Source organism: Gossypium hirsutum, chromosome A09, assembly GCF_007990345.1.
Source record: "Gossypium hirsutum isolate 1008001.06 chromosome A09, Gossypium_hirsutum_v2.1, whole genome shotgun sequence".
NCBI lineage: Eukaryota > Viridiplantae > Streptophyta > Magnoliopsida > Malvales > Malvaceae > Gossypium > Gossypium hirsutum.
The window spans coordinates 42295077-42367165 of record NC_053432.1 but is presented as its reverse complement, the minus strand read 5'-3'; the positions used below and the strand labels follow the sequence as shown (position 1 = coordinate 42367165).

The 72089-nt window shown below is 34.8% G+C and overlaps 1 protein-coding gene across 3 annotated transcripts; it reads left to right on the top strand.

Moving 5' to 3' along the window:
- Positions 1 to 12881: 12881 nt before the first annotated feature.
- Positions 12882 to 49385, top strand: LOC107942653 (exocyst complex component SEC10b). 3 transcript variants are annotated; one of them, XM_016876356.2, is made up of 28 exons: positions 12882 to 13038; positions 13262 to 13295; positions 13897 to 13967; positions 14399 to 14463; positions 15040 to 15108; positions 15224 to 15478; positions 15557 to 15631; positions 20171 to 20272; positions 20386 to 20436; positions 20510 to 20615; positions 20885 to 20995; positions 21216 to 21307; positions 25380 to 25548; positions 25633 to 25709; positions 25833 to 25931; positions 26029 to 26119; positions 26457 to 26542; positions 26628 to 26801; positions 27204 to 27257; positions 27329 to 27445; positions 27539 to 27631; positions 27730 to 27876; positions 28239 to 28336; positions 28731 to 28815; positions 48342 to 48400; positions 48587 to 48685; positions 48768 to 48851; positions 49073 to 49385. In XM_016876356.2, the coding sequence occupies exons 5-28, from the start codon at positions 15040 to 15042 to the stop codon at positions 49143 to 49145; spliced, it is 2466 nt and encodes an 821-aa protein (XP_016731845.1). In that variant the 5' UTR covers positions 12882 to 13038; positions 13262 to 13295; positions 13897 to 13967; positions 14399 to 14463; the 3' UTR covers positions 49146 to 49385. The 3 variants fall into 3 exon arrangements, 2 of the variants coding, with proteins under 2 accessions (XP_016731845.1, XP_016731846.1); XR_005901054.1 differs by lacking the exons at positions 28731 to 28815; positions 49073 to 49385 and having other exon boundaries at positions 12891 to 13038; positions 48768 to 48839; XM_016876357.2 differs by lacking the exons at positions 25380 to 25548; positions 25633 to 25709 and having other exon boundaries at positions 12891 to 13038.
- The last annotated feature ends 22704 nt before the right edge of the window (positions 49386 to 72089 follow it).

Below are 72089 nucleotides of genomic sequence, written 5' to 3'. Positions count from 1 at the left end.
GCGGCTATTCGATAACTTTTTCCTTTCCCTTATCCAACTGTGGTCCTCTAAGCTCTTGAGCTAATTCAAACAAATTTAACTTATTAAAGTCTCATTATGCTAGCTTATGGCCGAATATGACAAGGAGTTTTATTGGTCATATGGCCACCTTCTAGCTCAACTACACAATGGTCATATGCATTTTTAATCACATCAAGCAATTTAATACAATTCATTCGAACATCAAAAGAAAACCTCAAGGTACTTAGCCCATATATACTTTAGGCATTAGAGTAACATATATATATGGAATCATGAATCAAACTCAACATTTTAGCTAATATTCCCCCTTGGCCGAATTTTCTAAGCCAAGACAAAAGCATCGATATGCTTGCCTCTAACCGAATACATGCAACACCAATCTTCTTCCTATGGCCGAATATGCATGTCTATGTTGAGGCCGATTATATACTTAATACCACACATAAATGGCATACATTTTACTAACTAATGCATTACATATTATAACTCAATACGCATCCATCATCTACTCCATAACCGAAGCACCATCATGTGTAAGTATACACCTTGAGATAATATATAGGTCATACCAATACATCATGTGCAATCATATATATATATGTGCAAGAGGCGAATCACAAATTTGATTATAACCAAATTTAAACATATATCCAAAACATAAATCTTACCTACCATGCAATAAGCATAAATCACACTTATGGATATACCATGGCCGATACTTCCAACAACACCAAATAAAAATATACTTCATGGATCTAAGGTAGAATTAAGAAAGAAACTCATAATCATCAAGATGTAAGCAACTACCATTGTTCATCTAGATTTAGCATGAAACACAACCATCACCCTTATTAATCTCCATAGCCGAAAACCTTACTTATTCCAAAATCACAATTTCAACATGGGTTACCAACAATAACTTGATATCTCACTCAAAATCAACTAGGATTTCAAGAACTAGTATCAACTTCCTTACCTTAATATCGACCTAAGATGACCAATTGCTTCACTCCTTCCTTCCTCCTCTCAATTCGGCCAAGAAGAACCAAATAACACAACTTGTTTCCTTTCTTCTTAGAACATTCGGCCAAGAGAAATGAAAAAAAAAGATGGACACTTTTTTTTTGTTTTCTTTCTTACATTCACGGAAATGGGGAGGGGGAGAAACAATCACACACCTTCTTTCTTTTTTCCATTTCTTTATTACTAACTTTATTTTATTGTTTCCTCCCATGATGCACCAACACAACATGTCTATGACATGTTTTGCCCATCACCCTTTGTCCACCCTAATGTCATTGCCGGCCACTACTAGATGGGGGGAAAATTGACATGCAAGTCTCCCCTTTTTCAACATGCACTAATAAGTCCTTATGTTTTGATCTATCACATTTCAAAAATGTCACACATAAGTCCTATTGACTAAATTCACATGCAATTTACTAAATCGAAGCTTAAAATTTTCACACATTTATTTTAGACAATAAATATCATATTCAAATAATTTGGTGACTCGGTTTAGCGGTCTCGAAACCGCTTTCCTACTAGGGTCGCTTTAGGGCTGCCACAAAGCCAATCAAAATCATGCTCTTTGTATGTGGCTATTGAGCCGAAATTCGTAAGGTTTGATAAGTGTCTTGTGTTTGAGCTTTAGTAATGAAAATGAAATATGGATGTGTCATGATTTATTGACATTTGTGCTAGTGACTATATCCAGGCTAAGTCCCGAAGGCATTTGTGCTAGTGACTATATCCGGGCTAAGTCCCGAAGGCATTTGTGCTAGTGACTATATCTGGGCTAAGACCCGAAGGCATTTGTGCGAGTTGCTATATCCGGCTAAATCCCGAAGGTACTTGGGTTTGGAAGTGAGCGACCTTGCTGTAATAATTTCAATTAACACGCTCATAAAATCCAAACGATAAGGTATGTTTCGTATATGCTTCGGAAAAGTCGATTCCAATTAAATAGTATTCGCTCAATTGATTAACGAACTTTCAGCCTTTAGTTAGGTTTGATACCTTGTGTATGAATATATTGATTGAAGCGTGGAGTAAGTATGATTTTGAGAATATGCATATATGAAATTATTCATTTAGCCATATGAACGTTATACTTTAGTCGTAACTAATTTCATTACTCAAAACTTACTAAGCATTAAATGCTTATTCTGTTTCTTTGATTCTCTATTTTATAGATTTTGTTCGTCAGCTATCGGACTCGGGATTGTCGAAGTCGAAGTCGTCCACACTATCTAAGCCCTTTTGGTACTCTTTTAGTTAAACGTTGATAATGGCATGTATAGGACTAACCTTTGTTGTTAATCAAGTACCTTTGGTAATGTGTATATATTCGGATAACCATGCGAAAATGGCTTAAATATTTTGAGCATAGTATTAAAATCATTTTGTATATATATGGTTATTGAGAGGTGTGGAAATGCTTGGCAATGATTAGCCGTCGGAATGGTTAATCACGATCATATTTGGTGCTATGTATGTCCAATGGCTAGTTGAATCATGGAAACTATGAAATAGGTTAAATTTACCTTAAAATAGATGCTGACAGCAGCAGTGATGTGAGTTTGAAAATTTACTAAAAATAGTAGGAATGTAATTAAATAATTAATAAATTATGTAATCGAAACTCGATGAGTCTATTTTCATATGGAAGAAGCGAAATGACCATATGAGCCGTATTTTATGAGATGTTTAAGTTTTCGTGAAACAAGGCCAGAACGGTTACTGGATCCCCTGTTCTGACTTTGGAAATTTACCATAAATTAACCAGAAATAATTAGAAGTCATGCTTTATATGTACAGATTCCTTTTTGAGTCTAGTTTCATTAGAAACAAACAGAATATGTATTGAAGCCCTGTACAGGGAGATATCTAAGTCGTAATGCATGAAGGTCAGAGTAGTTGAACCCTGAAACAGGGGAGACTTTAAATAATAAACTGTACTAATTGGCCCAACCAAAAATTCTAGAAAAAAATATGTAGATGGATATATGAGTCTAGTTTCAGGAAAAATTTACGAAATCAGTTTTCGAGTTCTGGAACTCGAGATATGATTTTTAAGGTGACAGTGACGCAGTTAGCCAACTTGTCTGGAAATTTTAAAATGAACTGTGTAAATAAATGAATTAAGTTCATTAACACCTCGTGTTCGACTCCGGAAACGGTCTCGGGTGCGGGGCAGTACAATTTTATTGGTATCAGAGCTACGGTTTAGTCGATTCTAGGACTACCGTAATACGTTCGGGTCTAGCTATACATGCCATTGTGTGTTGATTTGATAGTGTGGCGATTTCTGACAGTTAAAAATGTGTTTATTTATAGTAATGGATCCCGATCCCAACCGAGCGGTAGTTGATGATCTTGAGAGTGTAGCGCCTGCTCCCGCACAAGGGACAGCGCCGGTGGACTCTCAACCTATTGCTAGTAATCAGAATGATGAAGCTAGACAGGCTTTTTATAGCGTGATGAATAATTGGTTCAACCAATACATTCGAACTAATACGGCTGTTCCACAACCCCTATTCCCGACTAATACAACCCCTGCACCTGCGATACCTCCGGTAACTGACCAGATAAGGTTAAATAAGTCCCCAGTTGATAGAATCCAAAAACACGGGGCTACTGAATTTAAAGCTACAGACAGCGACGATGCCGAGCAAGCTAAATTTTGGTTGGACAACACTATTCGGGTACTTGATGAACTATCTTGCACACCCGATGAATGCCTAAAGTGTACGATCTCCTTGCTACGTGATTCTGCCTACTATTGGTGGAATACGTTGATTTCTGTTGTGCCCAGAGAGCAAGTAACTTGGGAGTTTTTCCAAACCGAGTTTCGAAAAAGTATATCAGCCAAAGATTCATTGATCAAAAACGAAAAGAATTTCTTGAACTTAAACAAGGTTCCATGTCGGTTACTGATTATGAACGAAAGTTTGTAAGGCTTAGCCGGTACCGCGAGAATGCATTTCTTCAGAAGCTGTGATGTGTAAACGTTTCGAAGATGGACTGAACGATGATATAAAGCTGTATGTTGGCATTTTAGAAATCAGATAATTTGTGGTACTTGTCGAGCGAGCTTGCAAAGCCGAAGAGCTCAGTAAGGAGAAAAGAAAAGCTAATATGGGAGCAAAGGAGTTTCATAAGAGATCTTCGGAAAAGCCCTTTCAACAGACATCGAAGAAATTTAGAGATGATTTAGGCCAATCTAGAGACACGTCGGGCTTTTCTAGACGAGACCGTGATTGACCCCCTGTGAGTATACGAGTTACTTCGGTCTCCAGTGTTAGAAATGATCGTCAAGGCAGAACAGAGTGCCAGTATTGTAGTAAATGGCATTCGGGGAGTTGTAGATTCCATGACCGCTCCTGTTACAAGTGCGGATCAGTTGACCACTTTATTAAAGATTGCCCGAGATTGTCTGAACAGAATGTAAATCAGAGTGGGAAATCGGGTGCTACTACTGCTCGAGGTAGACCATCTAAAAATGCGGGGAATGCTAGTGGCGGTCAGAGAGGATCTAGAGATGTTACCACCAGATCTGAGGCTCGCGCTCCTGCTAGAGCTTATGCTATACGGGCACGCGAGGATGCTTCCTCGCCAGATGTTATTACCGGTACTTTCACTCTCTTTGATACTAATGTGATTGCTTTGATTGACCCTGGTTCTACTCATTCTTATATATGTGAGACCTTGATATCCAGTAAGACTTTACCTGTTGAGTCTACTAAGTTCGTAATTCGAGTGTCGAATCCCTTGGGTCGTTATGTGCTTGTCGACAAGGTGTGTAAGAAATGCCCCTTAATAATCCGAGGCTCCTATTTTCCGGCTGACTTGATGCTTTTACCGTTTGATGAATTTGATATTATTCTCGGGTTGGATTGGTTGAGCGTACATGATGTAGTTGTGAATTGCAAAAGTAAGACTATTGATTTGAGGTGTGCAAATAATGAGATAATCCGAGTTGAGTCTACTGTTTTGAATGGATTGCCAACAATAATATCCTCGATGTTAGCTCAAAAATATGTGAGAAATGGGTGTGAAGCGTACCTTGCATACGTACTTGATAATAAAGAGTCAGAAAAGAGACTTGAATCGGTACAAGTGGTTTGTGAATATCCGGATGTTTTCCCAAAGAATTACCGGGGTTACCACCTGTTCGGGAAGTAGAGTTTGGCATCGAACTTGTACCTGGGACTACACCGATTTCGATAGCTCCGTATCGTATGGCACCAATGGAATTGAAAGAATTAAAAACTCAGTTGCAAGAGTTGATGGATAGAGGTTTCGCTTGACCGAGTTTCTCGCCTTGGGGTACACCAGTATTGTTTGTGAAAAAGAAGGACGGAACCATGAGGTTGTGCATCGACTATCGTCAGCTGAATAAAGTGACAATAAAGAATAAATATCCGTTACCGCGTATTGATGATTTGTTTGATCAACTAAAGGGAGCCTTAGTGTTTTCAAAGATAGATTTAAGATCGGGTTATTATCAGTTGCAAATTCAGGATTCGGATATACCCAAAACTGCTTTCAGAACGAGATACGGTCACTACGAGTTCTTAATGATGCCGTTTGGGCTCACTAATGCCCCAGCGGTATTTATGGATTTGATGAATCAGATCTTCAGACCTTTTTTGGATCGGTTTGTAGTTGTGTTTATTGATGATATTTTGGTCTATTTGAGAAATGAAACCGATCATGCTGAACACCTGGGGTTAGTGTTGTAGGTTTTACGGGATAAGCAGTTATATGCTAAGTTCAGTAAATGTGAGTTCTGGTTGAGAGAAGTTAGCTTTTTGGGACATGTGGTATCTGCATCGGGTATTCGAGTTGATCCGAGCAAAATTTTAGCCATACTTAACTGGAAGCCCTCGAGAAATATTACTGAGGTTCGGAGCTTTTTGGGACTTGCCGGTTACTACAGACGGTTTGTAAAGGGTTTCTCGATGATAGCCACACCAATGACGAAGCTACTTCAGAAAGATGTTAAGTTCGAATGGTCAGAAAAATGTCAAAAAAGTTTCGATCAACTAAAAACTTACTTGACTGAAGCTCCAGTGCTAGTGCAGCCTGAATCAGGCAAAGAGTTTGTCATTTACAGTGACGCATCCTTACTTGGGTTGGGTTGTGTATTGATGCAAGAAGGTCGAGTTGTAGCTTATGCGTCGAGACAATTGAAGCCACATGAGAAAAATTATCCAACCTATGATCTCGAACTAGCTGTCATCGTATTCGCTTTGAAAATATGGCGACATTACTTATTTGGTGAGAAGTGTCATGTATATTCGGATCACAAAAGTCTCAAATATTTGATGACTCAAAGAGACTTGAATCTGCGACAAAGACGTTGGCTCGAGTTTTTAAAAGATTATGAGCTTGTCATTGACTATCACCCGGGAAAGGCTAATGTGGTTGCGGATGCTTTAAGTCGTAAATCACTGTTTGCTTTACGAGCGATGAATGTACACCTGTCTGTTCTATCCGACAATGTGTTAGTAGCAGAATTAAAGGCCAAACCATTGTTGATTCACCAAATTCGTGAAGCTCAGAAAGTCGATGATGAATTGGTTGCAAAACGGGCTGAATGCGTTTCGAATATGGAATCAGAGTTCCAAATTGATGATGACGATTGTTTGAGGTTCAGAAGTCGTTTGTGTGTTCCAAGAAATTCAAAACTTATTTCAATGATTCTGAACGAAGCTCATTGTAGCCGAATGTCAATTCACCCAGGGAGTACGAAAATGTACAACGATCTGAGACGTCAATTTTGGTGGCATGGTATGAAACGAGACATTTCCGATTTTGTTTCGAGGTGTTTAATATGTCAACAAGTGAAAGCGGAACATCAAGTACCTATAGGTTTACTTCAGCCGATCATGATACCTGAATGGAAATGGGATCGAGTCACAATGGATTTTGTATCTGGGTTGCCATTGTCGGCAAGTAAGAAAGATGCGATTTGGGTTGTTGTTGATAGACTGACTAAGTCGGCTCACTTTATCCCCGTACGTACGGATTTTTCATTGGATAAACTAGCTGAATTGTATGTTTCTCAGATTGTAAGATTACACGGGGTACCTATTTCTATTGTGTCGGATAGAGATCCGAGGTTCACCTCTCGATTTTGGAAGAAATTGCAAGAAGCTTTGGGTACCAAGTTGGATTTTAACACCGCCTTTCATCCACAAACTGATGGTCAATCCGAGCAGATAATTCAGATACTTAAGGATATGTTGAGATGTTGCATCCTTGAGTTTAGTGGTTCATGGGAGCGGTATTTACCTTTGATTGAATTCACTTACAACAATAGTTTTCAATCAAGTACTAAGATGGCGCCTTACGAGGCTTTGTACGGTCATAAATGCCGTACACCATTGTTTTGGACCGAGCTCGATGAAAGTAAAATTTTCGGAGTTGATTTGATTAAAGATGCTAAGCAGAAAGTAAAAATAATTCGTGAAAGTCTGAAGGCAGCATCAGATCGTCAGAAGTCGTACGCGGATTTAAAACGAAGAGATATTGAGTATCAGGTGGGAGACAAAGTGTTTCTTAAAGTTTCACCTTGGAAAAAGATACTCAGATTTGGCCGTAAGGGCAAACTGAGTCTGAGGTTCATAGGGCCATATGAAATATCCGAACGAGTTGGCCTAGTGGCATATAGATTGATTTTACCCCCTGACCTCGAGAAGATTCACAACGTTTTTCATGTCTCAATGCTTCGACGTTACAGATCTGATCCTTCGCACATAATAAATCCCTCCGAGGTTGAAATTCAAGCCGATATGAGTTATGAAGAAGAACCGATTCGCATCCTAGCTCGTGAAGTGAAAGAGTTGCGAAACAAGAGGGTTCCGTTAGTAAAGGTGTTATGGCTCAAACACGGGATCGAAGAAGCTACTTGGGAAACCGAGAACTCTATGAAAGAACGATACCCAAACCTATTTACCGGTAAGATTTTTGGGGACGAAAATTTCTTAAGTGGGGGAGAGTTGTGACAGCCCTAAATTGACCCTAGTCAGAAAGTGGTTTCGGGACCGCTAAACCGAGTCACCGAAGTATTTGAGTATAATATTTATTGTCTAAAATATGTGAATATGAGTGTGTGAAAGTTTTAAGCTTTGATTTAGTCAATTGCATGTGAATTTAGTTAATAGGACTTATGTGTGACACTTTTGAAATGTGATAGGTTAATCTATAAGGATCTATTAGTGCATGTTATGAAAATAATGGGTTTGCATGTCAAATTTCCACCTATGACAAGTAGTGGCCGGCCATGATGGGTTATATACATGCAATATGTATTAATTATTAGTTAGTAGCTTTATATTTTATAACATAAATAAATAAAAAAGGAAAAAGTAATTGAAATAAGGAAATGAAGGGTGATGAAAACAGAGCTTGAGTTTCTTTCTTCTTGGCCGAATGTAAAGAGGAAGATGGGAGAAAGGCATTCGGTCATCTTAAGTTAGCATTAAGGTAAGAAGTTATGTTAATTCTTGAAATTTTGGTTAATCTTGAATGAGGTATCAAGTTATTTTAGTAACCCATGTTGAATTTTTTATTGTGGGAATGAGTAGGGCTTTCGGCTATGGTAATTAATAAGGGTGATGGTTGTTGTTTCATGATAAATTTAGATGAACAATGGTAGATGAGTGTTTGAACTATACAAATGAGCATATGTGAGCATTGGGTGCTAAGGGAAAAGAATCGGCTACCTTATTATGTACCAAGACCGAATGTGAATTTGATTATGTTTGAGTAATTTATGTACTTAAAATTGATGTAGTATAAGTTACCATGTTCTTGCCAAATATGTAATTGATAAATGAGGAGTTTGTTATTGAACGTTAGGCTAAGTCCCTAGTGGATGGATGAATTGATAATAATTGTGTATAAAGATTTGCTTTACTATGTCTTTGTTAACAAGATGAGAAATAAGTTAAGATGGTCTTAGTGTACCGATTAGGACCTAAGGAGTTGAGCTTATTGATAGTATAGATTTCTAATGCACCTATGGTAATGGCCGAACATGTAGTTGTTTAATGTTTGAACAAGTGCCGTTTAGGTGTTCTAAATTGTCTAAATTAGATGTTAATCATCTAAGGGTTCAGCATAGTGCATTCTTGTTAAGAGTTTGATTTGAAATCATGAAATTTTGTTGACTTGTGTTTAAATGGCATTCGGACATGGTCTATGAGTGTTTGCAAATCCGATTTAAGTGCATAGGTGCTAAATACTTTGTATTGGAAATTTTGATGTATAAGTAGTAAATTGATTCAAATGAATTGGTTCTAAAATGTATATGAATGACGTATGATTGTGTTTGATTGGGGAGTAAATTGTTTGATTTAGCTCAAGAGCTTAGAGGATCAAAGTTAGATAAGGGAAAGGAAAAAGTGATTGAATAGCCGTTGAAATCGTTCGACAACATCCGAGGTAAGTCTTCGAGTAATGAAACTTAGTTTATGATTTGATTAAGTCATGACATATAAGCATAACAAATAAACGGTGATATAATGATTCTACTTGAATTATATATTGAGGTGATTAGTTTATACCTATGACGGGTAGCCGAATGTGTATAGAGATCATGTTATAAAGCCTGTAACACCCCGTACACGGTTAGGAGGTTGTCTACAGCCTTCAATGTCGCGACATCAAACCCAAGAAGTCGCAACATTCACTTGAAAAGTTTTGAAAACCTTACGTTTTGATCCCTATTCAATCTTAGGATGGTACTAAACTTTCGTAAGCCCGTATAAAACCCAAAAATGATTATGCATCATTTTATTCACTTGTTTTTATTACATTGGAATGTTTAATAGTTTGTAATTGAATGTAATTTGACCGTAGTTGCTTTGGCAACAAATGTAGCACCTTATAACTTGGATCTGACAATCAGGTTGGGTATGAGGTGTTACAATATATGCATGCATTATTACTTTTATGCATCCTTTTTTTTTCACATTCTTTCATATGGTTAATTATAAAGTTCATAAATCTAACAAGCTCAATTAATCAATATGAGTTATCAAATTAAATTAATTAATTTGTCATGAGGTACTAAATTCAAGTAATCAATTTATAAGTTTATGATGTTCTAAATTCTTAGTAATTAACATATCTAATTAGGGAACTTAATAGTTTATTAAATTGATATCATTTTTTTGTGACTTTTAAATTGATATATTTAATTCCACCCATTTGAATATTATTTTCATTCAATCATTTGATTGAAATAATATATTAATTAACATAATTTTCATTTAATAAATGATAATTAATAGGTTTGCTTATATGAAATAACTATAATTTTACTTTTAGATCATATGTTGTTATAGAGAACTAATTTAATAAAGAACGTATTTTATAACTATGAATGTTGTTATTATAAGTGAAAAATTGTTATAAAAAATTAAAATAAAACATAAAAAAATGGTTATTCTAAAAACTTGATTGTTATAACAAAATATTATTATAGTGGATGACTTTTATAGAGATGATTGATTATATATATAATTATAAAATTCTATTTAAAATAGGAAATAAATAAATAACAGTTCCTTATTTACCATATATCATTGTCCTTTTAGGTCTATAACTGCAACACTATCTGCCTTTGCCAAGAATCGTTCATCAGTCAATATGAACAACCGAAGGTTAGTTTTACAATGTTACTTTAAATATCTAATATTGAATTCAAACTATGATTAGGTTTGTAGTATGTTGTTTTAATAGATTAGATTAAGGTATAACATAATAACAAAATTACATGTAAAAAAATAATTTTAATAAATCAGATAATTATTACATAGATATTAATACACTTATGATGGAGATGAACAAAAATATTTTATATTAAAAAATAGATTTATAAAAATAAATGAATAAATGATTAATAGTTGAGTGGTAACTGGTTTTTTTTATATGAAATTGTTGATATTATGTTTGATTCTTGGATAATATTTTTCAGTTATTTTATTTAAAGATAAATAAAAGTATGAAAATATAAAAATACCCTTATAATAATATTAATTACCTTTTAAAGCAAAAATATTTTAATAATTTTACAATTAAATTAATACCAAATTAAGTTGCAACACTAACAAATTAAACACTTTATATATAATATAGATATTGTACGCAAAAATTGTAAATATAAGATTTAACTATTTTTAAACCCATTTGATGATTCATAACAAAAACCAGTTGATGTATTCTCTATAAAAAATAAAATATATAAAATGACACTTCTGGTCTACAAATTTTTTTTATTCCTTTTAATATTATATTAATTTTTAAACATTTCAAGTTAAAATTTGATTACATTTAAAATGATTGGGAATTATTTTAAAATATAAAATAAAATAATTTACTTTCAAAAAAATTGTATCATAATTTAAATTTTATTTTATCAAATCATATTTTCCATTTAACATTAATTTCAAATTTAATCTTTAAATAACTCTCAATCTTACTTTTTTTTAAATAAAAAATCTAAAAATAACGACTTTTAAATATGTGTAATTTTTCTAGATTTTTACTAAAAAAAAGTTTTTAGATTAGTTATCATTGTATTATATTTATTTATAGGATTGAGAAATTTAGGATAAGATTGGGTTCACGTGGCATGAATTTTAATTTATTAAAATGCAAAAAGAAATTTTGAAGAAATTAAATCTATGAACTGTTAATTTGACAAAGGAAAAATACAACAAAGTTCGCTATAGCTAAATTTGACCCATATTTCATAGTCTTCTCATCAATTTTCCTTTCTAACTTTTCTGACCAATCATGATTATTTTATTTGAGATGGTAGAGGGATGAATTAATTCTTTTTAATGAGTCAGAATTAACTAACGACTTGCTTTTATTTTGCATATCATAAGTTCAACCAATAGAAGAGTTAATTATTTACTCTCTTTTAATACAGTAGCATTTACCCTTACACTTTTACTGATTTATTTTATGTTTTTTTAATAATTATTTGCTTTTAATGGTTTTGTTTACAATTTTTTTATATTTGTTTTTATATACAAAATATGTATCATTTAATAAAAATATCATGAATATTGTTGTATTAAAAGTTAAGTTATATTTTATCTTAGCTATTTCAAAAATAAATAAATTAATTATTATACATTAGTTAGAGAACAAATTACTTCTTTTTGTTAAAGATTTTATCCATGTGTTGGTTTGATTGAGGGAATAATTAGATATTAATATGTAAAGTTCACATGTCCTCATGATGCTTATGATGACGTACAAAGACAAATTTTTAACTATAGAAATGAATGAAATTTTTAATAATATGACTAATTTACTCTTTAATCTAATATATAAAGATTAATTTATTATTTTTTAATAAAAAAAATATAATTTAACTTCTCTATAATAATTTTACCTGTATAATTTCAATCTTCTAGTGACATATGCTTTTTAATATTTTAAAAATTAAATCGTAATGCTAGAATTTAACTTATATATAATATATTATAACATAAAGTCTAGCATATTAATATGAAATAAACTGATTTATGTACCGCATGAGTAAGTACATCAGTTTAACCTTATGTATTTTAAAAAAATTAAAAGATTTATTAAAAATCTTATCCACCTCAACTTAATATTTTGAAAATAAAAGGCTACTCGTTAAAGGGCGATAATTATTATAAAGGAGGGTTGCTAGTGAGTGTGCTTACTGTAATATTATTTAATTAACTTCTCCTCAAAAAAAAAATATCTAATTTTTTCTTTAATTTATTTAAAAACAATTAATTTAAATAGTATCACTTTTTTAAATAAATATATTTTATATAAGAAATATTCCTTGAAGCTTTAAACGGCACAGTTATTGGCTTCCCTTATTTTCGCTCCATTTTGATTTTCTTTCTTCTCCGTCATTGTATCACATATCAGATCTCTTTTCTCTGAAACTACCTTCCTCTCAGGACTCTTTGCTGCAGTCCCACTATATCCGGACTTACCATCGGAAACGTTAGTATTTGCGCTCCTCTCTTGCTTTTGCTTGAAATGATAGTTTCTTGTAATTGGATTTGCAACAATCAAGAGTTACCTTCTTTTTTTTTAAGGAATGATATATAAAAAATAACCAGTCTTTTTTTTTCCATATTTTCTTTAATGTTATTTTCTTTTTTTCTTTATATTTCCGTTGTAATTCGATCTTTCCCTCCTCACTTTCTTTCTTTTTCTTTTTCAGCTGATCGGATTGCTAAAAGTTCACTCAAGCCTTGGTAATCTTCCTTCTAATGCCTTTCAACTTTCCTTTGAATCCATTTCGGGATTTAGTGATTCCTTGGCTTAGTTCGTTTCAGTTTTAGTTATCTATTGGCTACAACTTTTTTCATGCTGGCAATTTGTAGCATTTATGTGTTCTTTGGTGTTTGAGAAAATGTATTCCATGGAAAGAAATCGTACGATTGGGATATGAAGCTGTTTGGCTAAGTATTCTTGAATTTCGTTTTGAAGTTGAAATCATTTATGCTTCATAACTACTACAAAGTACAAACCCTCCTTTAAGCCACTGCCAATTTCTTCCGACCATCGACCTGCGAAAGTTAATAGGAAAAGAGTCATACACTTACAATGCGTTTTTCTCTTTGTATTTTGACTTAGAAACGTGCAGTAGATTATAGACATGAATGCCTCTTCAAGTCAAAGGAATTATAGTTGGCAGAGGTCCGCCACCCAAAAATAAAGAAAATAAACATGTATCAAATAAAATAAAAAGAACAATCCTTGTACGATGCCTGTTCTTGATAATATCTATTTTGGGTTGTCAAGAATGGGGTTATGTTATTCCTATCTTATGCAAAGAAAGATGCTGTCCTGCAGGGCAGGAAACAGTTTCTAAAAGAAAAAAAATTGATGATGATCAGTTTGCAGATAGGCGATCTGGATTGAAGGTAAATTCTAGATATTACTTTTTTTTTTGGAACTCTCCAAGTGTCATGTTCAACATGTTCCATTCTTTTCTATTGTCAATTCATCATATCCATTCCCTTAAAACTATGCAGATAAATTATAAACAGTGACACTGAAATCTCACATTTACTCGCCCAAAAAATTAAAAATAGATCATGTATGAAACATAACAGGCATTATGATGGCAGCAGCAGTATCCTATTTCAACATTTTGGTTTGATTCTGCTGCTGTTGTGTTCTTCAACAAAGAAAGAAGAATTGCAATTCACATCCTGAGTCCAGATTTAATAGCTTTGTTATTTACATTACGAGTCTAGGCTTGATAGCTTTACTTTGCTTTTGATGCTCCCTCCCCTGATTTCTTAGAGCAGTTGTTCTGACACGCTAATTTATTGATTCTGTTTGATATCAGTCGAAACTCTTCTGACATCTCCAGTCTTGTCAAATCCAGATTTTGCTTCTTCAACTGATATTGAGGTTATCATTCTCCATTTTCTTGTTCCATGAGATGGAAAAAAAATTCTTTCTTCTCATTTATGTTCCTAGATTTGTTGTTGCATGGGTAATTCTTGTAATTTTGCAATGTTTCAATGAACTGTTTCAGAAAGAGTATCTGTGCTTAACCCTGCAAGTTTTTTTGGGAAATGCTTAACCTTGCATTTGAATGCTAATTAGTTTCAAATTAACTTAATTGTAACAAAGTGTTGAATTGAAGGTTAGTTTCATATTTCCATTTGTTTCTATTTGGATTCCGGGAAAGTGGAGGACAACCAAATAGAGTATTTTATTTTTGGTTTCTAAAGAAATTAAAATACTTGCTCAAATTAGAGATAGTGAAGTAGTTAGTTACTGCTTTCTCCTCACTTAAACTTTATTTATTTCTTTCATAATGGGCTAGGATAGGTTAAATTGATCTCATTTTCCTTGCATGCTTTTATTATTGTTTCTTTTGTTATCTCAAAAATTACGCTTTTGCTTCTGTTTTGCTTATTGATGAGAACATTAATTGCAATGTTAGCTTAATATTTTTTATTTAATCTGTGTCAATTATAGATGAAAGAGAGGTCAAAATCTTCTTCTGTAAGCAATCTCCCACTCATCCTGAACATTGATGACTTTAAGGTAATGAATCAAACCACAAAATGATTCAATATTATGAATTAAAAATTGTCAGAGCCTCTTTTGTTTTGCTCATTAAATTCTTTGGATAAGTTTAAGATTGGAAGTCAATTGGCAGGGCGATTTTTCATTTGATGCATTATTTGGCAACTTGGTTAATGAGCTCCTGCCGTCTTTCCAAGAAGATTCAGCAGATTCAGCAGAAGGACATGGTATTGGTGGAACTGATGTGCTGCCAAATGGACATACCCGTACCTCTTCTGATGCAACAAAATTTGCACAAGGACTCTCTGCATCTCTATTTCCAGAAGTAGATGCTCTATTATTGCTGTTCAAGAACTCTTGTAAAGAGTTGGTCGATCTTCGCAAGCAGGTCTGTTCTGTAATATGGGTTTTGATGAAATCTGTAGGATTCATATTAATGTTTTAATGTTTGTGATATGGGTTGAAGATTGATGGAAAACTCTCCAATCTCAAGAAAGAGGTTTCTACACAAGATGATAAGCATCGGAAGACACTAACTGAGGTTAGTCTGCAGAATTCCTTCGTACTCTTTCTTTTAAATAAATCATCAAGTAAAAATGTCAAAGAAAGAACTATTTCTTTCATGCCTGAAATTGTTTTAAAAAGTATTTATCCTTTGGATATTTAAAGCTCCTTTCTTTTTTGAAGAAAATTAAGAAAAAAAGATGAATTTCAACACCTCTATTTTTTTGTTAATTTTTCCCTCTGTGTATGAAGACCATAAGAGGAGAAGAAATAGTGAATATTAAGGTAAATGTCAGATTACAGTTTACTAGTTAAGGAATATTTAAGTGTATCAGATAGGATTCTGTAAATATTTTACTGATTACTATCCCTAACTTTAAGGCTGTTTTTTTTAGACAGCATCCCTAGAGTTAGTCTGTTTCCTAGTATAGAGTTTCCTAAGTTAGGCTTACTATGTGTATAAATATTTATGTAATTTCTTATGAATAAGACGGAATAGAAAAAGCCTGTTCTTAACATGGTATCCGAGCCGTTTTTTTAGCTCAAATTCTGGGATTTTTTTCTTTGTCTGGCAACTTCTCATTCCCGATCAACCCTCAAGCCTGTAGAATTTGTTCAAAAGAAACATGGCTGAAACTGTTAAAACCAGCAACACTGGAGAAGGGAATTCTCAAGAATCATCTGTTGAGTTTAGTAAAGAAGAAATTGAGAAGTTGAAGAATCTGCTGGGATCATTGGAAAAATCTCCTTCAATAGGTACTAGTGGTTTGGTTTTTTCAGGTATATCCTCTTCTCAAAATTCTAAAATCTCAGATATACCCACAAAAAGTTCTTGGGTCATTGACTCAGGAGCTATAGACCACATGACCCACTCCTCACAAAAATTTGTTTCATATACACATTGTCCTAATAGTAGAAAGATAACTGTAGCCGATGGTTCTGTGATCACAGTGGCTGGTCAGGGTGATATTGTTATAAACAAAACCCTTACTCTTAAAAATGTCCTTCATGTTCCAAAACTATTTACCAATCTTCTATCCATCCAAAGAATTACCAAAGACTCTAACTGTAGTGTGGTTTTCTATCACAATCGATGTCTTTTTCAGGAACAGAATACGAGGAGGATGATTGGACATGCTAAGGAAGTAAATGGCCTATACTATCTTGAGGAATCCAGTGGAGAAGTTAGTGCTCTGAATTCCTCACCATTATCTTTCATATCCGAATCTATTAAAACCAATAAAAACCAAATTTGGCTCCATCACCTCCGCCTTGGTCATCCATCGTTTAGAGTCCTTAAAATTATGTTTCCTTCATTGTTCAAAGGATTAACTGTTGAAAAATTCCATTGTGATGTTTGTGAACTTGCAAATCATAAACGTACCTCTTTTCCGGTAAGCAATAAAAGAACATCCGCTCCTTTTACTCTTATTCATAGTGATGTTTGGGGACCATCCACTATTTCAAATATTTCTGGGGCTCGGTGGTTTGTATTCTTTATTGATGATTGTACCCGTGTGTCTTGGATATTTCTTTTAAAACAGAAATCTGATGTAAGGTCTGTCTTTCCAACCTTTTACAACATGATCAAAACACAATTTGGAGCTGAAATAAAAAGGTTTAGGTCAGACAATGCCAAGGACTATTTCAATCAGTTTCTCTCACCATATTTCCAAGAAAGAGGCATTATACATGAGTCATCTTGTGTTAGCACACCCCAACAAAATGGTGTTGCCAAAAGAAAAAATGGTCACATTTTAGCTATTACAAGAGCCCTCTTGTTCCAAAAAAATGTCCCTAAACAATACTGGGGGAGGCTGTTTTAACTGCTACTAATATGATAAATAGATTGCCTACAAAAGTCCTTGAATCTCAAAGTCCTATGCAAGTTCTAGCAAAATTCTTTCCTGATTTTAGTACTTCAAGTAGTCTTCCTCCCAAAATATTTGGTTGTGTTGCCTTTGTACATGTACATTCTCAAAATAGAGGAAAATTTGATCCACGAGCTGTCAAGTGTGTCTTTCTCGGTTATTCTTCCACTCAAAAGGGGTACAAATGCTATCATCCAGTCACAAAAAAATTTTATGTATCAGCGGATGTTACTTTTGCAGAACAAGAGAATTTCTTTACTCGTCCTTATCTTCAGGGGGAGATCTTATTCACAGAAGATAAGGACAGAGAATTCTTTCTTCTTGACATTCCAGCTACTGTCAGCAACCAAACACTCACATTCCAACTCCTGTCCAGCAACCAAACACTCACATTCCAGCTCTCGTCCAGCAACCAAACACTCACATTCCAGCTTCTGTCCAGCAACCTGAAACAGAGCCTAATACACCCAAATCACAAAGAGGGATTCAGGACACTACTCGTCCTTTACTGGTTTACTCAAGGAAGAAGGCACCGGTGCAAGTTCAATCATCTTCTCCTCCTATACAACCTGAGGTAATTGCTGAACCTACTACTGAAACTACTAAAAATTTAGATGAATTTTCCATTGCTATTAGAAAAGGGATTAGAGCCTGTACAAAACATCCCTTGTACTTATTTTTGTCTTACAAAAATTTGTCCCATAACGACAAAGCCTTTCTTACTAGCCTAAATTCTATCTCCATTCCCAAAACAGTATCCGAGGCATTAGAAGATGAGAATTGGAAAAATGCCATGAAGGTTGAAATGGAAGCTCTTGAAAAAAATAAGACATGGGACTTGGTGAAATTACCGAGAGGAAAGAAACCAGTGGGATGTCGCTGGGTGTACACAATGAAGTATAAATCAGATGGTTCTTTGGAGAGGTACAAAGCAAGATTGGTTGCTAAAGGGTACACTCAAATGTATGGAGTAGACTACCTTGAGACATTTGCCCCTGTTGCAAAGATGAACACTGTGAGAGTGTTGTTGTCACTAGCTGCCAACCGAGGCTGGAAATTACAGCAATTTGACATTAAAAACGCCTTTTTACATGGTGATCTTGAGGAGGAAGTCTATATGGATGTTCCACCAGGATTCGGTCCAAATACAGGACAGGTAGTTTGCAGACTAAAAAAGGCTTTGTACGGACTAAAACAGTCCCTAAGGGCTTGGTTTGGAAGATTTACCAAAGTAATGCTCAAGTTGGGGTATAAACAGAGTCAAGGAGATCACACTCTGTTTGTAAAACACTCATCTTCAGGGGGAGTGACTGCTTTATTAGTCTATGTAGATGACATTATAGTGACTGGTGATGACCTGGAAGGAATGGAGAATTTAAAGAAATGCCTAGTAAAAGAATTTGAAGTCAAAGAACTCGGAAAGTTAAAATATTTCCTTGGTATTGAAGTGGCACACTCTCGGGAAGGAATTTTCATATCTCAGCAAAAATACATAGTTGATTTGTTGACAGAGACAGGCAAGTTGGGATGTAAACCAGTAGACACACCCATAGAGGTGAATCACAGACTTGGAGATACACTAGAAGATGCAGCAGTTGATAAAAGTTCATATCAAAGACTTGTGGGGAAGCTCATTTACTTGTCTCATACTAGACCGGATATTGCCTATGCAGTCGGTGTTGTAAGTCAGTTTATGCACAACCCCAAAGAATCATATCTTAGAGCTGTGTATCAAATTCTACAATACTTAAAGGGCACGCCATGTAAAGGAATCCTATTTAAAAAGGGGGAGAATTTAACCCTTGAAGCCTATACTGATGCAGATTATGCAGGGTCTATGGTTGATAGAAGATCAACCTCAGGCTATTGCACTTTCCTAGGAGGCAATCTTGTGACTTGGAGGAGTAAAAAACAGAATGTTGTGGCTAGATCTAGTGCAGAAGCTGAATTTAGGGCGATGGCTCTTGGAATTTGTGAGCTATTATGGCTAAAAATTATTTTGGAAGATTTGAAGATCAAGTGGGAAGGTCCAATGAAGTTGTATTGTGATAATAAGTCTGCTATCAATATTGCACATAATCCAGTTCAACATGATCGTACGAAGCACGTTGAGGTTGACAGACATTTTATAAAGGAAAAACTGGACAGTGGCTTAATTTGCACTCCATTTGTGTCCACTGATGGTCAACTAGCAGATATACTTACCAAAGGGTTGTCTAGAAAGTTGTTTCAAAAACTAGTAAGCAAGCTGAGAATGGATGATATCCACTTCCCAGCTTGAGGGGGAGTGTCAGACTACAGTTTACTAATTAAGGAATATTTAAGTGTATCAGATAGGATTCTGTAAATATTTTACTGATTACTATCCCTAACTTTAAGGCTGTTTTTTTTAGACAGCATCCCTAGAGTTAGTCTGTTTCCTAGTATAGAGTTTCCTAAGTTAGGCTTACTATGTGTATAAATATTTATGTAATTTCTTATGAATAAGACGGAATAGAAAAAGCCTGTTCTTAACAGTAAATGCTTGTTGTTTTTGTTTCAAAACACCCTACTTCACATTTTTACCTTGACTTGAACTATAACAGCATGGCATTGAGTGAACAATCAGAAAAATTTATTCAGATCTTTCAATTACAAGTTCTTAGGTGAATGTGAACCTAATATGAGTTTGGATCTTATGGTTAGTTTTACTTCTTTTTCTCCAGCTGGAAAAAGGTGTAGATGGCTTGTTCAACAGCTTTGCGAGATTGGATTCGCGTATTTCAAGTGTTGGGCAGACTGCTGCTAAAGTAGGAGACCATTTGCAGGTAAGTTTATTCATTATTCCAGCTACTACTAGTTGGTTTTTTCATTTTGCTAAATTAGATAGCATTTCCTAAATTCATTTATTTATTTATTTGTTTTTTATTTTGGTTGTCAGAGTGCAGATGCTCAGCGTGAAACTGCTAGTCAAGCCATAGAACTCATAAAGGTACTGTTGGTGTATTTTGTGTCCTATATATTGATTAAACTGTTTTAATACCTTATCATTTTCTCACTTGCAGTACCTCATGGAGTTTAATAGAAACCCAGGCAGTCTGATGGAACTTTCACCTCTATTTTCTAATGACAGCCGTGTCGCTGAGGCTGCATCAATTGCACAGAAATTGCGTAAGATGACATTACTTTTGTAATGCTTTAGTTATTGTACAAAATACACAAGTTTTTTGACTACCAGATGTGTAATTAAAAGGAGTGATTTAAAGTGATATAATGAATTTGTTATTCTAAAGAATTGTTTCAAAATTTTAACTGGCAAATTGTAACATATTTTAGCTTAGGGAACTTATTTCCGTATACTACTTTTGGAATATGCTTTTTTATGCCTTTTACTACTTCATGAACAACTTTTTACCTTCTATATTCTTTTGTTGATTTAGGATCATTCGCTGAGGAGGATATTTCAAAGGCTATGCCATCAGTTGTGGGAGGTGCAACTGCGAGCAGAGGATTGGAAGTTGCAGTTGCTAATCTTCAGGAGTACTGCAATGGTATGGTAACTGTTTTATCACACTCTTCTGGTATGAACCCTTTTGATCTATGAGAATGATAAAGGAGTGAATGAGTGACTTTTACTAGATTGTGTGTGTATTTTGATGAAAAATTTTATCTAAAAGAGAAAAAGGTCGTTATAAATGGCTTCACCTACCTTGTCACGACAAGTTTATCAAGTCTCCCATTTGCTTTTATCTTTTTGCATAATCTCTGTAGAACTGGAGAACAGATTGTTAGCTCGGTTTGATGCTGCATCTCAGAGAAGGGAATTGTCTACCATGTCTGAATGTGCTAAAATTTTATCTCAGGTATTAATTAATTGTATATTACTCTATAAAATTGTAACTAAGGTATTAATTTATGTAGAAAGGAGCTGAATTAGTTTGTATATATTAGGAAATTGTTCATAAGCTGTAATCTGGTAGATTAGGATTTATTATTTAGTTTCCTAAGAAATAAAGTAGCATTCATTGATTCCTACTTAGTTGCTTTCCCAGTTTATTAAGATTCCTAACTTTGTGGGTTTGTCTATTATCTTTCCTAGAATAATGGACTGGAATGCCAGCCAACCTAATATAAGTATTAGGCTGTATTTTCTTGATGAAATAAGAGATTCCTTCACCAAAATTAACATGGTATCAGAGTTAGGCTCTAAACCCACTATCTAACAGAATACCAGCATGCTAGTACATCAAGGTAGATTTACCTCTGCTCATATTGCAGCAACCAGAAAATTAAGACCATGGATAGTTGATTCTGGAGCTTATGATCATATGACTGGAGACATCAATATCTTCCACAAGTTCAATCCATATTCAAGCCCCTCTACAGTATGAATAGCAGATGGATCACTCTCAAAAGTGGCAGGAATTGGATCAATAGACAAAGGACCTTCTTCTCTCATCTTTCCTTTATGTTCCAGAATTAGATTGCAATTTGATTTCAATTAGTAAACTCACTTGTGACTTGAACTGTGTGGCTAAATGTGTTTCCGAGTCTGTTTCTAACTCTTTCTCTAATTTTATTTTTGTTTTAAATGAGAATAAGTCATGTTATGGCACTTCCACCTTGGTCACCCAAATTTTGCATACCTTGAAAAATTGCTTCCTCATTTGTTCATCCATAAAAATTCAAAAATTTTCCATTGTGAAATATGTCAACTTGCAAAACACACGTCATTTTATCCTAGCATTCAATATAAGCCTTCACATCCATTCTCTATAATTCATAGTGACATTTGGGGACCCTCACAAGTGAAAAATATTAATGGGGCTCGTTGGTTCATATCTTTCATAGACAATCATACTAGAACCACTTGGGTATTCCTTGTGAAAGAAAATTTTGAAATTGGGGGAATCTTGAAGTCTTTTTATTCCATGATTCACATCCAGTTTAAAAGCAAAATTCAGATTCTTAAGACCGATAATGGCAGGGAGTATTTTACATCAGTCTTGGGTTCCTATTTCATAACACAAGGAATTATTCATGTGAGTTCTTGTGTTGACACCCCTCAGCAAAATAGGATAGTCGAGAGAAAAAATAGACACTTACTTGAGGTAGCTAGATCACTCATGTTTAGTAATCATGTACCTAAACACTTTTTGGGTGAAGCCATCCTTACTGCCACATATCTCATCAATAGAATGCCTAGTCAAGTGTTAAAATTTCAAAGACCTCTTGAAGTACTCCTAAAAGCCTTCCCTCATGCTAAATCATTTTCTTCTGATCTTCCACTTGGAGTCTTTGGTTGTTCAACATTTGTTCACATACACCAACAACATTGAATCAAACTTGATCCCAAATCAGTAAAATGCATTTTCCTAGGATATTCTTCTAATAAAAAAGGGTACAAGTGTTATTCACATGTTACTCGAAAGATGTACAATTCCATGGATGTTACCTTTTTTGAACACCAATCTTATTTTTCCAAATCCGAAATTCAGGGGGAGAACTCTAGGGAATTTCAGCTTTGGGACATTCTTCAAGACACTCAATCGGTTTATATTTCACTCTAAAGTGTCAATCCGACACCATTACCCTCTTTTGAGTCCTCAAAATCTGAATCTCAATTCCATATCAGGACCAAACGACACACCATTTGAGTCTCAATTCCATGAGTGTACTCAACCTCAACTTGATGCATATCATCAGGAACTTCGTCTCTATTCTAGGAGGAGACGACCTACTAAAAATCTAGAGAATGACACTCAAAAAAGAGATTACCAAGAACTTGAACCATAGCCTCTTGCTTCAAAATTTCACACTGGTATGGATTCTTCAACTCGTGAGTCTCTTGTTCTTGTTTTTGATGATTTTGATTTGCCTATTGCTCAAAGAAAAGGTGTTCGAACATGTACAAACCATCCTATTGAGGAATATGTAGTATATGGGAAATTGCTGCCATCATATAAAACATATATTTCAGCTCTTGAGAGTATACAGATACCAAATTCCATTCAAGAAGCTTTGAAATATCCAGCATGGAAGAAGGCTATCGAGGAAGAAATCAGGGCTCTAGATAGCAATGGAATTTGGACTCTTGTAGAGGGCTGCAAGTGGATACTTACAATTAAGTATAAAGCAGATGGAAGTATCGAGGGATTTAAAGTCGGGCTGGTGGTAAAGGACTTTACTCAGTCATATGGAATCGATTATTAGGAAACCTTTGCACCTGTTGCCAAGTTAAACACGGTTTGAGTACTGCTGTCACTAGCAGTAAATAAAGATTGGCCCTTGTACCAGCTAGACATCAAAAATGCCTTTTTGAATGAAGATCTTGAAGAAGATGTTTACACGGAAATGCCTCCAGGTTTAGAAAACTCCTCAAATAGCCATCAAGTGCGCAAACTGAAGAAGTCATTGTATAGGCCAAAACAATCATCTCGTGCTTGGTTTGACAAAATTTCCAAAATAGTAGTCTCAAACGGATACAATGAATGCCAGACAGATCATTCCTTATTTGTGAAATCCTCATCGAAAGGTAGAATTACTATTCTTATTGTCTACGTTGACGACATCATTATAACTGGAGATGACTCAGAGGAAATTATCAAACTCAAAAAATTACTTGCTACTGAGTTTGAAATTACAGATCTTGGCGCTCTCAAATATTTCCTAGGCGTGGAGGTTGCTCGATCTAAGGCAGGGATTGTTATATACCAAGGAAAGTACATCTTAGATTAGCTCACTGAGACTGGCATGCTTGGGTGTAAACCTACAGAGACTAGTGCGCATGCTTGGGTGTACTAGTGGATAAAGGGCAGTATCAAAGACTAGTGGGAAAGTTGATCTATCTCTCACACACGAGGCCAGACTTTGCATTCTCAGTTGTTAGCCAACACATGAATGATCCGCATGAGGAACATTTAGAGGCTGTAAATTGGATTCTTAGATACCTGAAGATGACACCAGCCCATGGTTTACTCTTCAAAAAGAGTGAAATCCGTGAGATAGAGGTGTACACTGACGCAAGTTGGGCCAGAGAATTGACTGAAAGAAGATCCACAAGTGGTTATTGCTCCTTTGTTTGGGGTAATCTTGTTACATGGAGAAGCAAAAAGCAGTCAGTGGTGTCAAGAAATAGTGCAGAGTCAAAATATTGTGCTCTTGCTTTGGGCATTTGCGAAGAATATGGATTTAGAGATTGCTAAGATAATTGAAAGTTGATTTTAAGGACCAGATAAAAATATAAAATGACTGTCAATCCGCCATAAGCATTGCCAAAAATCCAGTACACCACGACAGGACCAAGTATGTGGAAATTGACAAACATTTCATTTCAGAGAAGTTCAACAATGGAATAGTCCAACTGAGCTACATCCCTACTCAACTGCAGCTTGCTGACATTCTCACCAAAGCTCTTTCAAGAATCAGCTTCAATGAATTCAACTCCAAGTTGGGATTGTATAACATATACACCCCAGCTTGAGGGTGAGTGTAGAGAGGAGCTGAATTAGTTTGTATATATTAGGAAATTACTCATAAGCTGTAATCTGGTAGATTAGGATTTATTATTTAGTTTCCTAAGAAATATAGGATCAGTCATTGATTCCTAATTAGTTGCTTTCCTAGTTTATTAAGGTTCCTAACTTTGTGGGATTGTCTATTATCTTTCCTAGAATAATGGACTGGAATGCCAGCCATCCTAATATAAGTATTAGGCTGTATTTCCTTGATGAAATAAGAGATTCCTTCACCAAAATTAACAATTTATTCTATTTCAATTTAAAGCAGGCTATTTAAATTTATGAGAGAGTTGTGTTAATTCTATAAAATTGTAACTAAGGTATTAATTTAATTTATTTCAGTTTAAAGCAGGCTATTTAAATTTATGAGAGAGTTGTGTTAATCTATTTGGAATGTCTGATTCCACAATGGCAGTTCAACAGGGGCACTAGTGCCATGCAACATTATGTAGCAACCCGTCCAATGTTCATTGATGTGGAAGTGATGAATTCGGACAATAAATTGGTTCTAGGAGACCAAAGTTCTCAAGCTAGTCCTAACTATGTTGCTTGTGGACTTTCTAAGTTATACAAAGAAATTACAGGTCAAGAGCATAGTTATATTGATGTAAATTGAAGGGCTTGAGATCACCAACAGACTTGTTGTATCTATGTTGTTTGTCCTGCAGATACTGTACGAAAAGAAGCTGCCACAATTATGGCAGTATTCCCTTCTCCTAATGATGTTATGTCAATTTTAGTTCAGGTGCCTTGAAGAATATGCCCTTTATGTTCCTATATATTGCATTTCCTCAATGCATAGGCAGCATCATCATGTGTACCTTTTTCCCCCCTCTAATTATGGGTTGCTTTTGTACGTCACATGCAGCGAGTTTTGGAGCAGAGAGTAACTTCTCTTTTGGACAAATTGTTAGAGAAGCCATCTATTGCGCATCCCCGTCCCGTGGGGGAAGGTGGAATTTTATGGGTCAGTAAACTTATAGAAGATGCATCCATTTTTCCTTATATTAAATGTAAGTAGAAATGACAATTGACTTTATATCATGTTTCACTTGAGGCTTCAGTATCTGAGAATGCTAGCTGTGGCATATGAGAAGACTCAAGAACTTGCTAGAGATCTTCGAGCCGTTGGATGTGGTGATTTGGATGTTGAAGGTAACAATTTTGCAATAGCTCCTTCGCAAATCACCTCGTATTGCATAATCCTCTTATAATTTTAAATACATATTCGAATCAGATATATTATTAATTGATTAAATAAGAGAGTTTAGGTTGGTTATTTGGAACTACTGATGGAATTTAATAAAAAATAACCCAAAATAGATGATGGTTGTGTTGGATGAGTTTGGAAATATTAAATGGAAATGTATAATGTGGCGTTACAATCAAGAGAGCTGATGCGGCTCAGACAAATGTGAAGGTAACCATTCTCAATAGCTATAGTATGTATGCTCCTTTTATGACTTAATCACAAATTTGCTTGTTATTACAGGTCTCACAGAGTCTCTTTTTTCCGCTCACAAGGATGAATATCCTGAATATGAGCAAGCCTCTCTTAGGCAGCTGTATCAAGCAAAGGTTTGCAATTTTTACTTGTTCTCTTAAGTTTCAAGGCTTGATTTGCTTCATTAACGCAGCTTGTAATGTCATTGGTGCTGTGCAGTTGGAAGAACTGCGTGCTGAAAGCCAGAAAGTCTCTGAGCCAAGTGGAACAATAGGGCGTTCTAAAGGGGCTTCAGTGGCTTCTTCCCCTCTGGAGATATCTGTTGCAGCTGTGACAGAATTTTTACGGTGGAATGAAGAAGCAATAACCAGATGCACTTTGTTTTCTTCTCTGGTAATAATTTATCCACCAATTGGTGTTATGCTCACTTAGTTCTGTGTGATTTTTTTGCATCTTAAGAGATCTTTGCAGAAATACTGAGCTGAGTTCCTAAAAGGGGTTGTAAGGAAAAAAATAAGGCTTTCCAATGTTTTTATTAACTATATTGCTGTTGAAGTTGCGTAAATCTCTTCACTCCATGAGTTTTTTTTAAATTCCATAATTGGGCTAATATAAGAGTAATTCTATCTGGTACATGATAGGTAAAATATTGCCTACAGTGACATGATTAAATATATGAAATATGAACCAGAATGCTAGTGTGGTAAAAGGAAAAACACTCTGGGCTGATTGAAGAAACCATATATCATGACATAAATGTCATCAATGACTAATTTATTGCAATATGTCTGACAGCCTGCTACACTTGCAGCCAATGTAAGATCAGTGTTCACTTGCCTATTGCACCAAGTAAGTTGGTTAATTAAGCATGTCAATCCTCTGGAAGTTTTTCATGGTACTTAATAGTCTCATTTTTTTAGGTCAGCCAATATATAACAGATGGACTTGAACGGGCTAGAGATAGCTTGACTGAAGCTGCAAGTTTGAGGGAAAGGTTTGTGATAGGTTCAAGTGTTAGTAGAAGGGTTACTTCTCAGGTACACATCTGATTATGTTTTATCTTATCCATTTTAAGTTTCAGTTTGACGAAAAATAATGGAAATAAGGGTGGTTAATTAACCAATGTGCAGGCAGAAGCTGCCGCAGCTGCTGGTGAAAGCAGTTTCAAATCTTTCATGGTTGCAGTACAACGTGCTGGCAGTAGTGTGGCCATAGTTCAGCAAGTATGTTCAGTTTTTTGGTTGTTTCTTAGTAAAGTTCACATATCAAAGAATATTTTAATATGTTGAAGTTTTGAATCAAATTTACCTTTCATCTGCAGTACTTTGCAAATTCTATATCTCGGCTCTTATTGCCTGTTGATGGTTCTCATGCTGCCGCTTGCGAAGAAATGGCAACAGCAATGTCTAGCGCAGAGGGTGCTGCTTTTAAAGGGCTTCATCAATGCATTGAAACTGTGATGGCTGAGGTAAGTTACTTTCAGTCTCCTAATTTGATGGTACTGGACAATAGCATGGGGAGTAATTGTTGGATATGGACATGTTTGACATAGATATGCTAAAATTCTTAAAGTATTTCTTGTATTTGGAGGATCAGACTTCCATACCTATGTCTATTGGACCCACGGATTTGAGTACTTGAAGGAAAATGAATAGTTGCAGCACCAGCTTTAGATGTTGGCTAAAGATTTTAATCTTATTATATTTCTTTATAGACTTTATTATATTTGATTATTCTTTTCATTACCCAGTAGATGGTGCATACTTGTTTAACTCTATTTTTTTTGTCTCCAAGCTATTAGATTGTGCCTCTTTATTTATTCCAATGTAGGTTGACCGATTGTTATCAGCTGAACAAAAGGCAGCAGATTACCACTCACCTGATGATGGAATGGTTCATGATCATCGTCCAACAAATGCCTGCACAAGGTTTGTCCTTCTAACATGTGTCTGACTCATGTATGGGTTTATTGCCTCCAAGGATCTTATACATGGAAAAACCTGGAAATACCTCACCATACCTGTGTTTGACATATGTCTATAATCAACACTAACTCCTGAGTCCGAGTAATATGCTTCTAGTCAACTCTTGTGGCGCAAACGCAATGGATGCAAAGCTGATTGGTGTGAAACATGATTCATGTCCTTTGCCAATAACATTCTGCATTCAGCCTAGCTTCATTTATGTTACTTTTTGTTGTCTACTTGTTAATTGAACTAAAAAAATTCAGTTTCCATGTTGTATAAGATCACTTCTTTAGCCACACAGATGTAAAATGTAAGCTTTTTGATTCCTTTTTCTTGTCTTCTTTTCCATGTCTAGAGTTGTTGCTTATCTTTCTCGGGTCCTTGAGACTGCATTCACTACATTAGAGGGTCTTAACAAACAAGCATTCCTGACTGAACTGGTACGATGTTTATAGTTTGTTATTTCCTTGATTATTACTTACATAATTCAATGACTTTGAGTCTACTAAATTATTCTCTGTGTTCAAACGATATTTAACAAATACATATACTTTGCAAGATTGGTGTACATAGTTTATGAATACAATGACGATTTCGCACAAAGAATTTTCTTCAACCAATTCACACAAACTTGGTATTTCGCCCTTCATTTATTCACTTGAAATAGTTTTTAAGTGATGCATCTCTTGATAATTTTCAGCAATCTTGGCTTTTAGCATGTAGTTTACTTTATTTTGTTGTGGATTAAAAACAGCCAGTTGTATTAGATGACTGGTGAAGGAGGTACTTGTTGAATCAAAGACTATGGTGCCACTATGTAAGTCACATCATTGTGGAACATGGAATTAAAGACAAATATCAAGATTAAACAAATTTGCTCTAGAAACTTGAGAAATAGTAAGGCATACAAAGAGTTTTGAGAAATAAAAATCTAACAAAGGATACTGAGAAAGCTGTAAAGAGGCTAGAGCGAGAGTGGATACATTTATATTTTGATAGTTTGGATTCAAAAGATAGAGAAAATGATTTCCATAGGCTATCTTGAATAGGGGAGAAGACTAGGGAATTAAGAACTAAAGGTGTACAAGGATAACAACCATATGGTCTTGGTGAAAGATGATGAGATTAAAGGGATGAATGGGATATTCTAATAAGCTCTTTAATGTTAATTATTCTCAAGGTGTGAGTGACTTGACTACACCATTAAAGGACCTATATTGTGATTTTTCATTGAAGATCAATGCCTTTTGAGGTCAAACAAGCCTTGCATCGAGTTGAGACTAGATTCACTAGAAAAGCGGCTATGCTAAATGCAATTTTTATCAAGGTTAGAAATGTCTTAGTGAATTTCGGTTGGTGGTTAATGAAATTGTTTGACAAGATTTGGAAAAATTATCAAATGCTTGATGAGTGGAGGTAGCATACATTGGTGTCTTTATTTCAAAAGAAAGCGGCAATGAGGATTGCTCAAACCATATAGGACTAAAACTTGAATTATAGAATGAAACTTTGAGAAAAGTTTATTGAACAATGTTTCAGTAACATGCTAAGTGTCATGGATCTCTCATTCTTAATTGGAAGAGCGTGGTGCATCACACTCAAGAGTCCTTCATGGCTTGGCCCACAAGGCCATAAGAAACATCTTGCAACACATCAAGGGTGGATGCCCACCCCCATTATCCAATTGGAAGACATACCCACACGAGGTTTTAGGCATTTGATTGTCTCAATGATTTTGAGCACCGATCCTAAAGAGTCACTTCTCATAAGAATGTTCCATCTTAGCATCGTGATAACCTAACACATGCTCACAAGCACACTTCAAAACTCACATTCTTGGAACTCAAGGCATTATTCAATAGTTGGACAACCTTGAGACAAAGTCAGGCAAGGCTAAACTTGTCCTGCATAGAGGCCACTCTTAGGACACGCTCATAGCCTTGCACAAGTTTAGTTCCACAAATGATGGACACCCAACGTCATGCTCATGTCTCATTGAAAATCAAGGGTATTGTCTTAACTTCAGCCTATTCTAATCTTGTTATTGATAAGCCACTTGAACTTAAATCTATACCTTGGCTGGTGGAACTTGTGGGGCATAGTAAATGCTTAGCCTGTACCTAACATTGGGCTTGCTTTCCTCTAACTGGGATTTTGTCCCAAGGAGATATCGTGCCATCCACTTGGCCGTAATGCTTGCTCACCTAAACTCTATATGTGTAACACCCCGTACCCGAGACCGTCGCCGGAGTCAGACACGAGGGGTTCGCAGACTTAAATCACTTATTTGCACAGTCCATTTTAAATTTTTCCAGGCAGTTGGCTAACTGCGTCACTGTCACCTTAAAAATCATATCTTGAGTTCCAAAACTCGAAAATCAGTTTCGTAATTTTTCCCTGAAACTAGACTCATATGTCCATTTACAGATTGTTTTCTAGAATTTTTGGTCGGGCCAATTAGTACAGTTTATTAGTTAAAGTCTCCCCTGTTACAGGGCTCGACTACACTGACCTTCTTGCATTGCGACTTAGATAACTCCTTGTACAGGGCTTCAATACTTATGCCATTTGTTTCTAATGAAACTAGACTCAAAGAGGAATCTATACATATATGGCATGACTTTTAAATGTCTCTGGTTAATTTATAATGAATTTCCAAAGTCAGATCAGGGGATCCAGAAACCGTTCTGGCCCTATCTCACGAAAACTTTAACATCTCATAATATACTGTTCATATGAACGTTTCGTTACTTTCCTATGAAAATAGATTTATCAAGGTTCGATTACATAATTTATTCACTATTTAATTCCATTCCTACTATTTTTAGTGATTTTTCACATCCACATCACTGCTGCTGCCAGCATCTATTTTTAAGGTAAACTTTACCCATTTCATGATCCTCCATGGATCAACTAGAGTTTGTCATACATATACCAAAAGTGATCCTGAATGACCAATCCCATGGCTAACCGTTACCAACATTTCCATAACTCTCGACGAACAACATACAAAACGATTATAATGCTATGATCAAAGTATATTTAAGCCATTTTCGCATGGCTATCCAAATTTACACAAAATCGAAGGGTACATGACCAATAACAAAAAGGGTAGTCCTATACATGCCATTTCAAAGTTCAACCAAAAGTATACCAAAAGGGGCTTTGATAGTGTGGGCGACTTCGACTTCAAAATTCCCGAGTCCGATAGCTGACGAACCAAAATCTATAAAACAGATGATTAAAGAAACGGAGTAAGCATTAAATGCTTAGTAAGTCTTGAGCAAAGAATTTAAGCACAACTGAAGTATAGCATTCATATAACTAAACGGATAACCCCATATAAACATATTCTCAAATCATTCCTACTTCACATTCCAACCCCTATATTCATACATAAGGGATCATCTTAGCCAAATACCGGAAGCTCATTACTCGACTAAACGAATATTATTCGAAGGGAATCAACTATTCCAATGCACATACGAAACATACCTCATTGTTGGGATTTTACAAGCGTATTAACTGAAATTTTTACAGCAAGATCGCTCATTCCCGAATCACATACCTTCAGAATTTAACCGGATATAGCTACTCGTTCAAATGTCTTCGGGACATAGCCCGGTTATAGAAACTCGCACAAATGCCTTCGGGACTTAACCCGGATTTAGTAACTCGCACCAATGCCTTCGGGCTTAGCCCGGAATTAGTAACTCGCACAAATGCCTTCGGATCTTAGTCCGGATATAGTCACTTAGCACAAAAGCCTTCGGGACTTAGCCCGGATATCATTCGAATAACCAAGCACATATATCAATAAATCATGACACATCCGTATTTCATTTTCATTACCAAAGCTCAAACACAAGACACTTATCACACTTGCAATTTCGGCTCAATAGCCACATACAAAGAGCATGATTTTGATTTGCTTAAAACATGATCTAATCAAATCATAATCTAAGTTCTATTACTCAAAAACTTACCTCGGATGTCGTCGAACGATTTCGATGGCTATTCGACCACTTTTTCCTTCCCTTTATCGGATCTAGTTCCCCTTTGCTCTTGAGCTTAATTTAACAAATAAATTGATTTAATCATTTGAGCATCGAAAAGAGGAACTCAAGGTACTTAGCCTATATATATTCATTAGACATTAAAGTCATATACATATGAAATCATGGATCAACTCGACATATTATCCCACACTTCCTTTTAGCCGATTGTCTAAGCCAAGATAAAAGCATCAATATGCTTGCCTCTAACCGAATACATGCAACGCCAATCCATCTCATGTGGCCGAATATGCATGTCTACGTTGAGGCCGATTATATGCTTAGTACCACATATAAATGACATACATTTTACTAACTAATGCATTACATATTATAACTCAATACGCATCCATCATTTACTCCATAACTAAAACACCACCATATATAAACATATACCTTGAGATGATATATATATATGTCATACCAATACATCATGTGCAAATATATATATATGCAAGAGCCGAATCACAAGGCTGATTATAACCATCTCATATATTTTCATCCCATACCCGAATGCACAAGTACATTATAATAGCTTCCAACTTAATTCATCATAAATTTTCTTCTTTTTTTTTTTTCATGGCCGAATGCTCCTTCTACACCATTTACCTTCACAAAGCATGAATTTCATCATCTAGCTTACAAGCTTACAATCTCATGAAGTTTAACCTCATAGTATCTATCAAACTCTCACTCATTAGTTTCTATCATAAACCTCCAACAACACCAAATAAACATATACTTCGTGGGTCTATGGTAGAACCAAGAAAGGAACTCATAGATATCAAGATGTAAGCAAACTACTATTATTCATCTAAGTTTAGCATGAAACACAACCATCACCCTTATTAATCTTTTATAGCCGAAAATCATACTCACCCCAAAAATCAAAATTTCAACATGGTTTACAAAAATCACTTGATATCTCACTCAATATCAACTAAAATTTCAAGAGCTAGTACAAACTTCCTTACCTTAATAGTGACCTAAGATGACCGATTGCTTCACTCCCTTCTTCTTCCTTTCAATTCGGCCAAGAAAAACCAAAGAACACAACTTGTTTTTCTTTCTTCCTTAGAACATTCGGCCAAGAGAAATGAAAAAAAGATGGACACTTTTTTTTTGTTTTCTTTCTTATATTCACGGCAATGGGGAGGGGGAGAAACAATCACAACATTCTTTCCTTTTTCCATTTCTTTATTACCCATACTCCTTATTTTATTGTTCCTAACATACATCACTAACATAACATGTTTGTGACATGTTTCCACTCATAGCATGGCCGGCCATTAGCTCAAATATTGGGCAATTTGACAAGCAAACCCACCATTTCTGTAACATGCATTAATAGGCCACTTTACATTTTCCTAGCACATTTCTAAATTTTCTCACATAAGTCCTATTTACTAAAATTCACTTACAATTAACAAAATTCAAACATGAAATTTTCACACATGCATAAGTACATATAATGAGCATCAACTAGGACAGTTAATTATTTTTTTATGACTCGGTTTAGTGGTCCCGAAATCACTTTCCGACTAGGGTCAATTTAGGGCTGTCACAATATGTGCCTCAAAGTAGCTTAGTTGCACCATGCAAGTCCACCCGCTTGTGGTTGTGAGGCAGTGGTGGAAAGTTGACACCAAATCTCCTCCGCAAAGAGAAACTTTTAGAGTGTTACCTTTAGAAATGTTGGAATGTTTGATATAGGGACACTTTGCTCCATAAGCCCACTTAAAGCTAACCACTAGTTTACCTATTCCAAAAACCTGTGCTAGTCTTAGCAGCATTAGGTGGATCGCCCATCCTATGTATTAGGTTTCATTTGTTGCTATAATTGGTGTAGTCATGGTGGCACCATGTGTGAAAAAAAAGATATTTTCTATTATATTTTCCACAAGAGATTACATACATATTTATACACATAGTTAGCCTAACTAAGGTAACTTTACGCTAGGAAACAGAATAATTGTAGGGATACTGTACAGCCTTAAAGTTAGGGATAGAATATTTTTAGAATCATATTTGATATATTCAAATATTCTGAAATCTGACACTCCCCCTCAAGCTGGGAAGTGGATATCATCTATTCTCAGCTTGCTTACTAATTTCTGAAACAACTTCCCAGACAATCCTTTGGTAAGTATATCTGCTAGTTGTTCATCAGTGGACACAAATGGAGTGCAAATCAAGCGACTTTCCAGTTTTTCCTTTATGAAATGTCTTGTAACACCCCTATCCCGTAACCGTCGCCAGAATAGGTAAGGGGCATTACCGGACTTGTAACTCATGTCAGAACAGTAAAATTTTGAACTTTTTCTTGAAATAAAGATCGTTCGTTTAAATAAGTACTAAGCACAACCAGAGGTAAAATTTAAACTTCACTAAGTAAACATTCAAAGATGCCATTTTCGCATGGCTTATATACATTAACCAAAGATATTCTTCCGCCGTTAGTCTATTCTATACATGCCATAAGATAATCCAAAACGTAACAGTACCAAACAATGGATAGTGATAGTGTGACTAGTTGCTGATGATCGCCGAGCCTGTAGCTTCCAAATGAGATCTATAAAACAAAGGAAACAGAGTAAACGGAGTAAGCATTACAATGCTTAGTAAGTTTTAAGCAGTGCCAACAGATAACAATCAAATTATAACATAGTTGTTCGTATATTTTATTTCACACTTCCTTCGGGCATACCATCCCTTTTCCGAATATGCACATCTCATCATATACAATAGGCAGATAAACTTTCATATAAAAGTGAGCTCATGTGACATAGATATATCGTATGATTTCACATAACCTCTCACACTGATCCGATGTCACATAATCATAGGAATAGTCTCATAGATTGCTCTCGTATGCATCACATAACTACCTTATGATTTAGTGCAAATCAAGCTCACATATAAACTTGGAGTACATACCTGTTTAACCTTTCGCATTGAATATATTTATAAGCAATTCTTATTACGAAGTCTTACCCGGACATAATCTCCACACGAAGTTATCGGGTCTTACCCGGACAAAATCCCCACACGTAGTCATCGGGTCTTTAGAGCTCGGATATAGTACGAGCACGAAGCTTACGGACATTAATCAGTGATAATATTCTCGCATAAAGCCTGCGGGGTTTTAACCCGGATATAGTGCTGACACAAATGCCCTTCGGGACTTATCACATTTATACACTTTCACATCCATCACGTTGGCCACTCAGCCCTGTCACATATATACACTTTCACATTCAACACATTGGCCACTCGGCCCTGTCACATATATACACTTTCACATTCATCACATCGGCCATTAGGCCTTATCACATATATACACTTTCACATTCATCACATCGGCCATTAGGCCTTATCACATATATACACTTTCACATTCATCACATCGGCCATTAAGCCTTATCACATATATACACTTTCACATTCATCACATCGGCCATTAGGCCTTATCACATATATATACACTTTCACATTCATCACATCGGCCATTAGGCCTTATCACATATATACACTTTCACATTACCAACCCTTTTATTCATACACAAAGATCAACTTAGCCAAAGGCCGGTAGCTCATTTATCAACTGAGCGAATACTTATTTGTAAGGGCTCAACTAATTCAAAGCACATACGAAACATACCTCAATGTTGAGATGTTTCAAGCGTATTAACTGAAATTTTTACAGCAAGATCATTCATTCCCAAATCACATACCTTCGAAATTTAATCGGATATAGCTACTCGTTCAAATGCCTTCGGGACATAGCCCGGTTATAGTAATTCGCACAAATGCCTTCGGGCTTAGCCCGGATTTAGTATCTCGCACAAATGCCTTCGGATCTTAGTCCGGATATGGTCACTTAGCACAAAGCCTTCGGGACTTAGCCCAGACATCATTCAAATAACCATGCACATTTAACAATAAATAATGGCACATTCATATTTCATTTTCGTTAGCAAAACTCAAACACAAGACACTTATCATTCTTGCAATTTCGGCTCAATAGCCACACACAAAGAGCATGATTTTGATTTGCTTAAAACATGATCTAATCAAATCATAATTTAAGCTCTATTGCTCAAGAACTTACAATATTACGATTTAGAATTCAAGTATGGGTTTAATCAATAGCTTGTGAGCAACTAAAACAAGTTTATCAAGGTTCACAACATAATCTCAAATTCAGCACAAGCTATTTTTCCTGAGCAATAGTTACTAAATTATTTATAACTGGAGCTACAAAACTCCAAATCACTTTCCGTTAATTTTTCCTGAATATAGACTCGTATATCTTCCACCCATAAAATTTCCAGAATTTTAGGTTTGGGCAATCAATACCAGATTTTTCTTAAAGTTTCCCCTGTTTCACTGTTTGACTAATCTGACCACTCTTCACTACGAATCAAATTTCTCATTTTACAGAATTCAAAATGTGTTGTATTTGATTTCATTTGAAACTAGACTCATTAATGAGTCTAAGCATATAAATTTTATCTTATAACCATTTTTGTACAATTTATAATGATTTTCTAAAAACAGAACAGGAGATTTCGGAGTCATTCTGACACCGTCTCACACAACTTTAAATATCTCATTATCGGAAATTCCTTTGCTTACACGGTTTCTTTTATAAGAAACTAGACTCATTAAGCTTTAATTTCATGTCTCATTCAGCCTCTAATTCAAGTTCATAAATTTATGGTGATTTTCTAAAGTCACCTTACTGCTGCTGTCCGAAGCAGACTATTTCAAATTACCCTTAAATTCCCAAGCTCAAACACTTAAGAACTTACCATTTGAGCTTAGAACATATCATGGCCACATCATATCTTATTAAATCAACTCATCATGTCCTATTATAATTGAATTTACTAAACGTTTAAACACTTAAAACTTACCTCGGATGTGGTCGAACAATTTCGGCGGCTATTCGATCACTTCTTCCCTTCCCTTATCCAACTTTGGTCCTCTAAGCTCTTGAGCTTAATTTAACAAATAAATTAATTTAATCATTTGAGCATCAAAAGAGGAACTCAAGGTATTTAGCCCATATATACATACATTAGACATTAAAGTCACATACATATGAAATCATAAATCAATTCAACATATTAGCCCACACTCTCTTTTAGCCGATTGTCTAAGCCAAGATAAAAGCATCAATATGCTTGCCTCTAGCCGAATACATGCAACACCAAGAAAGAATGATGCATCCATGGCCGAGTGTCATATTCATAACTTTACAAAAACATTTGCCATGAGCTAGCTTCTATACTTGGTGGCCACTCCAAATATACAAAGATTTTCAATGACAGAGCATTAACATACCTTAATACATCAAAATAATTAAATTCTTCCCATGGCACACTAAAACCGAATATGTCTTATTCAAATATAAATTCTCATATTTCATTTATTTAACCATTTAACCCTCCTATCAAATAATTTTCACAAACTAATCTTAAACTCAAAATCACATAAAATCGTAACACAAAAGGCATTCATCTAACACTTGATTTCCAAATTCTAACATCAAACTCAAATTTCTTAGCTCATCAACTCATGGCCGAACATCAATTATTCACCAAAACAAAAATTAACTCATGGGTTTTAGAGAAAATTAAGTAAGGAATTCAATGATACTAAAAATTAACAAAAACAACCTGAATTTCACCTTGAATTTTTGCTTCCAAATGGCCGAAACTTCAAAGCCACAAATTTTATTTTCTTTCTCCTTTGTTCGGCCTCCAAGATGAACTACATGCATGTTTTTTTTTTATGCCCCATACTGTCCATATCAATTGTCTAAGGTTAAATATCATCACAAATACTCCAACTTACAAAACAACTTCAATTCGGCCTTGAAGATACAAACATGCATGGCTTTCCATTTTATGTTTTATAATACTTATAAAAATAATTATCTCACAAATAACTTTAAAATAAACATATAAAGACATCATGCATTAAGCCATTACCATCCATATATTTATTAATGATATAATTGCCATTCAAAACCTCAACATTCTAAAGACATAACACTTTAACATTTTCATGATAGCATGCTTATTAATCAATTGATGCATTTTAATCCTTTTTAATGACATAAAGAAAGAAAAAAAATATTTACCAAGAGTTTCAAACTACTTGGCCGAATATCAACCCTCCAAACAACCAAAAAAATTTAACTCATGGAATGGATAGAATTTGAACAAATCACCAAAATTATACATAAATTTTCAAGAATTTCAAAGTACTTACCTCTTTCTAAATATTCTCCAAGCCGAAATCAAACAAAGAAATTTTTTTCTTCTTTCTATTCTCAAGTTACGGCAATGGGGAGGGGGAAACATGGATGAGACAACTTTGTTCTCATCACCCCTCCCTTTTCATTTCTTTATTACTAACCCTTTATTATATTCTTTCTCCCATAACACACTAACACAACATGTTTCCAACATGTTTCACCCCATAACATTTTGTCCACTCTCATGCTCATGGCCGGCCACTACATATTAGGGGGGGAAATTGACATGCAAGTCCACCCTTTTTATTTCATGCACTAATAGATCCTTATGTTCTGACCTATCACATTTCAAAAGTGTCACACATAAGTCCTATTGACTAAATTCACATGCAATTTACTAAATCAAAGCTTAAAACTTTCACACATTCGTATTCACATATAATAGTCATAAAATATGACGGCTAATTATTTTTATGACTCGATTTTGTGGTCCCGAAACCACTTTCCGACTAGGGTCACTTTAGGGGTGTCACAACTCTTCCCCACTTAAGAAATTTTCGTCCCCGAAAATTTCTACCGATGCATAGTTTAGGATAACGTCCTCTTATTGAATTATATCCACAAAGACATTAGCTCATTGATAGCAATTGTAATTCATTATTGATTTTGTATCGATTTATAAAATCATTTTCTTATCTTAAAACAAATACATAAACATTTCTACAAGTATGCACATATATCTCATTTTCTTGATTTCATAAGTAATAATCACTTAACTTAATTCACAAATGCATTTCAAACACATATTAAGCACATATTAACATGTATAATTCACATCATCAACTCACATATTTGTAACCCACATTTTCATTCATGAATAAGCTGTAACCTAACTGAAAGTACACATATACTCAAACATCCCAATAAATATCCTTTATAACTTTATCACATCTCAATATTCAACTTAACTCATTTCCAAAAGAAAATCAACTTCCACGTACCTGAACATTTAGTTCATTTAGCACATTCAATCATAGTTAACGTTACCCGTATACAGTCGAATAGGCATAAAGCCTAATATAATACACTGGCATGAGATTTATTCTAGCGCATAACTCGTATATCCAAAATTATCAACATTCATCAAAAATTCTTTCAAACTTTCGAATGTCGAAACTTAATCAAAATAATTTCTTGAACAAGATTAACAAAATAGTGTCCATTCAGCAATAGCACATATAGCTCTTACAATGCCATATCCTAGATATGGTCTTACATATTCTCACATATCGAGCCGATGCCATGTCCCAGACATGGTCTTACACACTATCTCAAATCAATGCCTTCGTCCCAAACGAGGTCTTACATGAATTTCACTTCACACACTTAGTGCCCACTGACCGATCTCGCACTCATAGTGCTCGGTTAAAGAAATTCGCACACACACAGTGCCTCTAATTATTCACATACATAGTGCTCTTATTCATTCGTTAATACACATTGATATGACTTAACCAAGTCTATAAACATCATGTATGTACACTTTTAAACATATCATCTCATTTAAATTTGAATTCGTATAGTAATGAATACTTAAACTTTGCTCAAATTACCGGCACAAAGCCTACTAGGCATGAAGGCCCGAATACACGTCACCAGCATGATTGCTCTTCGGGGTTTAGCACGGATATATCACTAGCACGAATGCTCTTCGGAACTTAGCGCGGAAACATCACTAGCATGAATGCTCTTCGGGACTTAGCCCGGATACATCACTAGCATGAATGCTCTTCGGGACTTAGCCCGGATATATCACTAGCACGAATGCTCTTCGGGACTTAGCCCGGATATAGCACTAGCACGAATGCTCTTCGGGACTTAGCCCGGATACATCACTAGCACGAATGCTCTTCGGGACTTAGCCCGGATATATCACTAGCACGAATGCTCTTCGGGACTTAGCCCGGATATATCACTCTCAATTCTCATGTACATATACACATATAGCAATACACATTAGTATATCATTTACATTACTTGAATGCAAACACAACATGCTTATCGACCATTCAACTTCCAGTTCCATAGCCACATACAAAAATCACATTTATAGTCATAACACTCTTTCAAAATTGCATCACTTATACCCTTATAATTCAATGCAAATCGAAATTCAAATACGAGTACATGATACGTACCTGATCAACTTAATAATTTAGGCATATCTAAGTGAAGTTATATCGCAAATTCTCATAGTCAGAAGCTTGCTACAGCTCGATCGAGATCAAGATTCATTGCAATACAGCAAACACATTTTAATAACCAAAAATCATCACACTATCATTTTATCACTTTATGGCATGTATAAATAGACTCACGCGTGCTACGTTAGTCTTAGAATCGACTACACCGTAGCTCTGATACCAATAAAATGTAACACACCTATCCCGTAACCGTCACCAGAATAGGTAAGGGGCATTACCGGACTTGTAACTCATGTCAGAACCAGAGGTAAAGATCGTTCGGCCTTGTAACTCATGTCAGAACCAGAGGTAAATTTTATTTTCTTTCTCCTTTGTTCGGCCTCCAAGATGAACTACATGCATGTTTTTTTTTTATGCCCCATACCGTCCATATCAATTGTCTAAGGTTAAATATCATCACAAATACTCCAACTTACAAAACAACTTCAATTCGGCCTTGAAGATACAAACATGCATGGCTTTCCATTTTATGTTTTATAATACTTATAAAAATAATTATCTCACAAATAACTTTAAAATAAACATATAAAGACATCATGCATTAAGCCATTACCATCCATATATTTATTAATGATATAATTGCCATTCAAAACCTCAACATTCTAAAGACATAACACTTTAACATTTTCATGATAGCATGCTTATTAATCAATTGATGCATTTTAATCCTTTTTAATGACATAAAGAAAGAAAGAAAAATATTTACCAAGAGTTTCAAACTACTTGGCCGAATATCAACCCTCCAAACAACCAAAAAAATTTAACTCATGGAATGGATAGAATTTGAACAAATCACCAAAATTATACATAAATTTTCAAGAATTTCAAAGTACTTACCTCTTTCTAAATATTCTCCAAGCCGAAATCAAACAAAGAAATTTTTTTCTTCTTTCTATTCTCAAGTTACGGCAATGGGGGGAGGAAACATGGATGAGACAACTTTGTTCTCATCACCCCTCCCTTTTCATTTCTTTATTACTAACCCTTTATTATATTCTTTCTCCCATAACACACTAACACAACATGTTTCCAACATGTTTCACCCCATAGCATTTTGTCCACTCTCATGCTCATGGCCGGCCACTACATATTAGGGGGGAAATTGACATGCAAGTCCACCCTTTTTATTTCATGCACTAATAGATCCTTATGTTTTGACCTATCACATTTCAAAAGTGTCACACATAAGTCCTATTGACTAAATTCACATGCAATTTACTAAATCAAAGCTTAAAACTTTCACACATTCGTATTCACATATAATAGTCATAAAATATGACGGCTAATTATTTTTATGACTCGATTTTGTGGTCCCGAAACCACTTTCCGACTAGGGTCACTTTAGGGGTGTCAAATGTCTGTCCACCTCAACGTGCTTCGTTCGATCATGTTGAACTGGATTATGTGCGATATTGATAGCAGACTTATTATCGAAATACAACTTCATTGGACCTTCTCACTTGATCTTCAAGTCTTCCAATATAATCTTTAGCCATAACAACTCACAAAATCCAAGAGCCATTGCCCTAAATTCAGCTTCTGCACTAGATCTAGCCACAATATGTTGTTTTTTACTCCTCCAAGTCACAAGTTTGCCTCCTAGGAAAGTGCAGTAATTGGAGGTTGATCTTCTATCAACCATAGATCCTGCATAATCTGCATCGGTATAGGCTTCAAGGGTTAAATTTTCTCCTTTTTTAAATAAGATTTCTTTGCCTAGCGTGCCTTTTAAGTACTGTAGAATCTGATATACAACACTAAGATGTGATTCCTTAGGATTGTGCATAAACTGACTTACATCACCTACTGTATAGGCAATATCTGGTCTGGTATGGGACAAGTAAATAAGCTTTCCTACAAGTTTTTAATATGACCTTCTATCAACTGCTAGATCTTCTAATACATCTCTGAGTCTGTGGTTATCCTCTATGGGTGTCTCTGCTGGTTTACAGCCCAACTTGCCTGTTTCTGTCAACAAATCAACTATGTATTTTTGCTGAGATATGGATATTCCTTCCCGAGAGTGTGCCACTTCAATACCAAGGAAATATTTCAACTTACCTAGCTCTTTGACTTCGAATTCTTTTACTAGGCATTTTTTTAACTTCTCCATTCCTTCTAGATCATCACCAGTCACAATAATATCATCAACATAGACTAATAAAGCAGTCACTCCCCCTGAAGATGAATGTTTTACGAACAGAGTATGATCTCCTTGACTCTATTTATATCCCAACTTGAGCATCATTTTGGTAAATCTTCCAAACCAAGCCCTCGGGGACTGTTTTAGTCCATATAAAGCCTTTTTTAGTCTGCAAACTGCCTGTCCTGTATTTGGGCCGAATCCTGGAGGAACATCCATATAGACTTCCTTCTCAAGGTCACCGTGTAAAAAGGCATTTTTGCTGTAATTTCCAGCCTCGGTTGGCAGCTAGTGACAACAACACTCTTACAGTGTTCATCTTTGCAACAAGGGAAAATGTCTCAAGATAGTCTATCCCATACATTTGAGTGTACCCTTTAGCAACCAACCTTGCTTTGTACCTTTCCAAAGAACCATCTGACTTATATTTCACTGTGTACACCCAGCGACATCCCACCAGTTTCTTTCCTTCCGGTAATTTCACTAAGTCCCATGTCTTATTTTTTTCAGGAGCTACCATTTCAACCTTCATGGCATTTCTCCAATTCTCATCTTCTAATGCTTCGAATACAGTTTTAGGAATGGAAATAGAATTTAGGCTAGTAAGAAAGGCTTTGTGGTTATGGGACAAGTTTTTGTAAGACATGAATAGGTGCAAGGGATGTTTTGTACAAGCTCTAGTCCCCTTTCTAATAGCAATGGGAAAATTATTTAAATCTGTAGTATTAGAATTCAAAGTAGGTTCAGCAATTACCTCAGGTTGTATAGGAGAAGAAGATGATTGAACTTGCACTGCTGCCTTCTTCCTTGAGTAAACCAGTAACAGGCGAGTAGTGTCCTGAATTCCTCTTGGTGATTTGGGTGTACTAGGCTTAGTTTCAAGTTGTATAGGGGTTATTATTTCAAGTTGGGCAGGTTGGGTAGCAAGTAAGGTCTGAGTGAGAGTGTTTGATTGCTGGACAAGAGCTGGAATGGGAGTGTTTAGAGCTGGAATGAGAATGTTTGGTTGCTGGATAGGAGCTGGAATGTCAAGAAGAAAGAATTATTTATCCTTATCTTCTGTGAATAAGATCTCCCCCTGAAGATAAGGACGAGTGAAGAAATTTTCTTGTTCAGCAAAAGTAACATCAGCTGTTACAAAAAAAATTTTTGTGGCTAGATGATAGCACTTGTACCCCTTTTGAGTGGAAGAATATCCAAGAAAGACACACTTGACATCCCGTGGATCAAATTTCCCTCTATTTTAAGAATGAACATGGACAAAGGCGACACAGCCAAATACTTTGGGAGTAAGATTACTGGAGGTATTGAAATCAGGAAAAAATTTGGCTAGAACTTGCATAGGACTTTGAGATTCAAGGACCTTTGTAGGCAATCTATTTAACAAATGAGTAGCAGTTAGAATAGCCTCCTCCCAGTATTGTTTAAGGACATTTTTTTGGAACAATAGGGCTCTTGTAATGGCTAAAATGTGACCATTCTTTCTTTCGGCTACACCATTTTGTTGGGGTGTACTAACACAAGATGACTCATGTATAATGCCTCTTTCTTGAAAATATGTTGAGAGGAATTGATTGAAAGAATCCTTGGCATTGTCTGACCTAAACCTTTTTATTTCGGCCCCAAATTGTGCTTTGATCATGTTGAAAAAATTGGAAAGACAGACCTAACATCAGATTTTTGTTTTAAAAGAAAAATCCAAGACACACGAGTACAATCATCAATAAAGGATACAAACCACCGAGCTCCAAACATCACTATGAACAAGAGTAAAAGGAGTGGATGTTCTTTTATTGCTTACTGGAAAAGAGGTACGTTTATGTTTTGCAAGTTCACAGATATCACAATGAAATTTTTCAACAGTTAATCCTTTGAATAGTGAAGGAAACATAATTTTAAGGACTCTAAACGATGGGTGACCAAGGCGAAGGTGATAGAGCCAAATTTGGTCTTTATTGGTTTTAATAGACTCGGATATGAGAGATAAAGGTGAGGAATTCAGAACACTAACTTCTTCACTAGATTCTTCAAGATAGTATAGGCCATTTATTTCCTTAGCATGTCCAATCATCCTCCTCGTATTCTGTTCTTGAAAAAGACACCAATTGTGATAGAAAACCATTTTACAGTTAGAGTCTTTGGTAATTTTTTAAATGGATAAAAGATTGGTAAATAATTTTGGAACATGAAGGACATTTTTAAGAGTAAGGTTTTTGTTTATAACAATATCACCTTGACCGGCCACTGTGATCACAGAACCATCAGCTACTGTTATTTTTCTACTACTAGAACAAGGTGTATATGAAACAAATTTTTGTGAGGAGTGGGTCATGTGGTCTGTAGCTCCTGAGTCAATGACCCAAGAACTTTTGGTATCTGTATTTGAGACTTTAGAACTTTGAGGAGAGGATATACCTGAAAAGGCCAAACTACAAGTACCTGTTGAAGAAGTTTTTTCCAATGATCCTAACAAATTTTTTAACTTCTCAATTTCTTATTTATTGACTTCAATAGGTAATTCCTGAGAATTGTTTTTTTTTATCTAGCTGTCTAGTTGTATTTGCTCGTCCTTGTCCCTTTGATTGTCCATCTTTTTCTGAAAATTTTTTGTTTGTTGTCTGTGGCTTCCCATGGAGTTTCCAGCATCTGTCTTTAGTGTGACGAGCCTTTTTGCAGTAGGTGCACCATACGGAATCCTTGTTAAAAGACTTTGTACGTTCTATCTGTCTATTATCTTTACTAGTTGGCTGCTCCAGGACAAATCTCCTCTCATTTACAGCATTAGTAACCAAGGTTGAACTATCCATTTGATTGTTCTCCACCATAACTCCTCTTCTTCCTTCCTCAGCACGAACAATTGCAATTTTTTCATTTAGTGATGGTAGTTCCTCTTTTCCAAGTATTTAAACTCTTACTGCATCAAACTCAACATTCAGTCAAGCAAGAAAATCATAAATTCGATCCTTTTCAACAAACCTTTTCAGGAGTGCTGCATCTTCACTGCACTTCATCTGAATGCACTGGTAATGATCTATCTCTTGCCACAAACTTTGCAACAGGTTGGAATACTCCGTGATTGATCGACTTCCTTGCTTGGTGGATGAAATCTTAGTCTTGATTTCATAGATTTGAGCAGCATCTCAATCTTTAGAATAAGTCTGCTTCACAGCTTCCCATATTTCTTTGGATGTGCTAAGAAACATGCATGTATCACTGATTTCTGGCATCATAGAGTTCCATAACCAAGACATTACGATAGAGTCTTGTTCATCCCGAGCATCAAACTTAGGGTCCCCTTCTTTAGGTCCAGTTCTGAGTAAGTGACTCAGCTTTCCTCTTCCTTTCAAGAAGGTACGAACCAGTTGGGACCATTTCAGATAATTTTTTCCATTTAGCCTGTAGGCTACTTGGATATTCTGAAACTCACTCATTGGATTTGAGTTGTTTACAGAAATTTCTGAGCCCTCCCTAGTGTTACTGGTCTTGACAGTTTCAGTCATGTTGTGTCTGAACAAGTTCTATAGACTTGAGAACTGGTTGGGAGTCAGAAAAAAAAACAGGCTAAAAAAACCGGCTAAAAAATCCCAGAAATCGGGCTAAATAACAGGCTCTGATACCATGTGAAAAACAGGATATTTTCTATTATATTTTTCACAAGAGATTACATACATATTTATACACATAGTTAGCCTAACTGAGGTAACTTTACGCTAGGAAACAGAATAATTGTAGGGATACTGTACAGCCTTAAAGTTAGGGATAGAATATTTTTAGAATCATATTTGATATACTCAAATATTCTGAAATCTAACACCATGGCACATTGATGCCAGACCAAGATACCACTAAGATTGTGAAGAATCAGTTTGGTTTCTATTTTAGAGCGATCCAGCATGAAGTTATTCATGTCTCGCAAGAAGTTTAGAGTGTTGGGGTGAGATATATGCATGATTTTTTATTGATTTAGAAAAAGCGTACGATTGATGCATAGAGATGTTCTTTTTTTTAGTGTTGAACAAGGTGTCTGTTCCTCTCAAAGATTTTACTATAATATGATATATATTTACGAGAGTAGTTACGTATGTAAGAAGTCATGGTGGAATGGCAAATGAGTTTCCAAATACAGAGTAGCTGCATTCGATTGATGCAGTTTTTTTTCTTTGCCATAGTAACGGGTGAGTTAACAAATGGCATTCAAGATGAAAAGTCTTGGTGTAAGCCAATCGCAAATGATACTGTATTTGTTGATGAGGCTCTAAAGAAAAGGGGGGGGGGGTTAATACCAAATTAGAGTTGCTGAGGCAAACACTAGAAACTCAGGGATATAGGTTAAGCAGATCAAAGGCATCACATGGAGTGCAAGTTTAGTGAAAGATGATCAAGATATGATCAATCTTGGTTATCAATTGATACTAGTAGTAGAATGCTTTATGTAATTTGAAACAATAATTCAAAAGGATGAGAGATTCATGGAAACATCAATCATAGGATCAAGGCCTGGTAGTTTAAGGGGAGAAATGTGATAGGAGTTTTATGTGATCACAAAATACTTTTGTAGGAAATTCTTTAGCAGAACTATTCAACCCACAGTGCCATATGGTGTGGAGTGCTGGGCTAAAAAAAGCAGTGTACACAAAAGAGAAGCGCAGCCCAGATGTGAATGTTAAGATGGATGTGTGGTGGCATTTTATACGTTCATGTTTTTGTCCTTGTCATAATCATATTTAAGGTGTTATATGCTTATATAAATTTTGACATGTTTATATATTTGTTCCATGTTTGTGTTCTATTGTGCTTTTGTTCTGTTCAAAATTTCTAGGCCTAGGTAAGACTTGGGTGTATCTTCAAGTTGGAATAATTTTTGTAAAAGGTAAGAGAACATTTATGGTGATTTTGGCCATGTAAGGCGCAAGTTAAAAGATGCACCTGTTAGAAGGATGGAGCAAATTGATGTTTGTATAGGGTGAAAGGTAGATTAAGAGACCGTAATATAGTTGAAGGAAATAAATAATGAGATGAAACTATTAGAACTTGGGAGAGAGGATGTTGGTGAATATGAATGATTGGAGGACTGACGTGTCTGATGTAATTATCTTTTTATGTTCTTTCCAACTCTAATTATATTGGGATTATGTAGTATTACTTTTTTTCTATTATAATTTTTTCCTATTTATACTGTTTTAGTAAGTTCTTGTACCACATTTTGAAAGTAAATTTCTGATCATATTCATTTTAGGGAAATTACTTGTACAAAGGACTAGTTAACCATTGGCAGAAGTTCACATTTAATCCGAGGTATTTTGCCTGATCCAATTTTCAATTGCCTATTATTTTCAAACGGTGAAATAGCAACAGTGATGCCGATTTTTGTGACTATTCTAATATAGGTTTTTGAATCTGTAGCAAAGAAAATTTTGTAGATGTAGTAGTACGTCTTTGTTTGCATGTGTCATTTTGATCTTTTTTTGTACTGTTTTGCAGTGGAGGACTACGACTGAAACGTGACATAACAGAGTACGGAGAATTTGTGCGCAGTTTTAATGCCCCTACTGTTGATGAGAAATTTGAACTCCTTGGCATGTAAGTTTTTAAATTCATGATTCACTGGAACTATTTGTTGTCATTTAAGCATCTAATGTGCTGATGAACTGTTGGTCTTCAGCTTGGCCAATGTATTCATTGTTGCTCCTGAAAGTCTCTCCTCTTTGTTTGAGGGTACCCCGAGCATCCGGAAAGACGCACAAAGGTAGTGTTCTATCATCTCAATCTCGTTCTTAGCACTTTATACTATCTGGTATGTAATTTTTGTGCAGTGCAAAGCCTATGATATATCTTATCGAACCTGACCTGAACCTAGAGGAACTCATCTAACCTCCTTACTCATCCAAACCCGAGTTAATTCTATTTGATCAAAAAAGTTCACACTCCAAACCCAAGTATAATTCTAATTTTGTTCGTATTATTCAGGTTTATTCAGCTTAGAGATGACTACAAGAGTGCGAAACTAGCATCCAGGCTTAGCTCCTTATGGTCCAGTTGAGGGGACTTCCCTGGTTTTCCTTCTACTTGCTTGATCCCATCAACAGCAGCTCCCAGGTTTTGTTTATTCGACACAAAATCCACTACATTAGATTCCATTTCTTGTTCATATTCTTCAGTGTTTCTTTTTTCCATATATGTAAGAGTTGAGGACTTTGTTAATAACCAGACAGTGGTTGAACCAATTGTATGTTCAGTTCTTGGTTCAATAAGATTTTAGCTATTACGAATTTGTGTTTAACATCTATGCTAATTATAGATTGCTCGATTGGGTTCTATAAATGAGTTAAAAGTGATATCAATTTATTCCCGAAAAATAACTCTATAAAGAAAAACATATCTTGTTTTTATTGTCTCATTAGAGTTAATTCATGTGAGTCAAACTTCTGCTCTTTTACTCTCTAAAAAATTTATAGATCTATCAAAATTTATATAATATATAGCATGAGGACAACTTCAAAATACAATTAAAATAGGAAATGAAATATATATATATGAACACAATATAATAGTTAAAGCAAGATATGAAAAATAAACTAATGAAAAATAAACTAACACAAAATTGGAAATTAATCTAATAGTGTTAATTAGATCCGACAATTTCAAACATGTAAAATTTATTAAAACATAATAAAAAAATTTTATTTAGCCTTTCAACTTTATAAAAGAAGTTATTTTAGCTTTTCATTTATTATTATTATTATTATTATTATTATTTGCATGTTTTAGCCATTCATTTAATTTTTGTTTCTTACCCTTGAACATGTGTTATTTGCAGATCACCCCAAAATAAATGAAAAAAAATTAAAAGTTTGTTAATTTTGCTAATATGACAATCCACTTTTGTATGCCACATTAGTAATTAATTAAATTTTTTAAAAAATAATATATATTTTTATAATCTTTATACTTTTTAAATGATTTAAATAATTTTTATAATCTTTATAATATTTTTGAATTTTTAAAATTTAAAAAATTAATTAGTTTCTAATATGACATCCATGTAACAATTCATATGTATGCCATATGAGCAAAGTTAACAGAGGTTAATTTCTCCATCTATTTTGGGGTGATTTGATAAACAATACAAGTTTAAAGAATAAAAAAGGCGAAAAATTAAATGAAAGGTTAAAATGACTTTTTATGAAGTGAAAGGCCAAATAAATTATTATGAAAAAAATTGAACTAAGGAATAACATGACATATAATTGAGAATTTTTTTTTTGGTAATTTAAAAGGAATTATTACTAACCAGGTCGTTTTGTATTGTGCTCCATTGCTGTAATTGTGTCTTTACGGATAGCTAATGCCACTACACTAGGCGGGTTATAAAAAACTAGCAGATCAATAGCAAAATCCTTGGATACATTGGCCATGATATCATCAACTTCGTTACATGTTCAAGGGATGAATTGTAACTTGACCTCCTACTGTTGAGCTAACATATTTTGAATGTCCCTAATCAAACTCAACTCATCCTCTCTTTTTTGTCCTCTAATCATCTCCAATCAGACAGGTTATTTTGCTCTTTTATGTCCATCAAAAATTTTCTAGAGTTTCGATACTAGCATTGAACAACAATCAATGTGCATATTGAAACTTGCTACGAGTCCCCTTTCCAATCCCATATCAGTTCTCCCACTAAAGCGTTACTTGACAATTGTTTCACTGCTCCATCCGCATTAAGCTTGTACCAGACTTGTGGTGGTAATGTCCAACACCTTCTGTAACATCCATCATTTTTTACACTTTTACTCCTCCGAGAAGTAACCTTAATTGGTTTCAAGTAAGCCAAGCGAATTCACCACCTCAACAACATTACATCTCTCACCTAGAAAGTTGAAGTTGTTTCAACACTTTCAAATATGCCATAGTAAAACTCCAAACAAAATATCTCATCTTGTACCTTTAACAACAATCCCATTAGCCATAATCAAAATCACAATCAATTGAGACTCTTAATAACCCAATAAGAAATGCCACATACCTTTGTTGAGGCACTACTTGTTGCGAAACTAATCTAGCCACATAGCAGTCCCTAACCACATGTAAGGGTGTCTCTGTTAGAGTATACCCAAAAACCAATCATGAGATGATTGTAATCACATATTCATTATACCTTGTTTATTAATAAAAGACATTGTCATTGTTATTTCAGTTTCACTTTCTGTGTGTGTAAAATAAATTGATTTATAATAATGTCCCGTGAATAATATGATTATTCTTAAAAGGTCATTAGTCAAGTATTATTATGGGCTTGGACAACAATAATGCATTAAGACTAATATGTAGTTGATTGATGACAATGTGTTGTCATTGACATAGGGATGTCAAAATCAATACATAAGTATATGTTAGAGAATGTCATATTGGATTGACCTGTTATAAGTATGTTTCTTGGATTATTATATAATAGCCATAACATTACTCATAGTAATAACTAAGTATACGATTCTCAGACTTAAGATCATCATTGTCCTAACATAGTGAGTCGTACATTTTGATACAGTCAAACGTCTACTGTAACAGGTTGTACTATAAAGACTGATGTTGGGTATGCCACAATCTATGTAGTGGGATATGTTTGATCAAGATAGGATTTGTCGCTCCTACATAATGAGAGCAATCTTTTAGACCACTTGATGAAATGAGACTAGAAATGCATGGCCATGCTCAAAAAAGTTAATATGAGATATGACACTTATTTGTTTATTGTAGTCTACTAGTCTACTTCGGGTATCAAGAAACATGAGATTGGACTTTGCATATGTGACTATTCCATGACTTGTGTCCAATCGAGATATAAAGGACAAAAAAATATAATATATGAAAATTTATTATAGAAAGGTTATGTTGAACCAAGGTTTCTTGTAACTTGGGTAGCGATGATGCATTGCTAGATGTCATTCAATGCTTGTAATGTTAGAAGTGTTCTAGTACTACTACCAATGTTATAAGACCTATAAGGTCACACCCTATGGTTGAAACGAACAGAATCTAAACATAGTAGGTATTCAATTTAACTATCGCGAGAATTATATTAATTATTGAAGTAATTTAATTTGACAGTTAAATAACAAACACAGTATATGTACAAATTCGTTGTACAAGAATAGAGAACATAGTTCAAATAAATGTATGAATTTGATTCATATAAAATGTTAATTATGTATTGTTTACCGAAATTATTAAAATAAAGTGTTATAACAATTTAGGTCAAACATAAAATATATGGAAATTAATATCTTTTTGGAAAGGATATTACATTATGATATTTTCCATATATTTTCTGCCACCAAAAAGGTGTTATTCCGGTTTTAATATGGATATTAAAATGACAAGGAATCATAAAAACCCTAAGGTGAGAGAGTGTTACCAATATTAACCACGAAAAGGAAAAGAAAACTAAGTCTAGTTAGGGCATTTTTTTCTGGAAAAAAAATTTCTAAAGCGTTCAGAAAGAGTCTTTGTTCGCTTGTTTGCAACTAGGTAGACTATGTAGAGCCTGAGATAATTTTGTTGCTGCTTCGGATTGGCAGCGTGCGAAGGGGATTAAATCGACAGTGGTTCCTTCATATTTTTCAGATTTCGAAAGGTATATTTTAAAACCATTCCTTCTTAATTCGTTCCTTATGCATGGATTACTGGTTTGGAACGCCAAAATAATTTTTCCATTGCGCCACGGGACGTTCTGGTGACCCAACAAACTCTATTCTGCACTCGCAAATGCTACAAGAACTATCTGTTAACATAACTCTTCGACACCTTTCAGTGTTAGTGAGCAACCGGTAGTGTAATAGTAGCTAAAAGAATTGTCGAGTTCCCTATGATCCCTTATACTTCCAAGCTAAATCCCATTTACAATCGTGTGGGTGCCAGTCACACCTTTGTTGAGACACTACCTACTGCCAAACTGATCTGGCAACAAACAGTCCTTAATCACATGTAACAGTGTCTCCATTGTGCACCCATAAATGCTACAAGAACTATTTGCTGACATACCTTTCCGATACTTTTCGGAGTTAGTGAGCAACCAATTGTGTAATAGCAGCCAAAGGAATTGTTGAATTTGCTACAGTCTTTTATACTTCCAAGCTAAATCCCATTTAGAATCACACGGGTGCCAGTCATCTTGCACCAACATCATGTAGCCACTTGCTACTGTACATCGTCCATTGTCATTCCATTGCCAATCACATTTGTTTGCACTCACTTCTTTTTTAAGCGGTCGTATGCCTGCAATGTGAACCAGAATATATTGTGGTAAATCACCCTAAAAGTAACTCCAATTCCACTCCCTGTCCAGCGTAGTCATGGCATACACAATAGCTTTCTTAAAAGTTGTTTCAAAGGCAGTACAACAATTCCATAACATACCAACTTGCTAACCCAAGTATCCAGCCAAAACTTTGTTTCACATCTATCCTAAGGTGTATGTTTCTAAAGAAAAACCATTATGAATATGTGGGGTATTCCACTTATTGGTGCTATACACCTGTCGTAGATAGCTATTTACATATCTTTTGTAGTGGAAATTCTCAAATTAGAAAATTTTGAGGACAAAACTTTTCTAAGGGGAGAGAGTTGTCACACCCCAGATTTGGTGGACTCAATTTGAAGGCGTGTAAGTGTGAAATTATCTGTTTGGCATAGTGTAATCCGCCCATTTATAATCTTTTGGTGAATATGATTTAGCGTAGGGTACCTACTGCATAAGTAATCGAATTCTATGACAAGTTATTATGCTATTTAAGAGAGTATATTATAAGTGAAGAGTAAGTCTGGTAAGGGATATTGCCAAATGTATAGTATGCCTAGTTTGTCTAAGCATTATGCTAGTTTGGTTTTGTAATGTGTTGGTTCCAACTAAATTGATTGGTCAAATACTATTTGTACAGAATATTCGTTTATATTTCTATTAGACTATATAAGCCATTTATTAGGTCAAACTCAGGAAACAATTGACACTTGTCAAGTTCCACTAAGGGAACTGGACATATATATATGTATGGTGAGAAAGGCAGATGGGGAATGGTTCTTCTTCTTACAGTTTTATTTTCTGGTTTCTCTTTCTTTTTATTTTAAGCTGGAAGCTAAGGTGTTTGAATTGATTTGGCAGATCTACTTTTTGGTAAGTCTAATAACTCTACATGTTAAGTTTTTGTGAGAATAAGGGTATTAGAAAATATATGAGTAGTGAGTTGTGAAAAAGGGACTCTAAATAAGGGTTGTCTGTAATCGAATTGTTAGTCGTTTGTCTATAAATAGGTTTTAATGGTGGTTTTATGTTCTGTAAGCAGTTGATGCTACTGATTCGAGAAGGATGTTCGAGTTGTGGAACTCCAAGCTATAGTCTTGGTGAGTATAAGATGAGTCTTTATTTTGACTCCATGTGAATTATTCTAGTAAAGAAATATACATAATGTTAACACCTTATATTTTGTAAGTGTGTAAAGCATAGTATTGCTACATTTGCGATGATGGTATGTTGAAAGTACTGTTTAAATAGGAAGTTGAGTGGTAAGTATGTAGGTGAAGTTTGATATGGGAAGTGTATGAATCGATCAGGTTTCAGATCATGATATGAAATAAGTGCATGACCATGTCGTTAAGACCTATGGCATTATGTCATATGAAAACACTTATGGTGATGCCTCCAGTAAGATAAATGCTGGATTGGAAAATCACGACATGAGAATGTGTAAGTCCATGTGGTTGAGACCCATTGTATGATATGATACTATGAATATTCATGGAGATGCCTTTGGTAATATGTAAACCAGATTGGCAAATCATGACATGAAAATACATATAAGTCTATGAGGAAGAAATCCATGACACCTTCTGTGAAAGTCTGCCGGGACAGTAAACACGTGATTTTGTATGTTTCTTGTGTGGGGTGATTTGCTAAGCCTTTGTCGCGTATTCTGTATGGTCTATGTGGCATATTTTGTATGGCCTTTGATGTAAATTCTGTATTGTATCACTGGCATGTTCATTGATGTCTATGTGGCAGAATCTGGTTATTATCCTTTGTGATAAGTTCTGGGTAAGCCTGAGAGCTATTTTATAAATAATTCTATGATAAGGATATGATATATTAGCAGTTAATTTGATTTGATTAGTTCTGTGATGTAGTCAAATGTATTTTAAGGAAAATTCCTAGAAGAAAATATGTATTTGTATTGTTAAGAAGGTATCCGCCATAGTAACCTACCAGTTTAGAATATGGGTTTATTTGTATATATGAAAGATATAAGTATTCGTTGGTTTGAGATTGCCTATGTTAAATAGAGTTGAAAAATCTGTCATTTGGTATTCGCCATATGTGAATTGCTACATGCCTCATTTTGGAACCTAATGGAATTTGAGTTGTTTTCATCTTGGGTTTTCTTATGTCTTGTAACAAAGGTGTTTGGTGTAACACCCTATACCTGGCCCAGACGCTGAGCCCGAATATTAGGATGCCACACCACCGTCTCATCAACAATCATAGTCAAACATCTCATCAAACATGCGATTAATGTCACATTATAAATCTCAAACATATATATAGAGTTCCTAAGTCATGAATTGTAACACCCCGAACCCGAGACCGTCGCCGGAGTCGAACACGAGGTGTTAACAAACTTCAAACCACTTAAAAAAAATTTCCCAGACAAGCTGCCAATCTGTGTACTAGTCACTTTAAAAATCATATCTTGAGTTCGGAAACTCGAAATCCAGTTCCGTAAAATTTCCCTGAAACTAGACTCATATGTCCATCTCCATATTTTTTTCTAGGATTTTTGGTTGGGCCAATTAGTACAGTTTATTAGTCAAAGTCTCCCATGTTACAGGGATCGACTACACTGACCTTTGCGCATTACAACTTGGATATCTTCCTGTACAGGGCTTCAATACTGATGTCGTTTGTTTCTATAGAAACTAGACTCAGAGAGGAATCTGTACATATATGGCATGACTCCTAATTATCTCTGGTTAATTTATAATGAATTTCCAAAGTCGAAACAGGGAATCCAGAAACCGTTCTAGCCCTGTCTCACGAGAACCTGAATATCTCTTAACATACTGTCCATATGATCGTTTCGTTACTTTCCTATGAAAATAGATTCATCAAGGTTTGTTTACATAATTTATTCACTATTTAATTCCATTCCTACTATTTTTAGCGATTTTCCAAATCTACATCACTGCTGCTGTCAGCATCTGCCTTTAAGGTAGACCTTACCTATTTCATAGTTTCCATGATTCAACTAGCCCTTTTAGCATAAATAGCACAAATTATGATAGTGATTAACCATTCCCATGGCCAATCCTTGTTAAGCATATCCAAACCTCTCAATAACCATATCCATACCAAATGATTATAACATTATACTCAAACATATATAAGCCATTTTCGCATGGCTATCCAAAATTATACAAGTCCAAAGGGTCCATGACCCACAACAAAAGGGTAGTCCTATACATCCCATTTCGAAGTTCAACCAAAATTGTACCAAAAAGGGGGGGCTTTGATAGTGTGGGCGACTTCGACTTCAAAATCCCGAGTCCGATAGCTGGAGAACCAAAATCTATAAAACAGAGAATCAAGGAGACGGAGTAAGCAATTTATGCTTAGTAAGTTTTGAGCAAGGGATTCCAGCACAACAAAAGTATAGCATTCATGTAGCTAAACGGATAATTTCATATGCACAAATTTTCAATATCATACTTACTTCACATTACCAACCCTTTTATTCATACACAAAGATCAACTTAGCCAAAAGCCGGTAGCTCATTTATCAACTGAGCGAATACTTATTTGTAAGGGCTCAACTAATTCAAAGCACATACGAAACATACCTCAATGTTGGGATGTTTCAAGCGTATTAACTGAAATTTTTACAGCAAGATCATTCATTCCCAAATCACGTACCTTCGGAATTTAACCGGATATAGCTACTCGTTCAAATGCCTTCGGGACATAGCCCGGTTATAGTAACTCGCACAAATGCCTTCGGGACTTAACCCGGATTTAGTAACTCGCACAAATGCCTTCGGGCTTAGCCCAGAATTAGTATCTCGCACAAATGCCTTCGGATCTTAGTCCGGATATGGTCACTTAGCACAAAGCCTTCGGGACTTAGCCCGGACATCATTCAAATAACCATGCACATTTAACAATAAATCATGGCACATTCGTATTTCATTTTCGTTAGCAAAACTCAAACACAAGACACTTATCATTCTTGCAATTTCGGCTCAATAGCCACACACAAAGAGCATGATTTTGATTTGCTTAATACATGACCTAATCAAATCATAATTTAAGCTCTATTACTCAAGAACTTACCTCGGATGTTGTCGAACGATTCCGATAGCTATTCGACCACTTTTTCCTTCCCTTTATCGGATTTAGTTCCCCTTTGCTCTTGAGCTTAATTAAACAAATAAATTGATTTAATCATTTGAGCATCGAAAAGAGGAACACAAGGCACTTAGCCCATATTTATACATTAGACATTAAAGTCACATATGTACGGAATCATGAATCAAACTCAACATTTTAGCTAATTTTTCCCCATTGGCCGAATTTTCTAAGCCAAGACAAAAGCATCAATATGCTTGCCTCTAACCGAATACATGCAACACCAATCTCCTTCCTATGGCCGAATATGCATGTCTATGTTGGGGCCGATTGCAACACTTAGTACATTCTACAAGTATGGTCACTTGTATTGACTAAACACCATTTTGTTTCAAGTTCAAAACTTGGCTAATACACACATATATACACTAGTAAAGCATCCTCTCCCTTTCCATAAATTTAACACATGCATTACTCATTAATATACAAAACTTATATTCGGCCTTAGCACACAACTTGCTAGCCGATTCTTCTCCATCTAGCAACCAATGCACATATGTGCTCACTCAAAATGCTAAAAAGAAGATTCAAGAATCATCAATCCACCATCACATGCATCATTAACAAGCTTCATATTTAGCATGCAATGGCATTAACACAAAATCCACCTAGGCCGAATATCATCCCCATGACATAGCAAGGATTTGAACCATGGGCTAATTAGAACTCAAGCTAGCAACTAAAAACATGCATGAATCTCATGGCACAACCTCAAACATACCTTAATCTAGATACAAGTATGGCCAAACCTCCTCCTAATCCTCTTCCAAACCCAACATGAAGCAAGAACTCCTTCCTCCTTCCTTAGAATTTTCGGCCAAAAGAAGATGAAAAAGGATGAACAAAATTTTTCTTTTCTTTTCTTTAACTCACGGCAATGGGGGGGGCATGGATGAGACCATTCTTTTTTTTTCATCACTCCTCCCTTTCATTATTTAATTACCATGCTCATTATTTTATTGCTTCCTCCCATGATGCACCAACACAACATGTCTATGACATGTCTTGCCCATCACACTTGGTCTACCATGCTTGTCATGGCCGGCCACTACTAATAGAGGGGGGAAATTGACATGCAAGTCCCCCCTTTTTCAACATGCACTAATAGGTCCTTATGTTTTGATCTATCACATTTCAAAAATGTCGCACATAAGTCCTATTGACTAAATTCACATGCCATTTACTAAATCGAAGCTTAAAAATTTTCACACATGCACATGTACATATAATGAGCATCAGTTATGACGGTTAATTATTTTTATGACTCGGTTTAGTGGTCCCGAAACCACTTCCCGACTAGGGTCAATTTTGGGCTGTCACATGAATACCCAAAGCAGCATTAAATTAAGCCATACAAACATTAATCGAGCTTATTACACAATTGCAACATAATATGAAACACTAAGCACAATTTCTATACAATTCCCGTAGGTATCGATACTGGAACTGTGATATCGATTATTTCCTTATATGGTATCAATACTTCTTGAAAAATCAGTACCAAAATAGCATTTTATTTCTCGCTTTAAATTAAAACACAAGAAAATATCAGTACGTTACAAAAAGTATCAATTTTATTACCCTGAGTATCGATACTCGTGATATGATATCGATACCAAATTATCATTCTTATTTCCTACACTTTCAAAAATCACGGAGATATCATTTTTTAAACTTGAATATCAATACCTTTGTTCTAGATAGCAAAAATACAATATTTTAAAGAAATTTGTCCAATCTAACTTAACTCCATTCAACATGCATCTTTTATCACATCAAATAACCGTCAAAACAAATTTAATAACAATTTTAAACATAAAAAATATGTTCGAGTAAGAATCAACATATCAAAGTCCAAATTCTTAAATCCTAAGAACAAATAAACTGTGAAAACATCCAAAACATCATGACAATATTTATGCAACAATTCTACCATATTGCCTTATTCCCACAATCTCAAAATAATAACTAATTACACATACTCAAATGTTAACTACTTGTATCAGTCCCTTGGAAAATATTATGCACTGCTCACACCGCAACACTAACAGTCTGCAAAGGTTTAAAAAGGAGAGGGTGAGCTTAACAAGCTTAGTGAATGATTAGAATAACGACCACACAAGCAGGTAATCATGCATTAACGAAGTAACCGCATAGTACAATTACAACATTTCAAAATTGATTCATGAATTATTCATTGATTCATTTGCATAGTAATCACATACTCATTTAAGCATATATCACCTTACACATATTCACATTTTGTGATAATTTGAACTTGAGCTATGAAACATAAAAATGGGCTCTATTATCACTCATCGGATACACGGATCTCCAACACACAAATGAATCGTAGATCGAACATATCCCAAAAGTGTGTAGCATATAGCTAACAGTTTCAACACACCAAACATGTCCCGGTGAATGGAGCTTAGCTCACATTCCCTTATCTCTCAAAATTTGTCTCGGGCCTTAATGCCCCCAAAACAGAACACAAAGGTGAGTACTTACAATCCTATGGCATGCCAACTATATCCAACGGTCTCAAAGATCACAAGGCCAAAATATTTGTTATTAAACACACATATTACATACTATTTTCTATGCTTTTTCACTGCAAAATTCACATTAGAACATAATCACTGTCATTTGGCATGTATAACATGCCTACAATTAACTCTTTCACAACAACCATCATAAGCTTATTCCACATGTCACAGTATCACATTTTAATCCACAATTTCACAACACACAGTCACATATTATATCAATAATATGAGAAAGCTTGCACTTAGAATTTAGAGTAAGGGTTTACGCTACTTTTAAATTCCCTATTAACGTAATGAATTGTGTCTACAAGCAGTGGTTCCAAATACTCATCGTTCATGCTTTCGCCTAGTTGCCGAAAGCTCAAACTAGTTTTTCCTTAACTCGTAGAAAGTCCTAACAATTTCGAAGCTTCAACAAGTAAATCACACAACAAGCATAAACAAAAAATAGTCAAAGACTCTTTTAAATCAAGCAAAAGCACAAGCCTAAGCTAGATTCTCTTGAATCCAAAACCTTTGACATAGTAAACTTGAAACTTAATTATATCGGTCTATACTTAATATTTCTGCCTAAAACTGATTTCATTAATCTAATTATTCACATACGACTAATTTTCAACCTTTAAACGATGCATAATGGTATCAAAATTTTTTTGACATGTTATGGAAATTTTCATGAAAATTCATTAAAACTTAAGAAATCTTTAGCGAAATTTTAAACTTAGTTTAGAAACATTCTATTCTCATCAAAATCAATTGAAAAACACTTTAAAAACCATGTTTTTATCCAAAATCCTAAAATCCACCATTAACAACCCAATTTTCGGCTTTTATTCAAAATATGGAATTTAATGGCTAAAAACTTAGTTAAAAAGACCAGATAACATCTAAAACTAATAAGAAAATGATTCATTACCTTAGTTGACGAAGAATCGAACATTTGATGAAAAATCTGAAAAACCTAAAAGTTAAAAAATGGATAAATCTATGGTGTTTTTAGGTGTTTTTCTTGAAATTCTATTGAACTTTATGGCTTGGCTAATGATAGAAACCAAAGGAATTAAGTTTGGAAATCAAAATTGAGTGGGAAGAGCTTTTGAAAATAAGGGGCGGCAACACAAAACAAAGGGAAAGAAACTAACGTGAGTTTAGTTTAGGTGGGGGAAATATTAGGTTGAATTTCAAATTTTGGTAAAATTGCTTTGTAACTACTCCTAATCTGAACCCTTTTACAAATCAGTCCTCATTTCAAAATTGAGAGTCGTTTCTGCAATATTTTCAAAAATTGATTTGATTTTCAGAAAGCCGTAGACAAAAACATTTTCGGTTTACCATGCTACGAAATTTCGAAGGAACTATAGCTAAAATCCCTAAAATAGCCCCAAAACTCCTAGGCCCAATTTTGGGATGTGACATTTTGAGTCCTTTTGAATGATTTGGATAGTTAAGAATCGATCTAAGCATATGTTGGGCTTTAAACTAGGAAATGACCTATTTGGTAGACTGATAGTAACAAATTCAGTATGGAAATCCACCAAAATGTGAGTTCAGATAGTAAGTATCCACTAGTGAGTAGTATCTATGAATTTCCATTCTAGAAAATGTCTATATAAAGAGTAAATTCGTACGAAGAGAGCTCGATAGAAATATTCATTTGAGAAATATTTTTTTTGTTCTATAAGAAAGAAGATAATAATATATTTTCTGCTAGATTTGAAGGCAGTCAACTAGTAAAAAGGAAAGTTGATATGTTAAGTATGGTAGTTGGAGTATACGTGCAAGATTGATATTGTGAAAATGTTCACCCCAAAACATATATGACAGGTTAAGTATGGAAACAGGCGTACAAGCATACATACAAAATTATAAAAGTACCCGCTAATGTATTCTAAACTAAAGCTCACTAAGTTCTCTTGAACTTACATGTGTTTATTCTTGTTTTAGGTATTGATGAGGGTGCTAGGAGGGACAAGCCAAGAGTACACCAAGAAAGTGGTGACACAGGTTATTATGCATACATTGAACTATTTGGAAAAGTGGCTTATAGTATGATTATGCATTAAAGAGTGTTTCTTTAGTAGAATTTTTTGTTATAACAAGTCAAATGAAAAGTCTGATGTATTATTTTATTTTTAAATACTTTTCTTTGTTCCTTTCATAATGAGACCTTAGATAAAATAATAAGAAAAATATTTTAAGTCAAATGTACATGATGACTATTTTGAAATTTTTTCTAAGTGTATTTTGTTGGTAATTGTAACACCTCTAACCTGTATCCGTCGCGAGAATAGGGTTACAGAACATTACTATAAAAACATATCTCAAATCATTCATTCTCAAAATTTCATAACCAATGCAAAATCCAATCAAACACATGCATAACATCCTTAATTCAAGCCCTTGAGGCCCTAAAAATGCTTTAGAAACATTCAGGACTAAATCGGGAACATTTAAAACTTCATGAAAAAAGATGGAAAATTTAACACTACAGGGGTCACATGGCCATGTAGCTAACACGGCTAAGACACACACCCGTCTCTCAGGCTGTGTGGACATTCGAAGTAGGGATACACAGCCTGAGACATGGGCGTTTGTCTTAGCCATTTTAGTCGTATCCGTTCCTATGTAACTCTCTGACTTGGGTCACGCAGACAAGCCACACGTGTAACACCCCTAACCCGTATCCATTGTCAGAATAGTATTTTGGAGCATTACCGAAACTTTCAGAAACATTTACAGATAAATTATGCAAGTTACAATTCAAATTCTGAAATCATTCATAACGTCCCTTAAATGGACCCTCGAGGTCTAATACGAGCATTAGAATCGAGTAAGGACTTAATCGAAACCTTTAAGAATTTTTTGCAACATTTCAAAATTTTTCCAAGGTGTAGGGCTCACACGCCCGTGTGGTCCAAGGGACACGACCGTGCTGGAGGCCATGTTTGACCCTGTGTAACTCTCTAACTTGTGCACACGGTTGTGCCGTATGCCCGTGTGCTAGGCCATGTGGTTAATTAATTCATTTCGAATTTAGGTGTAGATTTCACATGGCCAAGACACAAGCCCGTGTTTTAGGCCGTGTAGCACACATAGTTGAGACACACGCCCATGTCTTTGCCCGTGTACTCAATTCCGAGCATTCTGTTTCTCAAAAATTATGGTACAAGGGGACACACGGCCTAACTACACGCCTAGTACCCGATTTTTATCACATTTTCTCACTAACCAAGCCTAGACGATTACTTTTTATACTAGAAATGGCCCACAATTCTCATTATTTCACACATTTATCACCTATTTTATAACTTATGCAAAATGGTCCTTAGTTAGGGTTTTCATGAAAACTACTTCACAAAATTTGTTTATTACACTACCAAGCTCATTTTCTTACATAAAATTTTATAAAACAACATGAACACACTCATGGTAAAACCCTAGACTTTCAACCATTTTGCAAAATAGTCCCTTTGTTAGAAAGCTCATCTTACAAGGGGTTTAAAAATAAAAAAATCACTAAGAACAACCTTCTAAATGACTTACTTGCAAGAGATACAAATGGCTGATATTTTAAGCTCTTTAAACCCCCCTTTTGTTGCTAAAAAATCAATGGAGAAGATGACACTATAGCTTCCTTTTCTTTTATTTTTATTTTAATCAAATAATTTACCAAAAACTCACCTAACCTAGTCACATGACTCACTTTGTCCCCTATGGCCGGCCAAGCTTCTTTTAAGGGTCTATTTTCCATTTAAAGACCCTCAATTATGGTTCTCTAGTTATTTGACACACTTAGCTATAAAAATAGGACTTTTGCACTTTATGCGATTTAGTCCTTTTTTCGCGATTAAGCTTACAAACACTAAAATTAATTTACCCAAATTTTCATGCACCTTTTTAAACATACCAACACACATAAAATAATATTAAAAATAATTTATCCGACCTCGGGTTAGTGGTTCCGAAACAACTGTTTCGACTAGGCCCCAAATCAGGCTGTTACAACTTAACTTACCATTCATTCTATTTTGAGGTAACTATGTAAGGCATAGTCAATCAGTTTGATCTCAAGCCCTACACACATTCTCATTGCCCTTGTTAGTCATATATTCCATATTAACATCAAAACATATATGGGCTTAACAACAATCAAGTTTCCAAGCACATATACTTTCCACAACATGTATTCATTCAACATGCATAATTCAACTCGTAGTTTCAAATATAATTTCATAATAGTTCATTTCGAGTTCAGATCATTTCATATCAGAACTTTACTCATATTACTCAAAACATCAAGGTCACGATTAGTACATTCAAGGTGTACAAGTCTATAATCAAGAATGAACATATATTTATCAAATAAAGTCCATGTACAAATATCATCATTTACTTGTATTTCAGCCAGATACATGTAATAACTCATTTTTTATCCATATATTTTCATATCAGGATTTTTACCCGTTGAATTTATCTGAAATATCGATGGTTACACAGGTAGTACACTCGAGGTGTACAAATTAGAATCCGTCAATTCATGTCCAATGGTACCCATAGGGTACTGTAACGGAGAGTACACTCTCGAGCCAAACATGTATACAATAGGATTACCAGTCCAGGCTAAATCTTTTTTATGACATATGCTCTAAAGAGCTTGATCTGGATTACCTGTCTGGGCTAAATCCAATTCATAACATATGCTCGAGAGGATTTATATCAGGATTACCCGTCCAGGCTAAATCCTTTCATAAATGAGGTCAATAGGATTACTCGTCTGAGCTAAATCCTGTCAGCAACAAATGTAGGACCTCATTCATTTTGAGAAATCACATATCCATCGATATTCATTTATTCAATGAGATTTAACATTTTCAAGCATTTCCCGGCATGTAATTATTTCATACATCTATAACCTTCATATAATTTAAATGATCACATTCCACATTCGTTTCAAGCATAGAAGTAACATTTTTCTTGTTTTATCCTTTATCGGACATTTTCGTTAATCGGGCTTTGTCAGGTATATTTTCAATGTCATATAAATATATGATATTTATACAATTCACAAACACAACACTTAATTCAAGCATAAAAACATATAAAATTTAGTTACACGAACTTACCTCGACAAGTGTTCGTGTACGAAAAATCTACTAATCCGACTTTTTCCTCTTTTCCTCGTTCTAGCTCTGAATTTGGTCTATCCAAATCAATACGAGTAAATTTGACATCAATTTATTTTATATTCAAGTGGACTCAATTTTTATCCTAGGCAAAATTACCATTTTGCCTCTAACTTTTCCATAAATTCCCATTTCATCCTTAGGCTCGAAAAATGAAATTTATGCAATTTAATCCTTATTCCAAGCCTAACAGACATTTGTATACTACATTTTCAGCACATAAATTCAAAAAATTTAGAATTTCCTATGAGTTTTATCACTTTTTCATTTTAGTCCCTAAATCAAGTTTCCATCAAAAATTGGTTTGTAAAAGTTGTTTATCTATCAAAAACCTTTCATTTTCTACCATAAATTTCATATTTCCAGAATATTAATCCATGACCCAAATTTCATATTTTGATAACTTTTCCAATTAATCCCCCAAATAGATAGATTAGACTACCCCGGTTTCAAAAATATAGAAATTACTAAACATGGGGCTTGATTACTTACCTAAATAAGCTTGATAAGTCTTCTTCCTCTCTCCTAGGGTTTCCATAGAAATATTTGGGAAAGATCATATGAAATTGTTTTCTTTTTCATTTAATTAAATTGTCATTTAATAACTTTTCATCTTTCCAATTTAATCCTTAGCCCTTTTTTATTTTTCCATAGATGAGTCATTCCAAAATATCTACATACTTTATTTAATGGTCTAATTATCATATAAGGACCTTAAGTTTTGAATTCCATATCTATTTGATCCTTCTAGCTACTAGAATCCAACTTTTGCATTTTATGCCATTTGGTCTTTCCTGTAATTAAACACATAATCCATAAAATTTTCTTATCAAAATTTTTACATGACATTTCTAATATAATACGAAATAATATAATAAAATTAAAATAAATTTTATTCATGGCTCAGATTTGTGGTCCAGAAATTACTATTTCGGTTTCACCGAAATTGGGCTGTTACAACATGCCCGTGTGCTAGGCTGTGTATCTCTCAAAATGTAACTTTTAAACACATACAGGGAAACACAACCGTGTCGCATGGCCGTGTGTCACACACGGTTGAGACACACGCCTTTGTCTTAGGCCATGTGGACAAGAAATAGGCCAATTTCAAGCGATTCCTTTCACCCATTTCAAGCTCAACCTACAAGACATTTACACATATAATTAATCTTTCAAACATATCAAAGCATGCATATTAAGACCAATTCATTAGGTCGTTTATCCTTACAACCAATATGCCATATAGGCACCTCAAATGCAACATACAATTATCTAAACATATATATGTACTTAACATTAACACCCCAAATCCGACCTAGACGTTATGACCAAATCTGGCGATGTCACATGATAGCGTTTGAAACTAAGTTGTCACAATAAAATAACTTTCATTTGTTTGCACTTTTTGCCCTCAAAATTGTTACTTATTTATTCAATCGCTATAACACATTTTGTTGTGGAAGCTTTTAAAAGTCATTTTGTGTAAATCGTGTGTTTAGAGAAAACTTTGCCTTTTTGAAAACTGAATTTTTAAACCTGTAGCAATTATAATCCAAAACTAGTAAAATCCAAAATTTATGGAAAAATCCATAGAGGCCATATTATAGCAAAATAAACCCAAATAAAAGTAAATTCATAAATAGGTAATAGATAGCGTAATAGAAGACGTGTGGCCACCCCTGAGTCCTTTACCGCGCCGATCCGCCTATGTCTGGGGATTTCCTGTACAGATTAAGCAGAAGAGGTAAGTTTACATAAACTCAGTATGCAATCCCCATACAAACAAATAGACAGTAAACAGATAATCATAATCTGGGCCTAAGCCCTTTTTAATATCAGTATCAGTATTAGTTTGGCCTTAGCCCATTTCAGTAACAGTAAGCATTAGGGCCTTAGCCCATCTCAGTAACAGATATGCAACACAAAATCCTACCCAACCAGCCCTACACTCCATCTCGGTCGAACCCTACATTCCATGTGGGAATATAATCAACCCACCCATCCCTACACTCCAAAAAGTACCGAATGCGACACTAGATAGTGATTTGTAGCTGAGTTGCCGGTAGGTTAGGCTCGAAGCCTTTCAGTGCACTTCCTCCGATCAACATCAAACCCCAACCCGATGCAATGCAACATACAATTATGTCATGCTACCTCATAGTAACAGCTCATACAATATCAGTTTAGTGAAACATTATCATGCTCAAACACATATATATATACATGTGTAATAGTCTTTCAGTTGTTTCATACAATTAGGGGCCTAGGTAAACTTACCGACCCTACAGTAGGTTCACAGTCGTCTCGGGCAACCCGTGCAACCTTAGCAACAAATCAGTGAAAATGGGCTCACACGTCCATGTTCTCAGCCCGTGTGGGCCCACACGCTCGTGTGGCCCACACGGCCCAAATCAGTCAAGCCCGTGTGTCGCACACGGCCTAGTTGGCCATCACATAGCTGTATTATTCGCGCACGGCCTGGCTTGTCGCTCACACGTCCGTGTTCCATCACACGGCCTACTACATGGGCGACCACACGCCAATGTGGCGTCAACAAAATGGTTTTTGGCTTTCATCGAAACCTCATTTTCCACATTTTTGGGTTCAGACCTGATATGTTTTTGATGCCGAAACACTTTTGAGACAAGAATAACCTATAATTGTCCATTTAAACTTCACAACCAGAACAGTAATACCCAAATCTAACAGGACTTATCCGAAACGAAAACATTAAACAACTTTATACGAACTCGGAACTTACCGCTAGCAAATAAGAACCTTACCCTTATGTCGCTGTAGGAAATCGCAGTCAGAACTATTCTTCACCTAACGAGATTATCACAAAAATAATCCCTTGTCAAAACTTAGTCCAAAAGCGTAAAGATGTAAATAAAACGAAGCTTACCGAACATGAAGGTTGAAAATTGCGCAGATGGAGGCGAATTGAGAATAACAAGGAGGAAAAGCAGACAAAAGAAAACGTATGGAGGTTCAAGAAGCAGAAAAACGACCAAGAAGGGGAGAGTTTTTGGGAAAAGAAAAAAATAAAAAATAAAATAAAATCAAAAAGAAATTTTATTTGATAACTTCCTAATCCCATAAATCACTCCACTACCTCTCCCTTAACAGCCAACTATTCAGATTTCCAGTACAACACAAACTCTAACCGAATATAGGAGTAAAAATAATACGTATATCAATACTTGAACACAAGACCTCCTTCTCCCTAACACTCCTCCTATCCACTAGACTAGCGGGCCCATTTTGTTGTAAGCTTACCAACAATTACACTTAACCTTTCTAGCAAGGTTAAAGCTTTATTTAGAAAGCATACCAAAATTTTCCATAGCTAAGGCTTGAACTTGAGACCTTACACACATACCCAGAACACTTAACCACTAAAGCAAATACACACTTGTGTCACATTTTAACAGAATAAAAAATATAAATTTCGGGGTGTTACATAACACATTCCATTCATCAACAATTAATTCATTTTCCATTTCAAAACTCATCATAGATTGACCACATTTATACTATTACAATTAGTTCATACTTACCTAAAAGCATAACTCCATTTAGACTTATATAAACATACAAAACATGGTCATTCCAAACATACATAAACATGTGCATGTTTAAGCATACCATATGTGGCTTATACCCTGTTAATATAACCTATCATTTGAATCATTACTTTCATGCATCTTAAATACACATATACCTAACTTAAATATATATATACGACTATAACTCATCCATATATATATTTAGTTTAATTTCATATCAAGTTATACCATAATTGACCACAAGCCAAATTCACATTCCAAACATACCAAATGGGTCATAATTCAACCAATTATACTTGACTAAATTCTATAGCAAATCATGCTTTAAATGATCATTTTGGAAACATGCCAACTCTTACCACTCTGGCCATAAAAACCAAGCATCAATTTGGTCATATAAACACCAACCATTAAGCATTAAACACCTATACATGCCATTATAATCATGACTCAAAAACATCATAATCTACTGATATAATCGATGGATAGCGTGATGGATCTTTGACTAGCTTCCAATCCGATCGAGCTTCCGATAATTTGTAAGGTAAAGGAAAAATAACTACATAAGAATGTATGCTTAGTAAGCTCGTATAAACTTTAAGCATAATATTCCAATTCAATAATAAATTTTATAGAATAAACATAAACCTATGCCGATGCCATAAGATTCATAAATCTATATGATCATCAACTCACAGATGAATAACTTCATTAATGTCATATATATTTATCATTCATAACATGATAGGATTTTATGGGACATAATATATAGTCATCAGCCTTTCTATTTACTTACTTTCGATTTCGTCCCCAATGCTTACCATAAGCCTAAACAATAATATTAGTTCCCAACTCAATGCATTTATCCATGATATAGGTAGATTCATCCATAGCGTAAGCAGTTTGCTCACATATAAACAAATCATTTATCACATTAAACCTTTTATAACATCATAATACATCTCAATTACGTACTTACCGTTTCATTCTCTTTTCTGACCCGTTTCATGTGCATAATACAAGCATAATCATAAACATCAATCATATCCACAAGCTTGGCATAAGCCTAAGCACATCAACAACACATATTAGTTTCTTTAAACATGATTCATATGAATTTGACATGGATAACCACTATACTTGAAAATGATTTAATTGGATTTATCATCCACCTCAACATAACATATTTTCTATGTAGCTTTCCATTTCAAAGTCTTTCATACATGCATGTCTTGGTTCATATAGAACACTTACTATATCTTTGTAAATTCATGCCTGTTGAACCGAATAGAATACCGTTGGATATGCGAGATAGCTCACACAAAGTGTGCTAAACATAACCGTAGTCCGTCAATTCCTTTACATATATGCTCACACAAGTTCTGAATAAGTATGCCCACACGTGCTATGAAAATGGGCCTGCTCACACGAGCTGTGTGTCGGAATGTAGCTACACGATTATGCTCACACGAGCTACGGAGTATCCGCAACACGTATAGGAACTCAACCACCGGTAGGACATTCAAGGCTAGCACCCAAAACATGTAAACCCTAATGACATGTCATTTGTATCCTATGAATTCTTAAGATTCAAACGGGCTTGATAATTGTCGTACATCGTTGAATTTCCATCGTCTCATGACATGATAGATTGCATATTGATTCAATCACAATAAAATCACACAATATCATTCAATTTAATCAACATTATACATAATTCAGTTCATACAAAATTACCTGACTAAATTGCATAAACGTCAAAGTATAGGGGCATTTTGGTAATTTTCCATTCTTCTCAATTTTTTGCTAGATCTTCATCTAAATTAATCATTTTATTCAATCTACTACTTTAGACAGTAAAAAAATGTGTTTTATGCAATTTAGTCATTTTTGACTTTTTTAAAAAATTGCCCTTAAAATTTTACTTTTATTCAATTTAGTCCTTGAGCCTCAAACATGCAAATTAACCATTTTTAATGCCAGCTCACATCATCTAAATATTCATGGCACACAAAACAGCCCACATTTGTAATAATTTCACAACAAATCCTTGTATTTTACTATTTCAACAATTTAGTCCCTAATTAGAAAATTCATCAAAATTACTTAACAAAATACTTTTAAATATCAACCAACATTTTAAATTCATCATTTAACAAATAAAATCACATATATTCATCAATAGAAACATTCAATATCTTTAACAGTTTTAAAAATCGAAGGTATGGGCTAGCTGGACCTAGTTGCAATGATCTCAAAAACATAAAAATTAAAAGAAATGGATGAAAAATGGCTTACCATGCAAAGGTATAGCCATAGCCGAACCTTGAAGTATTTACATGGTGAATTCAGTGGCGAACAAAACCAAAATGAAGAAGAAAACCTTATGTTTTCTTATTTTAACATTATTATATTATTTTAATATTAAAAATGATGTATAAAACATATATAAAATTAAAGGAAATTAAAACTTAAACCATCCACCATCTTAAGAATGGGTCATTTACCCATTAAGGCTATTCAATTATGATTCTTTAATCAATTAACACCTTTAAACTAAGAGCAATTGACTTTTTTAACTTTTATAATTTAGTCCTTTTCGCTTAATTAAATATCGAAACGTTAAAAATTTTCAACGAAACTTTAATATCACCTTAATGACATTTGATAAATATTTAAAAAAATATTTATGGCTCAGTTTATAGAAACTAGGTCCTGATACCTCATTTTCTAAAACCACTTAACCTCATGGTCTTACCACTTGATCTTAATTAATTATTCGAATAGCATAAATTATTAAATCAAAAACCTTTTTAAAAACATATTTGACTCGTAAATATTAACTAATAATATTTATTAACTTAACATATTTAACTCATAAATATTAACTAATAATATTTATGAACTTACTCTCGGATTTGTGGTCTTGAAACCATTATTTTCATACCACTAAAAAACGGGCTGTTACAACTCTCCCCCTTACAAAAATTTCGTCCTCGAAATTTCTCACCTGATAATAGCCATCAAGTCGAGTCTTTCTTCCACCTTCTTAATGGTAGTCCATAAATAATTCAATAATAACTCATCTCGATTCAAAACTCATATCAGAACTCATATTAGAACTTGATACTATACCTAGAGTTAACTAAACAACTGTGATGTTCTTCTGTCATAACTTTATCATTAGCAACACATCTACTGAGAAATTTCCAACAATCATCTATCGAAACA

Excerpts from the sequence above, each read along its gene's own strand:
- LOC107942653 (XM_016876356.2), top strand. The coding sequence starts at position 15,040 with ATGAAAGAGAGGTCAAAATCTTCTTCTGTAAGCAATCTCCCACTCATC. Across the intron at positions 20,996-21,215 it reads TCTTCAGGAGTACTGCAATG|AACTGGAGAACAGATTGTTA; the intron begins GTATGGTAACTG and ends TAATCTCTGTAG. Across the intron at positions 48,686-48,767 it reads AAATTTGAACTCCTTGGCAT|CTTGGCCAATGTATTCATTG; the intron begins GTAAGTTTTTAA and ends GTTGGTCTTCAG.